General features: G+C 35.0%; 4 protein-coding genes across 4 annotated transcripts; all 4 read left to right on the top strand.

Annotated features, from left to right (window-relative positions):
* Nucleotides 1-23,712: 23,712 nt before the first annotated feature.
* On the top strand, nucleotides 23,713-31,342 carry LOC136217816 (beta-glucosidase 40). The gene is made up of 13 exons (XM_066004479.1): nucleotides 23,713-24,209; nucleotides 26,076-26,142; nucleotides 26,236-26,294; nucleotides 26,385-26,460; nucleotides 26,929-27,000; nucleotides 28,820-28,907; nucleotides 29,012-29,267; nucleotides 29,340-29,455; nucleotides 29,540-29,754; nucleotides 30,057-30,091; nucleotides 30,184-30,286; nucleotides 30,845-30,947; nucleotides 31,053-31,342. The coding sequence occupies exons 1-13, from the start codon at nucleotides 24,063-24,065 to the stop codon at nucleotides 31,225-31,227; spliced, it is 1,512 nt and encodes a 503-aa protein (XP_065860551.1). The 5' UTR covers nucleotides 23,713-24,062; the 3' UTR covers nucleotides 31,228-31,342.
* Nucleotides 31,343-37,177: 5,835 nt separating this feature from the next.
* Nucleotides 37,178-40,861, top strand: LOC136217815 (uncharacterized). Its single transcript, XM_066004478.1, has 3 exons — nucleotides 37,178-37,860; nucleotides 38,456-38,591; nucleotides 39,160-40,861. Exons 2-3 carry the CDS (start codon nucleotides 38,462-38,464, stop codon nucleotides 40,641-40,643), a joined length of 1,614 nt encoding a protein of 537 aa, XP_065860550.1. The 5' UTR covers nucleotides 37,178-37,860; nucleotides 38,456-38,461; the 3' UTR covers nucleotides 40,644-40,861.
* Nucleotides 40,862-42,989: 2,128 nt separating this feature from the next.
* Nucleotides 42,990-45,544, top strand: LOC136217814 (UDP-glucose 6-dehydrogenase 1-like). The gene is made up of 2 exons (XM_066004477.1): nucleotides 42,990-43,142; nucleotides 43,835-45,544. Exon 2 carries the CDS (start codon nucleotides 43,844-43,846, stop codon nucleotides 45,284-45,286), a length of 1,443 nt encoding a protein of 480 aa, XP_065860549.1. The 5' UTR covers nucleotides 42,990-43,142; nucleotides 43,835-43,843; the 3' UTR covers nucleotides 45,287-45,544.
* Nucleotides 45,545-68,716: 23,172 nt separating this feature from the next.
* On the top strand, nucleotides 68,717-71,315 carry LOC136217813 (zinc finger protein ZAT4). Its single transcript, XM_066004476.1, has one exon. It carries the CDS (start codon nucleotides 69,504-69,506, stop codon nucleotides 71,064-71,066), a length of 1,563 nt encoding a protein of 520 aa, XP_065860548.1. The 5' UTR covers nucleotides 68,717-69,503; the 3' UTR covers nucleotides 71,067-71,315.
* The last annotated feature ends 774 nt before the right edge of the window (nucleotides 71,316-72,089 follow it).

Below are 72,089 nucleotides of genomic sequence, written 5' to 3'. Positions count from 1 at the left end.
TGGAATTCTCGGTCGCGACACGCGTTATTCCTACACTATCAGGCCTGATTCATCTTCAACCTGTAGACAAACCCTTTCATAAACGAAAACTTAAGTTTCTTCAATTTCGAAGGGTGTAATTTTATGCATTTTCGCATCAAAACAACACCTCATTTCGTTCTAAGATCTTATAAATTCATCCATAAGAATCTTGGTTCTGTTACAGATCTTCTTCATCTTTGTCAGATCAAATTTCTGATTTTCTTCAAACACCATTTTTCACTAAGTAACAAAAACCTTGTTTCTTTAGTTCTACACCATGCCTACTAAACACAAAACCTCAAAGCACAATGCTGCTTCATGCCACAAACGCCCAGACTTATCCAAACGGTATGGGGCGCCTTTTCCTATCTTCAATCACGACGAAGGTAGGCGTTACTGGAGGCTCCGTTACAAATTCTTCACTGGAATGTTGTATATGGATGACTTCTTGAACACTCAACTTGGCATTAACGATGACATGAGTCGCTATTTGGAACGTTTAGGGTGGACAAAATTCACCAAAATGCGATTTCCAATCATTGGCGATTGGATTCTGGAATTCTTTTGTACCGTTCGTTTTGTCAATAAACGACGGGTACGTCTCAGTTTTCGTCGAGATGGCGAAATCTTCACTTTCGGCTATCCCGAGTTGCATGCTTGGTTTGGTTTTCCCTTGAAGGACACCATCAAACGTCATCCTGGAAAAGACATGACGTCCACAGATATTTGGAGAATGCTTACCGGTTTTTGGCATTTCAATCCTAGACTCGCCTATAATCATTCCTTTCACTCTAGTTCCATGCTGTATTTGCACAAATTTTTGTGTCACGGTTTATTCGGTCTCACATTTAGTAGTGTGGTCCGTGACACAGATCTTTATGTTCTTGGAGATATATTCCAGGGAAATGCAGTGGATTCTTCAAAGATTCTGATGGAGGGTCTTGTCGCCGCTTCTCGATCCAAGGATAAAAAGATTGGGTTCGGCAATATAATCTGTGGAATAATTCTCGGTACCAAGGGTACCATTGATGTTCCTTGGAGTGATGATGAATTCTTCCCGGCGATAGACTATGAGTTTTTAGAGTTCGAAGGACTCGTCAAACGTGTCTTTCGTGCATGCCCGCATTTTCTTTCTGCACCGGAACGCCAAGCTTTCGTGCAGTTAAAAATCGACCATTATAGGGCCACCGACATCCCGCTTGATAGGGATGAATATGTAGAGTAGTTTAGGTTTTTCATTTTAATTTGTATATATTTTTCTTATTTTTGTTGTTGTAATTTAATTGTTTATTTTTAATTTTGTACATATATGTTCAATCAATAAATTAACTTTTCTATTTCATCTTTGTTCATTTATTTTCTAATAGTTGCAAATATTGGTTAAATGAAAATAATTAAACGTTTAGATTAGTTTAAAAAGATTTCTTATTTAAAACGCATAATCCAATTTCACAAACTTAATTCATTAAGTTTAATACATTAGGTTTTTATCAATTCATTCAATTGATTACATTCATGCATTTAATATATATTCATATGAACTTAATATGCACTTAATATGATTCTTTTAACTTGTATGCATAAATGAGCATTTAAGTTTCATTAATTCTTCATATACCATTTATTTCCCTTTATTAAGGTTAAACCTTTGGTTTCCCTTGCAATTAATGACATTTATTTTTAGTTTTTGAGTACAGGGACAGTTTTTTAAGTTCAGGACCCAATTCATCAATAAAATTGCACAAACCAAGTCAATAGGCACCATAATAGCCATTTTTGACCAATTCTCTACCGAGAATTAATAATTCTCGGTATGAGCAGCAAAAACGGACGGAATTCAGAGCGAAAAATTCTCTGAAATTCGCGTGCCGCGACCGCGGCTCTGCCATTCGCGGTCGCGACACGCGATTTACAGGCCCTTTTGATTCCGATTTTTGACACAATTTTTTCCTATTCCTATTCCTATTCTACCTCTACATCTACCTAATACCCCCTATATAAACCTACCTCTTACACAAACCTCACATCACCTCTCTTTTTACCCAATCCCTTACTCCAAACTCTTCCCCATAAAACAATTTTCACTCTTCCCAATTTATTCATTACAATTTCTATACTCTTTTCAAATCAAACACCTACCATTACATCCCCCACACTCATCTTCAAGCTTTGCTCTTTCTCTCAATTCATTTTTTTTTCTTCTTCTTCTTTTTAAACCCTAAACACCATTAACATGCCTCGAACCAAGCGTGTTGGTCACAAGCCCACTATAACAGAAGCTAATCGCCTTCGGGTTCGATGCGGGGCTTATTTCGATATCGAAACGGAGGAGGAAGCCGCTCGTTTCAAACATTTTTCACAAGCCGATCGCCAATTTGTAGACATGCACTTCCTAGACTTCCATTCGGTAAGAGCATTGAATTTCTCCACTAGAATTGATGCTTTTATTGAGGCTTTGGGTTGGCAAGAATTCGTTAATATGCGTTTTTCCCGTATTAATGAATATGTAGTGGAATTTTTGGTCACTTTGACCATGAACAAGAAGAAAACTTCAATATCTTTTAGGAATGAGGGTACCACTTACACCATTGATTATGAAGCAATGGGAAACATGTTTGGTTTCCCTACTTCTGATTTTTACGATAAGCCTAAGGATTTTGATAATGATGCTATTTGGCAAACTCTTTCGGACCAAGACTATTTTAATTCGAAAAACACCTCAAGCAAGTTGATTAAGGACAATTGTGTGTTCTTCTTTCATAAATTTTTGAGTTTCTCCTTGTTTGGTCGTGTTGAGAGTTTGAAGATTCAGGTTCGGGATTTGTTTGTTTTGGATAGTTTGTTTAAAGGCTTGAGGATTGATAGCATTGGTATTCTATTTGATAATTTGTTCCGTGCCTCGAGGGCTACTACCATTCAAATCCCTCTCTATAATTTTATCACCGCTATTGTGTTGGGAGCACGGGGTGAATTGGCAGATTATGACATGTCCACCTACCGTGGGTATGTTCCACTTTTGGACATCTCGGCTCTTGAGCGGGCTCATTTATTGCTTCCGCAAGGACCCCCCGTCTTTATAACATATGCTTCCCGTATTGCCCATCTTCGTGGCACTATAGGTGGTGGCGCTTCAAGTTCTCAATTTGTAGGTACCGAAGGCGGCGGCGAGGCGGAAGGCGAGGAGGATGAACCACAAGCTCAACCACAACCCCAAGCACCTCAAGAGGATGATCCGGTGGATTTGCGGAGGATTTTGAACCAAATCAATTCCAACAATCGCCAAATGAACTTAAGAATTGATGATTTGGTAGAAAATAACATGGTGATGAATGACAACCTCAACCTTTTGAGGCGTGAGCATAGGTCTACTCGGTCTCGGATGCTTTCATTTTTCCGACGACGAAATGTGGAGACTTCACCTACACCTCCGGATTCCCCGCCACATGCATAGGTTGTTTTCTTTATTTTTATTTTTATCTTGTTAAAGTTTGGTACAATATTTCTTTTTAATATGTTTGGTACAATTTTTAATTTTATGATTTTAATTTGCTAATATTCTATCTTTATTTCGTATGCTTTATTTCATGCTTATTTTTCATGATATCTCGATTTTTGCACCAATGAGGACATGGTCCAATTTAAGTGTGGGAGGAGATATACATATATCATTTTTTTAGCACAAATAACAAATGCAACGAATAATTTTTATGCAAATGCAACATATATTGCAACACATTTTATTTTTCACACTATTTTTCATAAACTCGACATTTTTCATATATTTATAAATTAATCATAAGATAGTATGATTATTTGTTTAGGTTATCATTATCGTTAGAAAAAAATATTTCTATACGGGTAATATTTTTCAAAATTTTTCACAAATCTCTCATACGATTTTAAAGTAAAATTGTCTCGAGTGGATGTATTTTAGTTAAATAAATTCTTTATTTTCAATCTCTATTTTATATCATACAATTCATGATACAATAAATCTTATTTTAAATTTTCAATTAGGTTTATAGGCATTAAATTGAACTAACAATTTTAGCTCGGTTTGATTTCGTCTTACATTAACACCAATTGAAGTTTTTAAGGAAACTTTAGCCATAATACATGTTGAATTTTAAGTCAATAAAGGATGAATGTGCTATCTTTCTTTTTCCCAAATTACAATTTCAATTTTATATTTCATATTAATTAATCAATTAGTTGAATTCTTAACTTTTGGCCACGATTGAGACCAACCTTATCACAATCGAGGCATGAAAGGAAATAAAATTAAGTACCATTTACTTTTGGCCACGGTTGCGACCACCCTTATCACAATCGAGGTATGGAAGGAACGTTAAAAACAAACAAATAATAATAATAAGCGTGTTTAAGTTTAAAGTAACGATTGCGTCCACCCATGGCATGGTCGGTACCTCTTAAGCAAACACTAAGCAATAACATACGTATAAAGTTACGATCAAGACCACCCTTATCTCGGGTGTAACTAAGCAAATAAATTAATCCTAAGTACTTATTTAAATATACAATATATCTCATATATTAGTTTAGGTTTGGGAAAGGAAATTTTGTGCTTTGAAATGCCTTGAGACAAAAGACTCAATAACATGCGTGCTTATATCGTCCCGAATACTTCAGTTTTAAAACAAAGATACAAGACGAATGATATATCGTATATTATATAAAGTTAGTTTGATGTTTTGCGTATAAATTTGCCATGCGAAGTAAGTCTTTTCGGCTTAACTAATTCAAAAGGTAATACAGAGATATATGTTTTATTTTCATAAACGAGATTAGTTAAAGAATAAATTCAGTGAAATTTTGCTCGGGAATAGCAAAAGATTAAGTGTGGAGATTTGTTAAGCCCAAAATATACCTAAAATATCATCAATAATTACATCAATATTGCTATGAATTTGTGCTGTTTATATCTGTTTAGAATACTTTTACTCTCGAATATGTTTCTTTCATTCAAGGTACATAAATATTTGGTAACATCCAAATAGGAGTGAAAAAGGATCAAAAATAGAAGAAAAACCCTACAAAAGGAGTCGAAGATGACGAAAATTAATAACGCCAAATCGAGGACGAGAACGAAAGCCAAAGACACGGAAAAGTTCCGTGCCGCGACCGCGGCCCCCCAATTCTCGGTCGCGACACGCTCCCTTCAGCTCCTCCTTCCCTTCGTTCGAAGACCAAAATGATGCTCCCCCATTCTCGGCCGAGAATTAAATATTCTCGGTAAGAGCAGAAATCTGTAGAAGCCAAATTGCACACTTTCGTTTTCGACGAAACACGTTCGTTCGGGTGAATAAAGACGTCCTTTCACAACGGATACGATCCTTCACAACGAACGCGACGCTTCAATCAAGACTCTTCAACATCTATAAATAAAGAGTTGATGAAGAGTTGAAGAGATGTAGAAGAAAGAGATTAGTATAGAATTTATGCAGAAATTCCGAGTCAAGTGATTCAGAATTTAGATTTCATTTTCTGTTCAAAACAATATGATGTACACACATTGTTTATTCAATAATAACAAATTCAGTAGCGTTTAGACATTGTTCCAATTTAGTTTACATTTTGGTAGTAGACAGACCCCGTCTCTATTACGAAGATTCAACGAGAAGATTGAGTAGAGGATCCGCCCCTAAGCCTGACAAACTCTAACGAAACCCAAGGAAAGGATTGACAACCCGTTCACTTGCAAGTCGTCGAATGTTTCCATGCTCCGTGTTCTCTGTAAACTTGTATCAATTTATATTTCATCTAATAAAGTCTGTTCTATTCGATAGATTTTTATGCAGCACTTTGGTAAAGGATCCGAAGTGGATTGATGCTGGTGTTTTCATTAAAACGTAGTTTAATTCAAAATCTTTACAAGGAAACTTTGTTGAACACTTAGACAAATTATTATCTCGGTAGAGTTTTAATTTGGTTAAGGAAGCAATCTAAACCAGTTAGGAGGATTGTTGCGTTCAAAGCCTAAAAATTAGAGGTTCCGTCATTTATTTCATCTTTATAATTTATACAAAGTTTAAAGTTGTTTTCTTTACTTAATGCAAACAAATACATTTGTTTACTTTTCTAAAAAGTACTAAGCGTTCCTGTCTTGCAAATTCATTCTTAAATCAGAATATTTTTTAGCATTTTCATACTCTAATCTAATTCTCATTCTAGCAATTTCAAAACCAAAACCGATTTAACGATTTTCCTTACTATAAATCTTATAAGTAAATTTAACCGATTCAAAATAAGTTTTTGTTAAAAAACGTTCCCTGTGGGATCGATATCTTTTATTACTACAAGCGTATACCGTGCACTTGCAGAAATTGCTCAACAGGCTTCAGGGAGAAATCGAAAAAAAAATATCAACAGACTCTGAAATGAAACATGCGACTTGGTTGGCTGGCAGTCTGGTATGGCCTCTCTCATTACTAATTATTTCAATCAGATTTTTGCATCCTCTGGCTGTGATCCGTCCTTTATTCTAAATAATGCTAGCCGATTGATTTCACATGACATTAATGTAGAGCAGCTCCGTCCGTACTCTGTTGAAGAAATTAAAGCAGCAGTCTTTTCTATGCACCCAGATAAAAGCCCAGGGCCTGATGGGTACAATCCGCGATTTTATCAACACTACTGGAACTTAGTGGGACGGAATGTGGTAACGTCTTGTATCAAATGGCTTAATGATGGGAAGTTTCTGGATGATATTCATCGTACCAATTTGGTTCTAATTCCAAAGAAGCATAAGCCTGAATTGATGTCGGACCTGAGGCCGATTGCTTTGTGTAACGTCATCTATAAGATCCTCTCTAAAGCTATAGAAAACAGATTGAAAAAGGTCCTCCCATTTCTTATCTCTCCAATGCAGAGTGCTTTCCTACCAGGCTGACTCATTTCAGATAATGTCATGCTGGCATTCGAAGTAAACCACTTTCTTAACAGAAAGACTCAGGGGGCTCATGGTTTTACTTCCCTTAAACTTGACATGGCTAAAGCATATGACTGAGTAGAATGGGAGTTTCTGCGCGTTATGATGAGGAAAATGGGTTTCGATGAGAAATGGATCGATCTGGTTATGGAATGTGTGACAAAGGCAGAGTATAATGTGATTAGTAGCGGTCATGTAATTGGCCCTATCACCCTTTTTAGAGGTTTGCGACAAGGGGACCCAATTTCCCCGTATCTCTTTCTGATATGTGTGAAAGGCCTCTCGGCCAGTCTGACTGCTCTAGAGGATCATGGCCTAATACATGGATGCAAAATTGCCCGCACGACACCCTCTATATCTCATCTCTTTTTTGCTGATGACAGTTACTTATTCTTCAGAGCTACTAAACAGGAGGCTGGCATTGTAAAGTATTGCCTGCTCCAGTATGAAAGGGCATCTGGTCAACATGTTAATTGCTCTAAATCGTCAATTTCCTTCAGTAGAAATTGTAGTGAACTGTGTTGTGAGGAGCTGAGTTCTCTGTTCAACATCAACCATATGGTTGTGCCGGGTAAGTATCTGGGCCTTCCATCACTTATTGGCAGAAACAAGAGACAGGTCTTCGGGTATATTGAGGAGCGGGTGCGCTCGAGGCTGAATAGCTGGAAATTGAAGTGTTTATCCAGAGCCGGTAAGGAAATCATGCTCAAATCCGTTATCTAGGCTCTGCCTTCTTATGCAATGGGACTCTTCATCCTCCCTAAAAGGCTTTGCGTAGATCTGGAGAAAATGATGAACTCCTTTTGGTGGGGCTCAGGAGGAGCGAATGGCAGAGGTGTTCACTGGAAAGCTTGGGACAAGTTATGTGTACCAAAAAAATTCGGAGGCTGGGGATTCAGAAGAGTACATATGTTTAATATAGCTTTACTGTCCAAGTAAGGATGGCGATTGCTCACCAAGCCCGACTCTCTGGTTGCAAGAGTCTATAAGGCTAGGTATTACCCTCACACATCATATCAGGATTCGGAAATTACTCCCAATCCGAGCTATATCTGACGGAGTATGTTAGAAGCGAGGGATGTAATTAAAGGAGGAGCTCGGAAAGTTTTGGGAAATGGGACTAGTATTAACATATGGGAAGATCCTTGGTTACCTGATGAGGATAACCCTTTCGTGGAGAGCAGCAGACTGGAAGATATGCAAATTGTCACTGTAAGCAACCTGCGGGTGCCTGGTCGCAGCTGCTGGGACGAGGACCTGGCACATGGGATGTTTACAGAAAGGAATTTTGATCTCATCAGAAATATACAACTCAGTCTTAGGGATATTGAGGATGATTGGGGCTGGTTATGGGATAAAAAAGGGCAATTTTTAGTTAAATCGGCCTATAAACAACTCACTAACCGCTCGCACATTCTTCATTCGTCAGGAATTCTGAACTGGACTGATGTCTGTAAGCTTAATATCCCGCCAAAAATCAGAGATTTCTTATGGCGTGTCCTCACGGGGTGCCTCCCTACCCGATCGGCTCTGGTTGGCCGGGCTATTCCAGTCGATAGGTCATGTCCACTATGTCTGGGAAGTGAGGAAACCACTATGCATTCTTTAGTGGGCTGTGTTGAGGCACGTCGGGTATGGCTCTTGCTGCCAATAGGTGATATAAGCATCCGTTGCTCGAATTTTATTGACGTCTGGAGGTTATTACAGAGAGAGGAGTCCATTGAGAAAATTGAGCTTGCACTATCCGCGTGTTGGGTGGTATGGATGAATAGAAATGATTGGTTGTGGAATGGGAAATCTGCTACGACCATCTTCACTTTTACCCGGGCGAAAGACGTGTTATATCAGTGGCAGCAGGCCAAACCGATGCAACGAACAGCTGCTGTAATTTCTTGGTTTGCGCAACGAACAACTGCTGCAATTTCTGGGCATGCGCAATGAACAACTGCTGCAACTTCTGGGCCTGCGCAACGCTGGCACCCTCTGCCTCTGGGTCTGATAAAACTTAACGTGGATGGGGCTTGGTTCCAAGAGCATGGTCATGGGGGCTTTGGTTTTGTTATACGAGATGAGGAGAGACGGTATATAGCAGCCTCGAATGGAACTATCAGCTGCCAACTTGATCCGCTTCTCATCGAAGCTCTGTCCTACAGGGAAGCATTAAGCTGGCTGAAATCCAAGGCCTGGAGAAATATCATTATAGAGTCGGATTCACAAGTATAGGTGTATGCCTTAGGGCGAGAAACCAGCAGCAATTCGAGCCTAGAAATTATCATTGGAGATTGTCAAGCACTTATCAGGGATATATGCAACTGTTCTGTTATTTTTGTTAGTCATTCAGCGAACCAGGTTGCTCATGTGTTAGCCCGAGCGTCTGTTTCTTTGTCTGAAAGAGGTACCTAGCTGGAGATTCCTCCACCATTTCTGTGTAATGCTTTAATGCTTTGAGTAATAATATCAAGTTCCGTTTCAAAAAAAAAAAAAAATCTAAGAGGCTCTATCTATCCGACAGCGCTAGCATTTTTTACAACTTTGGTTTTAGTTTCCCTTTGTCTATGATCACTAATATCTATTTATTTATATTTGTTCGAACTGAACTATATAGAGTGATAAAGACTTAAAGCCCTATTTGTCCATTGATCTATTTAAAATGTTTATCTTTCTATATTGGTCTATTATTTCATAACACTTGCCCTTGAGTTATCAAAATTAGTGAAATCTTAGTCAGTGTTACTGGTTGAGATTTCACTAATTTTGCTAGGTCAAAGAACCAATATTATCAAATAATAAGTCAGGAAGTAAAGATCAACATTTTAAATAAGTCACGAGATAAATGTTACGAAATAATAAATCAGACCAACATTTTAAATAGATTATAAAACAAGTGATTTAAACTGAGTGCAGATGCATCATTTTGTTCTTTGAGCGGGTTTCGTTGATATCAGGACAGTGCTACACGATTCCTATGACAATTTTTGTAGTGCTTTCGCATATAGAAAATCTGAAAAAAAAAATCGCCAAGGGAGGGTGAAGCTATCAGTATTCGTAAGACACTCAGTTCGTTAAGAGGCAAAGGGTCTGATGGAGTTAAAGTGGAATCTGATGCGTTAAGTGTGGTTGATCCCCTCCAGCAGTCTAGCTTCCGCTCGGCTTATGAGATTATTGTTAACAAGTGTAGGGCTCTTCGTGATTCTTTCAATAGTGTAACTATCAGCTTTATATATCGTTTTGCGAATCATGTGACTCATATGTTAGCTCGTGTAAGCTTTTCTTTGTCAAAATTTTTGGAGTGGATTACTATTCTTCAGAATTTTATTGTTCATAGGGATAATGTGTAAAAATACTCATAATGTTTATAGTTAGGAGCAGTTTTACCCTTAACATCTAAAATTGTGTTATTTTACCCCTAATGTTGGTAGCTAAGAACAATTTTACCCTTAATGTTGACAAGTTGGGTAAATTTGAGAAATTATTCAACAAACTGTCTTCTCGGTCATGAATTTTGTAATCTAAGCTTCACATGTGTGTCATTTTATCACTCATTAATAACATACCACAACATATGATCACACGTGAATTTTTAAAAAAAAAATAAAATAAAAAGTATACTGTTATTTTACGAGTTGGACAAAAAATTTAAATATTTAACTAAATTTATAAATATCAATCTTTAATTCTATTATTAAATTACAGAAAATATGAAATATTTTTTACCAATTGATATGCAACTATTGAGGAATATGACAATTAAAATTGACATCAAAAAGGCATTTGACACTATGGATTGGAATTTCATTTTGGAAGTTCTAGAGGCGTTTGGTTTCTCGGTGGAATTTCGAGACCTTATTCTTAATATTTTCATCTCGTCTAGAATTTTCATTATGATTAATGGGGCCCCTAAAGGTTATTTCCGTTGTTCCAGGGGGCTTCGGTAAGGAGATCCTCTTTCTCCAATCCTCTTTTGCTTGGCTGAGGACTTTCTGAGTCGTTTAATATTAAATCATTTGGAGACTGGGCGTCTCCAGCCTATGTCTTATGTCAGAAACTCTAAATTTCCATCTCATTTGTTTTATGCTGATGATATCTTGATGTTTTGCAAAGCTTCTGTGCAGAATGTGAAATTAATTACTGATATTTTCAAACTCTATGGCACTCTTTCGGGTCAATTGGTAAATTGGACTAAATCTGAAGCTTTTTTTGGCCAAAGAATTACTCCTACTCGTGCTCGCATGTTAGCTGAGATTACATGTTTTAAAATTGGTTCGCTTCCTTTTTCTTACCTTGGCGTTGCTCTGTTTCGAGGAATCCCAAGAAATAGGTTGTTGAAACCAATTGCAGATAGAATTATTTTAAAATTCAGTAACTGGAAAGGGAAGTTACTCTCGATGGCTGGGCGGTTAACTCTAATTAAATCAGTGATTTCCAGTTTAGTTCTACATTCTTTTTCAATTTATAAATGGCCTCCTGACCTGCTGAACTTTTTAAAAAGATGCACTTTGAATTTCCTTTGGTCGGGCTCGGTGAATGAAAAGAAGATTGTCATCCCCTCTTGGAATTTATGTTGTAAACTGTTGTCCTCTAAACAGACTCTAGCAAGTGCACTAGAAACAAATAATAAAGTGATAAATAAAGTATCGTCTCCACAGGGATTGATGACCAAATTTTACTAGAAAAACCTTGCAGAACAGGGTGTTCGTGGTGTGTGAATTCTTTATATTGAGAGATATTGTGAATAGGTAACAAAGTCAATGATTTAACTTATAAAAACGATTACTTGATAATGGATAAAAGGTAGAACAGGTTAGGCACAACGGAACAGGTTACTTTAAGTCCCTAAATGTCCTATTTATTCATGAATGAAGTAAAGTGAAGTCAAGGTTTCTGCTTTAATGCTCACTTAAGTCAACTCTCGTGTGTTCTTAAGATTCTAAGACTTACTACAACCATAAGCGTCCCTAAGGTTGGTTCTTTCTTGCATTACTATCGAAACAACATTTCAATAAAGAAAACCCTTGATACAACCTCCTAACATTCCTGCTTCGGGGTTGGATGTTTGATAAAAAGTTCCGTGAAGATGAAAGCAGTTCCCTATCATTCATCTAACACTAGCATACATGCATAAGCAATGGAGTAAGAAGCTTCATCAAACACATCATAAGTTATCAACATTCATTCATAAATAGAAAATAAAGAGCTTACATAACCGGCCCTAACTGGCCGAACCAGTTCAAAATGACTACTCACTCATACTACCGCGTGAACAGTCTGTCGTGCATCTACAGAACTCCATCAATGGAGTTATCATCTTCCTCGAGAGCTCTTCTCTCTACCAAAACTTCTCTTTTCAGTTCACAAAAAAGGATCTGGTTCCTTTCCCCCCACTACGTCTATTTAAAGGAGAAAAAAACAAACGGTACCGAAAGTATGTGATAAAATATTACAAAACCAAATAAATTGTTCATAGATCCTAGATTACTAGAAGTGGTTAAGATACTTTTGACCCTTGAATACTCAAGGGTCGAACACTCTTGTCATCATGCTTCTTTTAGCTGCTCTTTTCCTGCCTTTCCTGCCTGCCGCTCCTGCCGCTTGTCAAGTCGCCATCCGTCATCAGAAACGCAGCATTAGACTGCTAGATCATAGGTTGCTCATCTCCTCAAGGTTTGTGCAAAACAGGCTGCTTACAGTCTGTTTGACTTAATCTTTCCCAATCTGCATAAAAACACTTATAAGACCTTCTTTTACATAATTTAACCCTAAAAACACCTTTAATTCATCCTAAATAATATGTTAAATTGTAGTCAAATTTATGCCTAACATAAACCCATTGCTGAAGGAGGTTTGGGTGTAAAAGACTTTGCAGATATGATCATTGCCATGCTGGGCAAATTTTGTTGGGATTTAATCTCCTTAGATAATTTTCCAATGGGGATTTTGAAGAAACATTTTCTAAGTAAGATGGGGGGTCCTCGATCCACACCTATTGGCTCCTCGGTTTGGTCATCCGCTAGGAGTTGTTTTTCTTTTATCTTGAAAAATTCTTCTTGGTGGATTGGCGTACACTCAAAGCTCAATTTCTGGTTTAGTTCTTGGATCTGCCCAACGGTTGTTGAACGTTTGAATATTTGTGATGATACTGAGCTTAGTGGCGATTCAGTTTTAAATTATTATGGCAGTTCTGGTTGGTCGAATCTCCCGACTGAGATGGAAGATTTTAGGGGTGATATTGAAGATATCAAGGGAGGTTTTGACTCTGAAGATGTGTGCTTCTGGAAGGCTGATCGAAAGGGCGTTTTTTCGGTCAGAAGTCTTTACAAATTGATTCGGGGGGTTCAGCCTGAGGTGTCTTGGAAAAACTTCATCTGGAAAAGCTTCTTGCCACCGTCTCGTTCTCTTATCTATTGGAGAGCAATTTTGAACAAGCTCCCAACTCATGATTTAATCTGTGCAAGAGGTTTGATTTTAATTTCACGGTGTGAACTCTATCGTCTTAATTTAGAAAGTCATGACCATCTTTTTGTGAGCTGTATCTTCACGACCCAAATCTGGAACGCTATTTTTTCTTTGTTTGGTCTGCGTGTTGGAGTTTTTGACAGTCTCAACTCTCTTTTGGCGTGTTTTCAATCACAAAAATTCAGTCCTCAACTCTTAGACATCATGTTTTGAACAAGCTCCTAACTCATGATTTAATCTGTGTAATTTGGAAGCAAAGGAGTTATGTTTCATTCAGCTAAGGATCACCATGTTTTGTCACAACTCTCTATACTTGGTCGCCCTCCTCCCGCACCCTCCTGCGTGGAAGTTATTTGGCGTCCTCCACTGCCAGGTTGGATCAAAGTAAATTCAGATGGATCTGTGGCTGATAATTTAGCAGGGGCAGGTGGAATTTTCAGAAACTGCAGAGGCTTTCCGCATGGTGCTTTTGCGATGCCGTTTAGCATTTGTCTCCCTTTTGAGGCGGAATTACAGGGTGTTATGCAGTCCATTCGTATGGCTTGGGATAAAGGTTGGAAGAAGCTTTGGATTGAATCTGATTCAAGCTATGTTGTTAATTTGCTAAAATCAAGATCCAAGACTGTTCCTTGGCGTCTCCGACAAGATTGGATGCTTTGCCTTTCCCTTGTGTCCCAAATGACAATTTTTGTTTCGCATATTTTTAGAGAAGGAAATAGGGTGGCAGATTCCTTAGCTAACCATGGTAGATCTTCTTCTTCATTGATTTCATGGAATTCCTCGCCTTCCTTCTGCTCACATCTTGTGTCTGATGACTTGGCGGGACTGCCCCAGTTTCGATTCCGCTAGTCTGTATGTATTTTATTTCGCTTTTTTGTTTGTCTTTTATTATTTATTTTGTACGGATCTTCTCTTCTCTTTTAATAATATTTTGGACTCGACTCCATTTGATTCGAAGTGTGCTAACCTTGTTAGGATGCTTTGGTTCTTTTGGGTTGACCTCCAAGTCTTCCATTAAAAAAAAAACTATTGAGGAATAAAGAACAAAATATATATGTTTTATAATGTCTGAAATTGATTCAACTTACAAACTTTAGGGGTAAAATTGCTTTTGACTGCCAATGTTAAAGCATAAAATTATATCATTTTACGCGTTAGAGATAAAATTACTCTTAACCATTAACATTAGAGTTTTTTTTTTCTTTAAAGCTAAAAGAGTAAAGTTAACCCAATGAATAGTTGGAAATTCAATTATGTGATGCATCTATATTAGTTTGTTTGCTTCTTGGGAAATCTAGATAAATAAATAATGACCATTTGATCTTCTATCCAGGTTGTTGTTGTTGTTGAAGAGATTAGCCCTGCCTGACTTATTACTATTGTTTTTTAGTATATTAAATTATTTGGTACATGCTGTATAATTAATATTGACTTGACAGAGTTTTGGCATGACACAAATAAATAAATTAGTGCACCAAATTTCCTGATTATAATGTATATAAAGTTTAAAAAACAATGTGTAGTGGGTTAGGAGATGTAACTTCTATAATGTCAGAACATAAATAATTGTGGATGGGTCCTCATAAAAATCTTCCACTTTTTACACATATAATAACTTAATTTATTTCAACATAATGGATTTTAATTTATACTACAATATGCACCACATGTAAAACATGATAATTAAATATTATTGGGCAGATCTATCTTATGTGAACTACATCTTTTTGTGAGATGCCAAGTGGAGAATAAAGTTAAATAAATTAGCCTAGCTAACAATTTTTCAAATCAAGATAAATAAATATAAAATATAAACTTGTAATTTGAGTTGCTTTGCAATATTAAATATTTGAAATTTAATAATTATTTCTTTTAACTCAATTTCAAGTTTTACACAATAGCAACTAAAATTTGCACACAATGTGCTTACATTAAAGAAGAAGAAAAAAATTCCCATCAAATCCAGATGTGATTCGAATCCATAACCTCCCAAAGCATAGATAAGCTCTCAACTACTAGGCTAAGAGCTTCACCACTTACACAATAGCAACTAAATAAAAGAACAATTCATATCATAAACATGCACTAAATACTAAATATAATGGACTGAGTAGAAAGGGTTACAAAAGATTTATTCGACATTTTTTTTTATCTTTTCATATTAAAAATAAAAAATTTAATTTTTTGATTAAGAAATTATTGTTTATTTTTTTTATACGAAGTTTTCTCAAATAATAGGTATACACTTAAATTGTATAACAAATTTGATATTAAGGATGGAATTCATGCCAGAATTATCTATAGTTGATGTTTATTCCAAAGGAAGATATGTAATTTGTGACAATTTTAATCTATTAACCCTTCCAACATTTATTTCTTACTCGGCTACTGTAAATTCTACATGTATTTTTGTAATAAATAAAAAAATTCTAGACAGCTGTGTTTTTTGAGTTGTATGAATTAATGACTTGTTTATCATAAAAAAAAAAAAAAAACTTAATACCCCTTGAACTTTAACTTGTTCAAAAAGGTTGATCAGCCCTTTGAACTTATAAAGCGTCCCGATAAAACTTGCATAAAATATTCAGTTATCCCACTAAATTTGCATAAAATGTAATCAATCGATCACTTGGTTGCAAAAAAATGAATTAAATGTGGAAAATGTATTGCAGTTGTAATATTAGAGAATACAAAGTTTATAGTTAAACAAGTAATAACTTCACTTTTATTCTATTTTTGAATTATGTAATAACATTATAAGACGTGTGGAATACATCTTCCTCATTTAACTTATTTTTTTGCAACTGAGTGATCAATTGATTACATTTTACGCAAGTATAGGGGGTTAACTGAACATTTTATGCAAGTTTAGGGACTATCGAGACACTTTGAAAGTTCAGGGAGCCAATCAAGCTTTTTAGACAAATTCAAAGGGCAAATGATGTATTAAGCCTAAAAAAAAAATCTACTTAGTGGATGAGAGATACTGATTAAGGGAGTGCTTGTTACTTCCTTTTTACTTAGTGTTGTGACTTTCATATTAAAAATGAGAATTTTAAGTATTTAGTTAGAAGATTCCAAAAAAGAAAAGTACTTAGTTAGAAAATTATTGTTTGACTTATATACATGTAAAGTACTTATTTGTTCCACAATAGATGTCTTTTAAGGTTAAGTTATAAAAATTAAAAAATATAATTAATTTTAATTAAAAATACTTTGTTACCATTGTATTAATTGTATCCATTAATTACTTTTTATTTATTCCCAAAATAAAAACACAACTTAAATAGAGCATATATATGGTAAAACTCAATTAATCTGCATGGATTGAATCATAACGTCATGTATTATAGAACAAAAAAAATTATTAGTCTCTATATTTTATTTAATATATCGTTTAGTCCTCGTATTTTAATAATACATTGTTTAGTCATTAAATTCTAGGAGTATTCAATAGTTTAAATATTTGAGAAACTATATAGTAAATAATATAAAGTTAGATAAAACGTCATGTATTATAGAGAGCCCGTGAACTAGTCCAAAAAGCATGATTGACCTATGAACTTATGAAACGTATCTTTAGCCTCTTCAACTTGTTTAAAATAATCTATTTGTCACCTGAATTTGTTTAAAATGACATATGAGCCTCTTGAACTTATTTATAGTGATGCATTTGTCCCATAAACTTGTTTAAAGTGGTATACATTTCAATTTGTCTAAACCGTTACAAAAATTAAAAAATAAAGGTCTAATTCGTGATTCCAAATCTTAAAATAAATTAACTTTCTACTTTTTATACTTGTAAACAAAGGCCTAACTCACCCCAAAAGGTACCTCAAATGGTGAGAATTGTCTCACATATTTAAGGAGTCATATAGCTTCATCATTTAGCAATGTCGGATGTTCAACAATACTTTTATGGTGTTTTTATAGATTTAAATACTTAATCATGTAAGTAAGTTTAGGGACTAATAAGACATCATGCGAGTTCAAGAGGTCAATCAAGCTTTTTAGACACGTTCAAGTGGAAAGTGGAAATTAATGTATTAAGTTTTTTTTATTAATTAGTTTAATATATCACTTGCCCCTTAAACTTGTTCAAAAAACTTGATTTGACTCCTGAACTTATATCGTGTCTCATTAGCCCCTTAAACTTGCTTATAATGTCATGATTAAGTCTCCGAATCTATTAAAACGCTATAAAGGTGTAAAAAACAGAAAATTTATTTGCTTTAATGATTTAGAATCATAAATTACACATTTAATTTTTTAATTTTGAATTTTTTTTTACATATTTAGACAAAATGAAATGTATACCATTTAAATAATTTCATAAGTAAATGAATCAATGTAAGCAAATGAATCAAGGGTCAATAAATTACTTAAAAAATCTAAGTGGTAAATAGGTTATTGTATGAATATTGGAGAGATTAAAAAGACATTTTATAAGTTTACTGTATGAATCAAACTTTTGGCACAAGTAGACGGTGCTCATGATGTATTAATCTTTATAAATTTTTAACTTAATACATTAACAGCTCCTTGAACTTGTCTAAAATAGTAGATTGGCTTCCTGAACTTTGTAAGTGTTTTACCAGCTCTCTAAACATATTCATAAAAACAGATTAGCTCCCTAAACTTTGCAAGTGTCTCACCAACTCCCTAAACTTGCTTATTTTGTAACAACTAAATACAAAAATGTATTAAACCTAAATTCTAAAAATATGTCTTTATCTATTCGGGAGGTAATTTTTTCGCTTCTCCTACCTTTCAGCCTATTATAAGAGTTGGTGTTGCAGGTTTGAGAGATTGAACGGATGAGGATCGAGAGTTAGTATTATGGTTTTTGTATTTAGTTGTTACAGAATAAGCAAGTTTAAGGAGTTTGTGGGGGCACTTCCAAAATTTAGGGAGCTAATCTATTTTTATGGACAAGTTTAGAGAGCTGGTAATACGAAATAAGCAGATTTAGAGAATTGGTGAGACACTTGTAAAATTTAGAGAATCAATCTACTACAAGTTTAGGGAGCTATTAGGCCTAAATTTTTATGCCTATTGAGGTATGGCCTTATAGGCACCACCCCATCCCCGTACATCCTTTGTTAAACTACTCTTTTCACAGCACAAACACCACTAATTCCATTGGATATAATCTCACGCGCTTCCATGGGGCCAGCGGACGGGCAGGCCAATCCATGATAGATCTTAGTGGACCATCACAGTCCACGTCCCGTAGTGGCGAGTAGGACATGACTTTTTTTTTTTTACAATCTTGTGCGAACCCGATTTATAGTTAGATTAGTCCCCTTTTTAAAAATAATTAGTTGAATATCTACACAGTGTGCAAGTTAATTATACTACTATTATTCGGAGATAAGACTTAAGTTAACCTTAACGTTTTAATGTTTTAGGAGAAGTGTATATTTTATCTTAACGTACAAAACGATGTAAATTTATTTTATCGAAAGTTTGAAAAGACTGATCTAACTATTACATCGGACATTCCAAATAAGTTTATGTTTATCGATGAATTATAGCAGTTTTATATATTTTTTTGTTGGTTATTTGTAACTATATCAATAACACAATAAATATTTTAGACAGTTTGATAAAAAAATTTGTGATTAATTATGTGAAAGACTTTTTTTTATGGGAATACTAAAATTTCATTAGATAATAAGATTGATAGTACAACATGAAAATAGTAAGGAATAAAACCTCAAATACATAAAGGCAAAGCCTATTACATGAACCACAACGGCAAGAAAAAGACTACAAAGAGCAAAAAAAGCCATAAAGGTACATCTAAAATAGAGGACCGTTGAACCATATATTTATCGTAACCCCAGATTCGCAGCGGAGCAGCTGTAGTTCAATCTTCATCCTTTGGCCTAGTCTGAAACACCGGATCTACGTCCCTTCTTTTGCAACCACGTAGATCCAGTGATCCACGGATAAGATCTACATTTTCTGCACTTGCTACAACAGAAAATGTTACAGAAACAAAGATTTTAACGAACAGATGCACGACAAACGGATCCAGAGATCGGATAAAATATATCAGATCCAAAACGATACAACAAAAGGAAAACAAACTAACACAACAGAAAAAATAAAAAGCAGGGGGAGGAAGAAGAAGGAAAACAAGCTTCCTCCTCAACTATATAGAAGTAGCCTTGAACTTTGTTGTGCGATCTGGGCAAAACCAAATATTTTCCAAAGAAAAGAGGGGAAAAGGGAAGAGGGGTCGGGTGCAGGAGAAAGGGGGAAGAGGGGTGGCGGCTACTCTCTCTTACTTTCGAGGACACAACAACACAACACAAAGGGATGGAGAGAGATAAATAGATCCGAGGAAGAATTATGTGAAAGACTTAATTGTTAACATTTTAACAGAGTTTTTTTGTAATTCTATTAGTAGCATACTAAACATCTTAAATATAATTGATGTTTGGAATGTTTGAAGTGACAGTTAAATAACAGTCAAACCAGTTTTTTCAAATTTTCGGTAAAGTATGGCTAAAATTGATCGCTCTTAGAAACGTTGGAGTTAAATTTACACCATTTTATACTTTAGAGGTAAATATGCACTCCCCCTAAAACATTATGGCTAAATATGGCTCTTAATTTTTTAAAGGTCCCTTTGGTATTCCATGATGCAATGTGATATATGGGAGCAGTAATGTAATCAAAGTTGTAATTGAATGAAATGGAATATTGATTCTATTATCATATTTAACTAGCCGAAAACCCGTGCGATGCACGGGATATGAAATTTTTATATAATTTAGATAAATAAATAAATTGACATATTTACTTTTAAGTAATTTTATATCATGGTAGAAATTTTTTTTTATATATTATATATTTGAAATTAATATATATTTTTTTATTGATAATTCAAATTAAATTAAATTAATTTTGAAAATAATTGATTAGTTTTTCATAGAATTTTAATTAAAGGTGAATGATTTATTTATTTTTACAAAATTCAATAATTTGTAATTTTTAGCAATTTTAATACATTTTCTTTTTTTGTAACTGGAATTCTGTGAAACAATAATAATAAAATATGAGATTAATTAAAAATATATTAGAATATAATAAAAAACTAAAAATTGAATTAAAATTACAATTACAATTAAATATTATATTTATAATACAAAAGAATTATAATATATGTTAAATAAAAATTGAATTAAACTACAATTAAATATAAATATTATATTTACGATATAAAAGAATTACAATCTGTGTTAAAATGGAAGAAACATCAATCTATTATGCTATAAACTATTGCAATCAATACTTTTTTAATGTTGCTTATGAAGTAACTTTATCATAATTACATTTGTCTTTGGATGTTTTCACACTTAAAATGTTGAAAAATGGTCCCACTCGACGTGTGCCTTATTAACACGGCGAGTGGGCTTGCTTCTGGCAATTTCGGGCAATTTTCGAAGATGAAACAACTGCTCCAGTCTTCCCGCACACCGTGTGGCCAATCCACATATCGTGTGGGTTGCCCGTTGACTGGGGAACTTGTCTAAAAAGTCTTCGATTGACTGCCGTTCTTGTCCCCTTCATACCCACACACCGTGTGGGACTCTAGAAGAATATTTTCTTCCTTTCACATGGCGTGTGATGCGTTGCTTCTGTCCTTTTCGTTTGTCTCTTGCATATGCGTGCGTTCCTTGAACCTGTAAAAAAGCTCGAGATTACTTGATTTATTTATTTAATTTATTTATAAAAAAACGATATCCAAAGTGATTCAAATTAACTAAAAGTGAATATTTTATTTACTTCTCATTGATTTATTGAGATATGCATAAAACTAAACACTAAACTTAATTATTTAGCTCAAGAATAAACCTTAATTCACCCTAAAAGATAGGGATAAAACGTCCATATCAGATAAGTGAGAAGAGGAAAGGGAAATAGTCGAGCCTGTAAGTTCTCTAGAAATAGTATGGCTGGCTGAAGGTAAACTGGTTCAGGTGGCCGAAGCTTTAGCTGAACCTATTAAGACAGACATAACCAAATGTTTCAAAGACAACTTCGATGTCTTCGCCTGGTGCCCAACAAATGTAACAAGTATCTCATCACAAGTCATTATGCACTCCCTCAACATAGATAAGTCTATAGAAGGGATATGCCAGAAAAGAAGAAACCATGGGTCGAAGTGATAAAAAATAATCAGTGCGGAGATTAAGAAGTGGTTGGATTGTGGCCATATCGAGCCAATCCAATACCCCAAATGAGAGCCAATGTGGTAATAATAAAAAAAGCTAACGGGAAATGGCGGCTTTGCGTCGATTTTACTGACCTCAATAAATCTACTCCGAAGGATTCATAACCTTTGTCGTGTATTGATACACTCATCGATTCCACGACCACCAATGCGATTTATTCCTTTGAAGATGCAGCTCAAGGGTACCATCAGATCCCCATGAATCCCAAAAGTAAAGAAAAAACTAGCTTCATCACTCATGAAGGTGCGTATTGTTATAACGTTATACCATTTTGTTTAAAAGATATAGGAGAAACGTACCAGAGGCTCGTAAATGAAATCTTTAAAGATCTCATCAACGACAAGATAGAGGTATACGTTGATGACATAATCATCAAAAGTCTGACCAATGGCTAAGAGAAAAAAATGAAGGTTAAGAGAAAAAGCAACAATGGCTACTCGTTTCTCTCTTCATATAAGGACTCCGATCCCGTTTTAAAATATTTTCGGTCACCGTTCTAACTCTAGCTTTCTCCCTTCCAAATAATGAGTGTGATGTTTTAGCATATCTATTAGCTAGGTCCATGCTCACCACCATTAAAGGTAGATATTTTTCTTCTGTTGAAAACAAGAGCAAAACTGTGAAAAGGAAGCATCTTTTCGAATGCGGTTGCTTTGATTGTTACACTAGTTTTTGGTACAAATGGGATTCTTCTCCGAACAGCGAGCTCATTCATCAAGTCATTGAAGCCTTTAAAGATCATTTGCAACATATGAGTTTCCGAAGAAGGTTAATCGACGTAAAAAAGAGGTAACTGTAATAAGGTGATTATGGCTAGTGTAATTGCTGTTAATCGATCAGAATTTGAAGAGATAGTGACACCGGTGAAGGAAGTTGTTTGTGAAGAGTTGAAGAAGGAACCCGATTTGGAAATGGAGGTAGTCACCGTATAGTCTCAGTCCCATGGGAGCTGTTGCTGCTAAAGCTAAGCACAAGGGTTTGCAGTATAGAAATGGAGCCATGGTAGTGTAGAAGATGATAAAAAGGTTTAGGGGAGATAGAGAGTATGAGAGATATAAGAGAAAGAGAGATGTGAGGTGTCAGTTGGTTATAAAATAATTTGTTGTGTTTGGATGAAAGATAAGGTAAGTGATGATTTAGTAATGTAATTATATAAAATTACTCTTATATCTTTTCATTTGTATAAATAAAATAAAAGATAAAAGGTAAATTTTGGAACAAAAAGATATGTACCGTAATTTCCCTCCAATTTGAGGTGTAAGAAAAATTACCCAAAATTCACCATCACATGCATTCACTTATTATGCTTTTCAATTACACCTCAAAACATATAAGATTATCTAATTACATTTACACCCACCTACCTTCAAATACCGACATCCAAACAATATCTACTATGACCCTGTTTGGTAAAGAGCGTTTTGGGATAAAAAGAGCGTTTTTGACCAACTTTAGCGGTTTGACCACTGAACCCGTTGATTGGAGTGTTTGGTGGAGAGAGGTTTGGGATGAAAACGCTAATTTTGAAAAAGCTCATTTTATGAGCTTTTTCAATTAGCGTTTTGCAATATTTAAATTAATGGACTTCTTTAACCCTACTTTTAGTTTACAGGTCCTAAAATTAAAAAAAGAAATGTCCTTATTCGTCCTTTTGCACAAACCGCTATTATCAATCAGCTAATTTTTACCAAACAGGTCTACACAAAGAGCTAGTCAAATCAGCTAATGTAATCAGCTAATAGCTAATTCCCAAACAGAGCTATATCAGTTTGTAAATTTTTAAGTCAAAAAAAAAAAAAAAAAAGGGGCCTATATCAGTTTGAAATTTTTAAGTGCCTATATCAGTTTGAAAATGGTCTAAACATAAAGTTTATTCGTATACTTTTCCTTAATTATTTAACAAAAAAAAAAAAAACACAAACATTTAGTTGGTTTTATTTTGGGTGAACCAATGGCTAAAATCAAAAGCAATCACAATCTCCAAGCAATCTGAATCAGCTTTTTTGCTACATTTGTTTTATCCCCATAAAGAAGAGCTCCATTGCATATATAATACTCCTTATACAAATGTTTGTGTGAATGAAGAGACTTTGATTTTCATAATAACTGGCCGCCTCCATCAATTCCCCAATTTGATTTCACATTTGCCGCTCTGATAATTGTCTTACCAGATTCTACTCTCTTTCTCTATATAAATCCATACCAGTCTTCTTCCACACACATTTCTCAAGCATATTCCAAATCAATCCTTTTCTCGCTTCTGATTTAAAATCCCTCTCTCCAATCAGCTCTCTCCCTCGCAGATTTCCTTTTTACAAACGCGAAGTAGTTTTCAATTTCATAAACCATTATTTCTCGAATTTGTCAGTGTGAGTATATGCATATAGCTCATGGTAGTGAAGATGAGAAGAGCGATTGATTTGACGATTGTAGTTTTGGTGTTGGTTTTCGAGATACAAATCTGCTTGTCGGCGCAGATTAGCAGAGCAAGTTTTCCAAAAGGATTCGTGTTTGGCACTGCTTCTTCTGCTTTTCAGGTTAGTATAAAATTATCTGAGTTAGATGTATTTTCTTCTTCACTGGTTTCAAATCTGGACAAGCAATCAAATCTCTCTTGCTTCATTTTTGCCGAGCTAATTTCTTAATTTGAATTCAAATTCCATTTCTCGGCGATCAGGTTTCACATGACCCATTCTTTGTGCTGTTCTAGTTGTAATCTACTATTTCGAATGTGGCTTTGTGGGGGCAAGTTCTTGATTTCTCTTATCAACAAGAACTTTAAAAAACAAAAAATCAATTATTCATTTCGAATTCGAACTGTACTGTAGTGACATCAGTAAGGATGAACAGAACTTTAATTTGTCTCGGAAACTGCCAAATTATTTCTCTCCATTAACTTTCCGATTTCTTTTTGTTTTCTTTCTAAATTGCTGCTTTATTTTTGTTTTTTACAATTATTTATTTCATCTTGATTCTAAAGTTAGATGCCTCATCATTGTTGCACACTTCCTACTAGCCCATGATTAACGGATGAAATTTTAAATTTTTTTATCAAATTGTTTTTCTTAATAAACAAAGAATTATAAATTTAGCGGATATAGGGTTTAATTTAAATTTAATATGAAAAATTCTGTATCTGTATTCTGTTATGTATATGTCACGATACTTTCTATAAAAGGTTTAGGCAATTAAAGGCACCTGATTGGGATTGGGCGTTTCTTACTATAAATATGAGTCTTGTTCCAGAAATGAGATCCTGTACCAAATTCTGGTATTTTTAAGCTTATCTTGTAAAGAAAAATAAATCTACTATTTTCATTTCATTTGTTCCGAAAACGGTAAGTTTAATGTTTAAGATTAAAGGTGTTCGCTATGCTTACTTTGTTTTTAACAAAGTAAGCATTACTTAGTTTTTTCTACCATTGGATGGTGATGAACTTTGACAACATCCAATGGTAGAAAAAATAAAGTAAAACTTACTTTGTAAAAAACAAAGTAAGCATAGAAAGCACCTTAATAATTACACTGTAGGTGCTTTTTATTTTTATGGTTACTTTATTTTAGCCATACTCATAATCTTTTTTTTTTCTTCAAAAAAAAAAAGAAAGATTAGGCTACTGATTTGAATTATTTTTTACATATTAAAGTAAGAAAATAATTGAATAAATTATTTTAGGAATTAATTAGTTTCTCACTAATATTTTTTATTTTATCTCTATCATGCTTTCTATATTTTATTAGTAGCTGAAAATACTATTTGCACATTTTGACAAAATATGTATAGAGTACAATTTTGATTAAACTGTTAATAAAGAGCTAATTAATGCTAAAAACCAAATTATTAGGAATTCATTATAGTAAAATTAGAAAACAAAACATATTTTTACCAAAAAAAGAAAACAAAACATATAGCTTATGGTTTCTGTTTTTTTGTAAAAAGAAATTAAAGCCGAAATACTTTTCTAAATATTTAAAAAAAATATTTCATGTATTGAATTTGAATGTTTTTTTTTTTTGGGAAGAAAGAATTTGAATGTATACATAGAAAATATAATACTATCATGCATGCAGGAAAGGTTGACTTTGGAAATATTTGTAACGTCCACAAAAATCAGTCTATGCTGCTGAGTGTATGTTCCCACTCTGAATTCATTCAGGCCATTAATAGTTGAATTCTAATTTTTGATAGAGACATTCTTAAGTCTTACGAAATCGAATTAGTAAAAAATAATTGATAGCCTTAATTATTGGCCGAATATGTGGGGTTGAATTTAATTAGGATATTCCATTGTGAGCTGGACTTGAACGGAGTCGTGTCAAAAATCCAATTATTATTCACTGGAAGAGTAATTAATTAACCAAAGTTAAATTAATGAATTCCGTTGATAAAATGAATATTACAGTATGAAGGAGCAGTAAAAGAGGATGGTAGGGGACCAAGTGTTTGGGACACTTTCTCCCACTCTTTCGGTAACTTTTTCTTCTCTTTACTCTTCATTTAATTGATTTATCTTTTCAAAAGTGTGGTTTCTTAATTCTAATTAAACATTGTATCTATTGCAGGAAAAGTGGTTGATAATTCTAACGCAGATGTGGCAGTTGATCAGTACCATCGTTTTCCTGTATGTACAATTTCATGGCGAATTCCATAAATTAATGTTTTTAAATTAAGGGCATGTGACATGATTTTGCAATTATTCATTTGAAAACAGGAAGATGTTCAACTTATGAAGGACATGGGCATGGATGCTTACAGATTTTCTATTTCTTGGCCTCGGATATATCCTAGTAAGTCCATTTTTATATATATCATCCACAAATTTAGTACTATCTTATTCTGTTGGATATTAATTAGGCCTATTATAACACCGGCACGCAATATCCAAAACTGAAAGTAACCAAATACATTTATATATATAAAAGTAACCAAAAAGTATATATATCCAAACTGAAACATTCAATCCAATCCATAATTTAGATTTATGTTTTCATTTAAAAAAGTATATATGGATATGAGATTATAATTTTTTTTACACTGATTTACTGATTTTTTTTTTTCAAAATGTTATAATTAACATAAATCAATGATTATGATACTAAATACTAGTTTATAATAGTTTATAATTTGATTGGACTTCAAATATAACTCGTGAACTGGTTTAATCAGTTGCTACAATTGACAAACAATCAAATGAATTTACTAGAGCGTATGATTAGTAATTTTGACAAATTTTACAAATATCACCGAACTTGCAGATGGAACTGGGGCGATAAATAGGGCAGGAATTGATCATTACAACAAACTCATCAATGCCTTACTTGCAGCAGGTACAACCTTACATCACTCTCTCCCATTTCTGTTATGCTGGTGGAATTTATAAGAGAATTTGGATATTTTTACTGTTGATATAAATGTGAAAAATTATATTGAGATAATTTTCTTCAATTAATTATAAAGAAACAATTAAATTAAATATTTATTAAATTTAAATTTGAAATACTCCATTATCTATTATTTATTAAATTATTATCATTTTTTTTATAATTTGTCCGATTTCTTGGTTCGAGATCTATCTTAAGCAATTTGAGGCCTTTAATCACTCAAGTCAACCTTAATTGATTGTTTTATGGTTTGTTTTTTCTGTAAGAGGATGGATTCCAACCTACGAAGCACCGATACTTCCCGGAGGTCACCGTACGCGTATCCGATACTCCGGGTGCAGGGATTCGGCGGGATACGTACCGGATGGGAAGTATCCCCTTTTTTCTTTTTCTTTTTCTTTTTTTAAATGAGGGGATACGCGGGGACACGCCGGGGACACTTCGGGGACACGTTGGGGATACTTCGGGGATACTTTAGGGGTTTTTTTAAAAAACTTTGAAAGTATAAGGTTTTTTTTTAAAAAACTCAAAATATATAAGGCTTAAAATGAAATAATCCCAGGATTACTAGTATATACAGGCACGAATCACATCCGGGTTTGGTGGGGATTTTTCTTTCTTCTTTAATTTAATGTAAGCGCATTGTGCTCAAATTTTTTTTTTTTTTTTAAAAAAAAAATGAAATAATCCCAGGATTACTAGTATATACAGGCACGAGTCGATTGAACCCTAAACTAAAATTAAAAATCTCTCTTGTGCGATGCGATTGAACCCTAACAAAATTGAAATTTCTAAATCTTTTCCCTCTCTATTCAGTGGTTCTGTGCAATCAGTTGTCTTCCTCGATTGCTTTGCTGAAGTCGATCCCTCTCATCTGCTCGATCTGCTTTGATCAAGTTTTTCCTCTCATCTGGTCGAGCTGCTATGAATTAATGACTTATTAGTTAATATTATAGATATTATTTGTGGTTTTATAATGACTTGAGAGTATTATTTGTGTTTTTATAATGACTTTATGAATATGATTTGTGATTTATATATTTATGTATCTTTTCAATTTTCATTATAAATGATATATATATTATTAATTATATATAAAATTTGCCGTATCCCCGCCATAGCTGTATCTCATATTTTTTAGAAATGCCGTTTGCCGTACCCGTACGCGTACCCGTATGCGTACCTGTATCGGTGCTTCATAGATTCCAACCCACAATCTCTCACACCTCTGATTTCAGAGGGGTACAAACTGAAATTATTATCGGGTTAATCGTTAACCGGATTAAAATTGTTTTAAATAATCTCAACATATCTTTCATGTTTATACAATTACGGGGATTTAAATTCATTTCAATACATTCAGTGTCAGTTTGGTTTAGCTCGATATAGCTATAAAAATTTCTTTAAGGGTTTTTTCACTTTAAAAATTCTTTTTTTTTTTTTTTTTTTTTTTTTTGCGATAAATAGGCTATAAACAATCCAATCTCGTATGAGTTGCTCCAATTTTTCAATATGGTTTGAACTATCTAACAACTGTATGACACCAAATTGAAATCTTCATCCAAAATGTTGGATAATAATACATTTTTTCACATATATAATTGTGTTTTGTCATTTTAGTTATTCTTAAACAAATCCATGAGAACACTAAACTTGAGTTATTCTTAAATTTTTACTTTGAGATGTAAGACAGTAATTGGATTGTACTTTTTATGTAGAGAAAAAACTGGAAAACAATATGTAACATAACAGTATATATATGCAGGAATTCAGCCATACGTGACACTGTACCACTGGGACCTTCCCCAAGCCTTGGACGATAGATACAAAGGATGGCTGAGCCCTCAGATCATGTAAAAGACTTCCTAACACTAAATAATTCTATAACCTGATATGATGTTACACTGAATGAATGAATGAATGGTATATATGAGATACTGATTTAAGTCATTTACAGAAATGACTTCGCAATATTTGCGGAGACTTGCTTCCAAAGTTTTGGGGATAGAGTGAAGCATTGGATAACATTCAATGAGCCACATACATTCACCATACAAGGATATGATGTGGGTCTCCAGGCTCCAGGTCGCTGCTCCATTCTTCTGCGCCTTCTCTGCAGGGCTGGAAATTCTGCTACCGAGCCTTACATTGTGGCTCATAATGTGCTTCTTGCTCATGGAACTGTGGCTAACATTTACAGGAACAAATATAAGGTGACAAACAATAAATACTATAAATATGTAACAGCAAACATTGAATTGAATCTAAATTTGGAGTTCAATCAGGCAAAACAACGCGGATCAATCGGAATATCATTAGATGTTATGTGGTTTACTCCATCAACAAACAAAACAGCAGATATTGAGGCAACTCAAAGAGCACAAGATTTTCAGCTTGGCTGGTAATTACTAACTATTACTATTACTGCTACATATTTACAGATATGATAGTTTATTTTATCTTTTATTTTGTGTTTGATGTGCAGGTTTCTTGAACCTTTAATCTTCGGAGATTATCCAAGTTCAATGATTAGTAGAGTTGGAGGCCGCCTGCCAAGATTCTCAAAAACAGAGTCTGCTCTTCTTAAAGGGTCTTTAGATTTTGTTGGTATTAATCACTATACAACATATTATGCTCAAGATAGTTCAGCTGGTAAGGTCTTAAATGATTCTCTAGCAGACTCAGGCGCTTTAACTCTTCGTAAGTTCACCTCATCCAAGCTTTCATTTTTTCAATAACTTCAGCAAATTATTGGAGGGCGAGCCTTGGCGCAACGGTAAACGTTGTTGTCGTGTGACCAAGAGGTCATGGGTTCGAGTCTTAGGAGCGGCCTCTTGCCAAATAAATTGGTAGGGGAAGGCTTGCTCCCAGTACACCCTTGTGGTGGGACCCCTCCCCGGACCATCGTTCAGAGGGGACGCGTAGTGCGACTGGGCTGCCCTTCAGCAAATTATTAGCCATTTACAATGTGTAATATATCGGTGTCTGATGTGGTTTTTCAGCGTTCAAAGGCCTGCTGAACCCTATTGGAGAAAAGGTATGTAAAATCACACTAATAGAAATTTCTAATCCTTTCTGCTTTTTACTTTTTTAACAATGTATAAACTTGCACTTTATCTAAAATTGCAGGCTAATTCTGTATGGTTATACATAGTTCCTGAAGGCATGAGAAGCTTAATGAACTACATCAAGAATAAATATGGCAATATCCCAATCTTTATAACAGAAAATGGTAAATAATTTTCTCTAGAATATATCCATTTAATGTTTCTGCTTAATTACTTTAAAGCTTGGAACATATATAAAATAACGTTTTAGGGAAAGCGTAGATACACCCTGATGTAAGATTGTCTTCAATGTTTCCAACATGGAGCAGTTTTGAGCTTAGGCAGTGGTAGAATCATCCTTTGATTGCTTGGAGTGGAAAAAATAAATATTAACCCATATGATGGGGCTTAAAATATTTATAGCCCCTACTAACGCCAAAACAACGTCGTTTTGGCCTGGGATGGGGTGAAAAGAAAAGCGCAACCCTTATGAAGATGAAGGATGGGCAGGAGTTCCTGACGACGGGTGAGTGTGCATCGACAACCCTGTGCCCTTGCCTCAGCCTCTGGGCGGGTGTAATAGTCTCGTTTTATGTGTTCTACCATGGGGACCTAAAAAAAATTCTATGTTTACGTTAGTGGTGTATCTATACGTCCCCAAAAACATTAGTGGAAAATCTGAAACTCATCCCAAAATTAATCATTAGTTAATAATGATCTCTTACGACTTGTTTTCTTTGCAGGAATGGATGATTCGGGTAGTGCCTCTCGTAAAGATGTAGTAAACGATGTGAAAAGGATCAAATACCTCAATGACTATCTAACCAACTTGCTAGCTTCAATCAAGTATGAGTAGCAAATTAATAACTTTGTTAAGATAAATTATGAGATAATTAAACATGTTATCTAACTAATTAACATATACTACATTGTTTAATTTGTGTATTGCAGAGAAGATGGGTGCAATGTGAAAGGGTATTTTGTTTGGTCTTTATTGGATAATTGGGAGTGGGCAGGTGGATATACTTCAAGATTTGGTCTTTACTTTGTGGATTATAAGGATAACCTCAAGAGATACCCTAAGGATTCTGTTAAATGGTTCAAAAGTTTCCTAGCATCTGCTTAATCTTAATATGTGTTTCTTAAAATCCTTTACTGAAATAGGCCATGTGATTTGTATGTTTATTTAAAAGAATTATGAATTAAGTACTCAATAAATTCAATTAAGTTACAATCTTGTAGATTTGTTTACTAAAATATTAGTTAGAGCATTTTTTTTAAAAGTTGGTTTATGGTAATACAATCATGGTGTATAACATTTGCCTCGTTTCACATTTTGGTGTACAACCTTCAATTTGTCTCATTAATATGTACGAATTTATAGGTGACCTCCCAGTTTAGTGTACAACATGTAAAAATGACCGGCCAACACGCCACATTAGCGGTTTGACCGGTCAAAAAGTCAAAAATTGACTCATTAGTATGAAATTACTTTTATACCCCTATTCTCTCCTTCATTTATTCTTTACATCTCTCTAACTTTCCCTTTCTCTCTCTAAAACGAGTTGAACCCTCTCTCTAACTCTCCATTTCTCTCTGTAGATTATGAAGCATGTCATGAAATATCTGTATTTTTCATTCGGATTTGCGATCACAACTATTATGCAGAAACTCAATTTGAGTCCATTAAACCCAATTTTCAAACATCTTCTCTTATTCCACCATCATTATTAAATTCCATGTCTGTGTGCCTTCAAATTCTTTTTCAGTCAATTTCTATACCATTTTGACAATAATAAGATTAAATTCCAATTCCTTGCATTGATAGAGAACGGCCCAATTTTATTCTCTCACCCTTGGGCCTACAAAAGATCAGGAACGGCTCTGTAGAGAACGATAGATTTTTTTGAAATTGGGGACTAATTTATGCAATAAACAACCATGGAATCTGGAGAAAGATAGAAAGAGAGGATATGGAGAGAAGAGGATCAGAGCCATTCACATACAAAAAAACACACACAAAAAAAACCCATCATTTACATACAGTAAATGAATCCATAAGCAAGAATCAGAGCCTCAAAAAAACCCAATATCACAGAATTAAATCATCAACACATAACAATCCAACAAAAAGGCAAATAAGGCAGCCATTATCAATCACAAAGTCGGATTAAGAGCAAAAAGCCATAGAATTCGACTAGGAGAACTAGAGAGACAGATTAAAGCCAAATCGAAGAGAAAGGAACCTAGAACTCATGTTTTCGGGGTTCAAAACGCCCTTGCTCCAATCAATTTCTTGTAATAAGAAATCTTTTGAGGCTTACGTTAGATGCAGCGATTTGGTTTCAGCACCAATATATCGAGTTTTGCAAGTGTAATTGGGAGAGAGATGAACGTTTTTTAGAGAGAGAGATGAGTGATGGAGAGAAAGAGAAGAAAGAGAAAAATACTTTATCAATCTTTGTTCATAATTTTATTTAGTATCTGAAACTTGAGAATGGGGAAGAAGGAGGAGGAAGCAGAAAAAGAGAGAGAAAGAGTAAGAAAGAGAAAAAAATCGTGAGGGAGAAAGAGACAGCAAAAAAAAAAAAAGAAAAAAGCAGGTGATATATACTAGAGTAATTAATTTATTAGTTACTATATTTTCACAAAACATATTGTTTAGTCTCTGTATTTTTAAAAATACATGGTAAAATCTTTAACGTTTTTCTCGGTGAACTATTTAGTCCCTAACGTTTTTCTCGGTGAACTGTTTAGTACCTGCCGTTAGACTCTTATGAAGATTCTGTTAGTCAATTTGGATTTGCGTTCTTCTTTTCCTTTATTTCCCTTCTTTTAAATTCTAATGCATCTGAAATCAATTTTGAGTGTTCTTCTTCTTGACTTTCTTCTTAATTGTTCCAATTCGTAAGCATTGAGTCTGTTCTTTTTGTTGTTCTTCATACAAATAACTTCTTCTTCTAAATTGGATTTCCTCATCTGAAGTTTGAAGGTAAATAGTAAAGGATAATTTAGTCATTTTCGAAGTCATAAACGGTAAAAAATCTAACAAACAGACGGAAGGACTAAACAGTTCACTGAGAAAAAGGTTAGGGACCTTACCATGTGTTTTTAAAAATACAGGGACTAAACAGTGTGTTTTGTCAAAATATATGGACTAATAAATTAATTATCTTATATACTATAGTGGGAGGTCACCAATAAGATTGTATATATTAGTGAGACAAAATAAAGATTGTACATCAAAGTGTGAAATAGGGTAAAAGTTATACACTATTGATAAAATTTACCCGTAATACAATGTGTCGTCTCAAAAAAATTCCGTAATATTGTAACCGTATATGTATTCTTTTTTGATTAATCATAAGTTTTGTTTTTTTAATTTTTCTTTAATAAGGTTTTTAACGAGTCAATATTCTATTTGCACGAATGGACATTTAAAAAAACATATATGGACTGAATGTTCATCAACAACTAAACGAATATTAATGAATCAACTATTGTATACACGTGTAAACAAGTGTAGTTATAATCATTCATTTTTCGGGAAAAAGTTTTTATGGTCACTAAAGTAGTGGCTTTGTGAACCGGTATCCACTAAATTAGTTTTTGACCTAATAAAGTCACTAAAATAGGAAATTTGTATCGATAAAAATACTATAGTGGGAGAACCATCGAAAAGTTATTGCTAATAAATTATATGTACATGGTTACTTCTATAATTATATAACTAGGGTTTAGTTTTTTTGAAATCCACTAGGGTTCAGTTTATGTCTTGTGTATAAATACCGTGATTACATCAATACACAGTTAAGCTGCCTCACAATCTTTTTGGTATCAGAGCCACACCTGCAACCCTAGAAACCGCCAAACACCATTTCTACATAAACACCTCAGCTGCCTCCTTCACTACTATTGTTGCCGCTGATCCAGTTTTATTGAATACTGTAACTGTGCTGCAATCCACACCATATATCGGAATCCTTTCACGCATATGACTGCACCCACCATATCGACAATCTCTCATATTCCACCCCTACCTACACCGTCCCACATTCCACCTCTACCGACACCGAAATTTAGTGCGACTCACTTTCAATCGTCGCAGTCACCGTCTCCCCACACACCAAGTCTTTAGAGCCAACTCACCGTCAAGTTAACATCCACTAATTTTATCCTCTGAAAGCACAGGCTGTGAGTGTTATCTGAGGCAGCGACTTGTGCTTTATGAGATCTCGAATTGTTATTGGCATCGTACTTTAGGAACTTTCCAATGAAGTTTCCAATTTGCCTTCCAATCACTTTCGACATATTCCCTATAGCAAAATCATAAAATTGGATCCAAAAGGGTGCAAAATCCAAAGGAACACTCTCGAGGGACATCCCGTGTTTCCAATCGTTCATGTCTAGTAAATGACTATCAAGGTCCAAGGACCAGACGCAAGAACTCTATTTGTATCCACTTCATGAAAAGATTCGAACGAGAAAATGTTGGGGCCGTTTTCAGAGATTTTTATTTCTCTCCTCGCCAAAGGTTGTCCATGTGATTCTTCATAGCCACAATGTTGATGACTCTGACAGTAAGAAAACGACCGACCATACACAAGTATCCTCTTTTCCCTTCAGTTCCGTCAACTTACAATTCTCTAAAATCAAGGATTTACCCGTCACTATCATTAATATGGCGATTTTCCAAAAAAAAATCCTTCCATTAGTGATAAAAAAAAACGAACTCTAACTCTTCTTAGAAGAGATAAAATAAACTCTCATAAACGGAGAGATGAAGTTTTTATAAATTGAACCATAAATGTCATGTTATTTTAATACTCCATCCGTTCTATAACAGGTGTCCTTCTAGAATTTTTTTTGTTCTATAATATATGACGTTTTGATTTAATCAAGGGTAAATTCCAAAAAAAACCCCTGTGGTTTGATGTTGTTCCAAAAAAACTCTTGTGGTTTGTTATTACAAAAAAAAAGGACTGTGGTTTGCGCCGTTACCCGAAAAACGGAAATGGGCTTAACGGTGTTAATTTGCTGACGTGGCACAGGGGTAGAGTTGGAAATTCGAATTTTTTTTTTATTTTTTTTATTTTTTTATTTTTTCTCTCTCATCTTTTTCTCCTTCCTCCTTCTTCTTCCTCCTTCTTCTCATCATTCTTCTTCCTTCTTCTCCTCCTTCTTCCTTATTCTTCTTCCCCCTCCTTCTTCTTCTTCTTCTCTCCTTCTTCTTTTTCCTCCTCCTTCTTCTTCTACCTTTTTTTTTCTTTTTTTTTTAAGTTTTGGAAATTTCCAGATTTCTAGAAAATTTCCAGAAATCTGGAAATTTTCCAGACAGAAATCAAAAGGAAACAAATAAAAAAAACTTTAGAAATATCAAAAAATTTCCTCATGTACTCTGTGTGTACGCTTTTTCTATATACCATTCAATATACTACTTGCCAAAAACCTAAACATTTTTTATCAATATGCCTTACAAAACCAACATAATTAATAAACAAAAGAAAAAGGCCAATAATATACCATAATCATGGATTAATAGACAATACACGTATCAACAGATATTCTCCATAATAAGCTATTGAATTAAACCAGTTAGCCTAAACCAAATTATTCCAAAGCAAAGTGATGGAAGCAAGGTGCAAACAGGAAAGAACTCGATGAATGCAATTCAATAATTACAAATTCCAATACTTAAAGGCACAGAATATATATATTTCCAACATGAAATGAATTATGTATTCAACCTTAAAACATCATATATATATATATATCAGAGAGTTATATTTCCTGAGCAAACCTTATTCCTCTCTTCCGTTTCTTCTATGTAATTTTGGAGATCACAAAACAAATAAAATAATCTGTCTTAAAAATCTGAAAAATTTCCAGATTTCTAAAAATTTTTCAGAAATCTAGAATTTTTCCAGATTTCCGGAAATCTGGATTCCAGATTTCGGAAATTTCCAGATTTCTTCGGAAATCGGAAATTAAAAAAAAGAATGGAAGAAAAAAAAAAAAGGAGGAGGAAGAAGAAGGAGGAGAGGAAGAAGGAGGGGGAAGAAGAAGAAGGAAGAAGAAGAAGAAGGAGGAGGAGAAGGAGAAGGATGAAGAAGAAGGAAGAATGAGGAGGAGAATGAGGAAGGAGAAGAAGATGAGAGAGAAAAAAATAAAAAAAATTTCGAATTTCCAAGTCTACCCCTGTGCCACGTCAGCAAATTAACGGTGTTAAGTCCATTTCCGTTTTTCGGGTAACAGCGCAAACCACAGTCCTTTTTTTTTGTAATAACAAACCACAAAAGTTTTTTTTGGAACAACATCAAACCACAGAGGTTTTTTTTGGAATTTACCCTTTAATCAATGCACATTAATTGAGTTTTACCAAATATAATAGTATTATTTAAATTGTCTTTTATTTTAAGAATAGATAAAATTAATCAGTGGATGCAAATTGCAATTAATATAAAGGTAACAAAGTCTTTTAATCTTACCAAAAACCAAATTGTTTTAATTAAAATTAATTATATTTCTTAATTCTCATGCATTAACCTTAAAATACAAATATCGTGGAACAAATTAACTTTAGTTAATTATCTCATTAATTAGCAATTTAGTGTAATTAATCAAGTGTTCAATAAAGTTAACCATGAAATGTCATGTTATTTGAATACAACTTTATACTAAAGTTAATTACCTCATTAATTAGCGATTTAGTATAATTAATCGAGTGTTCAATAAAGTTAAACATAATTGTCATGTTATTTTAATAATTATCTCATTAATTAGCAATTTAGTGTAATTAATCGAATGTACAACATATTAATTTTAAACTATCTCATTAATTAGCGACTTATTTTTTATTTTGAAAGGAATTAGCGACTTATTAGTACAAAAACAGAAAATCAAGGATCTTAAGCACATTTATTTTTACCTTTTTTCACCTTTTTCATCCAAGTAAAAGAATTCGAATATAAATGAATTTTATAATTTTTTACCGTATACATTCTTAGCGCGCGTAAAATAAGACTATCAATAATTGTCGAGGAGCCGGCCCGGTTCAGTTTATAATAAGGTCCAGCCGCTGTCAATCTAACCCGGTTTGTTTTTCGGATCTCTTCGTCTACAAAATAGCAAATAAGAAAATTCGTCTTTCGATAGTCCCCTTTTCCCAGTTTCAGTTCGGAATTGATCGCTGATTTCTGTTTTCCGATTATTTAGACCGACCGATTCTTTCAATTCCATTTCTCCTCTTTCTTTTGATACCTCTTTCGACCTCTGCCGTTGATTTTGCTCGATTCTAGGGTTAGGGTTTCATGTCGACTCCTCGTCGTGCGTTTAATCTCTCGATTTCTCGTGGAATTTAAATCTTCTTTACGTGAATCTTAATATTCCTATCAATTTTGAGTCTATCTTTTGGTAGTTAATTGCGCTATTTGGGCTCTAGGGTTTGTGAGATTACACTTCGTGTAGGGTTGCTCGTATCTGTAAATTTGTTTGGGGGTTTGATTCCTTGAGCTTCATAGTGTCCGTATCACCCCTTTTTTTCCCCGAATTTTTTTTGTCTAGTAATTGATTTTGGTATCTAGGGTTAGGGTTTGTCGTCGAAATTTTTTTGGTTCCTGTTTTTGTAAATTGAGTTGGGGATTCATTTGATATAATCTGTATATTAGCTTATTGATACAATTCCGTTTCCTCCACGCGGAAATTAAGCTTCATCTTCGTCCTATTTTGTAATCGAGTTTCAATTCGACGAGCTTGAGAGGTAACTGTCGTTTTGACATGGTTGTCGTTTTATGTTGTTAATATTATTAAATAACTTATTATTATTATTGTTATTTTTCTTACTTGGTAAGTGTTTTTAATGCTAAAATCATTGTGTCATTTATGAGTAGTGTAGAGGTAACGGTTAGTTACTTTCTTCCTTTATGTTTTCAATTGAAGCTAATGCAAATGAATTTGCTTGAATACAATGCTTATCGTGTGTAGAACCTTACTGCACTCCTATGGCCTATTAAGCCAATCGTTTTTCAACCTTTTTGTGCTTTATACTATGACTTTATGTTACAGTGTATCCAATATTTGCTACTAGTCTTTCTTTAGGTTGTATGTTTTGATATTCTCTATCATACCTTTTAACTAACTGTTGGTCTTGCATCCATCCTTAGCTAGTTGTTGTTTGTCAGAAAATTGTTCTTATTTCCATTTGATTGAAAAAAATGGCCGAATCCTTGTTTTTACTATTAACATGGGCCTTTGTGTTTTTGCATATTTGTGCTTCAATTTTTCTTTTTCACTGTGTGGTTTAGATTTGGCTTCGTATGGAATCAAACTTTTTGTTTTGAAATTTGTTTTTTCAGGCTAGAATGGGTTTTAAACGGCCTTTTGATGGTGAGGACTTCCAAGAACTTCCTTTTAAGCAGACAAGACAGGTGGACTGCAGCAATAAGTTGATTCAATTTGCAGGTCCTACATCTAAGGAACCCACTATTGCAGGTGCTAATAATTACTATCTTCTGGAATGACTGAAAATACTTGATTGATTGAGAACCATCATTTTGGTTTATTTATTTATTGGCATAAAGACTTATTTGGCTAATGTGGTGTCGTTTGGTAACATTTGCCCCTGAGTATTCCCATATGCGACATTTAATCCATTTTGGATGAAAAGTTAAGCGATTTGTTAATTATTGCCACATGACACAATATTTGACAAGTGACATATGCACGTGACGATTGTTTTAATTATTTGTTTTCATTTAGAATTAATATGTGGATACATAAGAAAAAAAAACTCCTTATTTATCCATAGGTTAAGTCTATATGGAAATATTTTTTTAAAACAACTGTCTCGTATACATGTCCCGTGTTAAAGATTGTACCATGTGAAATTTTTTAAAAATCAAATAATTTTCTATTTAAAATGGGTTAAGTGTCACCTATGAGCCTCAGGGTCAAATGATACCACAAGTGGCAAATGAAAAAATTTTGGATACCACAAGGACCAAATAAGGCTTCAATCCTTATTTATTTGAATACTTGTAATTTATGCTCTGTAAAACAGATTATCATGTAGGAAGCTTTGAAAAAGCTCAACAGCATGATACACTTGGAAACAACATTGTCTGTGAAGTCTCAAATTTTGGTAAAGGTGTAGAGTTAAGCACTCCTCGTTCATTGATCACTAGCAGTTCTAGTGATGATGATATTTTGACTGGGGTAGCAGCTTACTCTTATTCTTCCATAGAACGTTCCGAAGGTGATCATATGCAGAGATTAGAACCACCCGAGGATGTCTACTCTTCATATTTGGATCGTTCTCCAACGAGACATGTACCTCTTGGACCAAATCATCAAGCCAGTATTCCAGTATGGGTTGGACATTTCGATAAGAATCAACTACAACTGGGAGATTCTTCCGGTCTAAATAGCCCTTCGTTGCTTTCGTATTCAAATCTGAAAACTTACAGTGTTGATGAAGAGAAGCAAATGGGTATTTGTATAGTGCCATTGCCAGACGCACAATCAATGGTAGATTGCAGCTATACTGGTGGTGGTGATAGTGGCAGGACAGATTGCACTTGTCTTGATGAAGGCTCTGTCAGATGTGTGCGACAACACATACAGGAAGCTCGGGAAAAACTTAAGAAATCCCTTGGGCATGAAAAGTTTGTTAATTTGGGCTTCTGTGACATGGGAGAGGAGGTCAGACATAAATGGACTGAAGAAGAGGAACGGGTGTTTCATGCTGTAGTTTATTCCAACCCTGCATCCTTAGGCCAAAATTTTTGGAACCACTTGTCGCAAGTGTTCTCAACTCGGTCCTCTAAGGAAATTGTCAGCTATTACTTTAATGTCTTCATGCTTCGGAGGCTGGCTGCTCAAAACAGATCAAACTCACTAGACATCGATAGTGACGATGATGAATTATATGGAAACAATAGGGGGTCTTACAAATTTCAAGTTTTAGATGAAGATGATGACTCAGATATTGATTCTATCGATCAATGTGATAATGCTGATCGTGGAGTGTATACTTATGTTGAAGAGGACGAAGACAAAGATGATAGTGACGATGACGGTAGTGATGAGGATGGGGATTTGGGAGACAGTGGTGGAGATGCCACTGGAGAAGATTCTGAGATAGATAATGTCTTGGAACCAAATAACATGAAGTCATTAGATGGGAGCAGGTTTGACTTGCATGCAGATTATAAGGCAGGAAGTGTTTTGCAGGATTTCAGTGTTCGAGATGATTCATGCATGTCGTTCGATTTCCAAGCTGACAAGACTGGTTTGTATGGAGCAGTTCACAACGGGGCTGCTTTAGAACTTAGTCGAGTTGGAGCTGATAACAGGGACTTCGTGCTTGGAACTGGGAGATTCAGTGATGAAGTGGATCAGGTCTACTTACTGGATACATGTGACACTAAATCTTGGGATACACGATATGCAGTTCCGACAAAAGATGTTAGTTTCCTACCGACATGTAACATTATTGAAGAAATATTTGGACAAGGAACAACTAGTGAGCTGAACATGAAATGAGAATGGTTCTCTGAAAGTCCTTGTGCATTCCTTGGTGTACAGTCTGTTTTACTTTTGTAATGACAAGGATATTGGGGGGGCTTTTTCTGCATATAAATATCTATCCTGCAAGGGGATAGTGCATTTTCCTTTTAATTAATGAATTAAAGGAATTTTGTTCTTGTATATTCTTTTATGTCTGACATTTTTGCATCTTTTGCATCCATTTGTTTGCTTTATGCCAAGGGTCTGAACTATGATATATACAGTTAGTGATCTTTAGCCAAACCTTAAATCAGTATTCCGAGTTCCCATTTATCTCATTATCTACAGGCAAATCTGCCCCCAATGGGCACTACCCCATTTCTAGCACGAGGTTTGATATTGATAGGTGTTTTCCTGACCTGATAGCAAGTTGGCGGCATCTATCTATATATAATATAAAACAGTAACGATGGAACTGAGGTGTCACTTTCTCCTTTTTTAGTGATAAAAAATTTAATATATTAATTTTAATTTTATTATGTATATTTATCTATAAAAAGATTATTTTATCTCATATATCTAAGAGGACTATAGAATTTAAATTAATCCCTAAAATCTCTCTAATTCTCTACATATCTATATATATATATAAAATATAAAACAGTAACGATGGAACTGAGGTGTCACTTCCTCCTTTTTTTACTGATAAAAAATATAATATAATATATAATATATTAGTTTTTATTTTATTATTATATTTATCTATAAAAATATTATTTAAAGTAAATGTGAAAATCAAATAATAATATTTAATTTATATAACACATTTATGTCATTAATTGTAATTATTAGATTGTATTTTTATTAATATTTATATATTAAGATGAATCCGTGCATCGCACGGACCAAAAACTAGTTATTTATAAAAGCATGTCTTCAAGGAAAGCTAATAGCTAATAAATTTATATTTATTAACTGTTAACTATAATATCTATTCACACTGCAACAGTCCTATCAAGCTGGAGTATAGATGTTTACTCCAATCCTGCATATTTACTTGAACTCTATAAGGTAGTTAATAAATTTTGGGAAATTCGATTCGAAAACTGGTTGACTGAACTTTCCAAATCATATTCGAGGACTTTGTTCCAATCCATATAAAAACTAAGGGAATTACTTAACAAATTTAGCCATACTCTCTTTGAGCAATAAACACAAGTTGAAGGTCTTATGTGAGAAAACATTTTTGATATCTATCTAATGCACCAATGAGAATAAGCTGCCATTGAGAACCCAGAATCAAGACCACAATATTTTAGTAGAAAATAATATGCGAATCAACAAAATAGAATGGAAAGAAAGAAAATTTTACAAGAAATGTAGAAGTTATACTGTGCATTGTTTCTCAGAACAGAAGATCTATGAAAAACTCAATTGAAAAGTAAAAAAAAAATCTCAAATGATAAAATGTTAGGTTTTGATACCAATTTTTTTCACCTGGGAAACACAACAAAAAAGAATAAAAACATATCCAGAATTTAACTAAAAAGATTGAAAAATGTTTTTATATATTATTATTACAAGAGGTAAAAAGGAAAATAATAAAAACTAATAAATTTATACCTATTAACTTTTTACATCTATTCATATTATGATAAATGAAAAAAAAAGCCATGAGAAGAAGCAAAGCACTAAATCTCCAATGGAAAAACTTCCCACCTAACTATTTAAGAGGCACAAATGAACTTAGCCAAATCATTATTATATCTAAAGTTGTGCCTATCGTTTTTTAGAAAGTGTAAGTTTACCTTTAGGGCAAAAAATGGTAAAATTTTGTGAACATAGAGAAATTTTGAGCATAAATAGGTGCAGTTGGTGTTTACTGTTCGAGATGCAAAATATAAACTTAGCTCATATAAGTTATGCGTAATATATATTCGTTTGCCCCTATTCTAACATAAACGATAAGGTTTGTCTAGATTGGGAATAAAAAGTAAGATGTACAATTTTTCATTTAGTAGGAGTACAATCAACACCTCACTTATAAAGATGGAGAGATATATATGGATGTCTCGGGTTCAGGTAAGAGCGCCGGTTTATAGTTATGTTATTTGTGTCCAGAATTGGACCATATAATTTATAGGAGTCCAAATTTTTTCTATATTCGGTACACTAAATATAAAATTTTACAATTTTTTACATTAACTAAGAGACAAATTTATAATTTATTCCATATATAAATATATAATTTTTTTTAAGTTAAATATTTATGTTTTTTTTTTTTTTTTTTAAAATGACAAAATCAATAATTGAAAATTCGATATTATTTTCTTATGACCATAAACTTCCCACTCGTTAAGGGAGATGTAAGAAAAGCCAGCAAGAGTGGGCCCCGGCTGGTGTTACATATATATATATAAGTTGTGGACTTTGAATCTTGATTTCCTTCTACTCCGCTAGATCTCTACTTCACATTTCCTTCCCTTCACTCCTAATTTCTTCCTCTTCCTCGCCAAAAATCCAAACCATCGCAAGGTAAATTATCTTCTCATTCCATCTTTTTTGTTCTGTGCATTTTCTAGCTCATTTCCTATTTAGTTTTGGTGTCCTTTGATATGTTGTTTGTATTTAGATTTATTGTTCAGTGGATTTGTTTATGGGTACATTATTCAATTATATTTACAGATCCGAGGAATGATACCTGTTACGGTAAATCTGATAGATGAATCTTCTATTTTGATTCTGTTAGTTGACACAACGTATGAAGAAAATCTCTCATAAGCAGGATCCCATATCTGTTTGAATTGAAGAACTTGCTTTTGCATTTTTCAATAATTTGCGATCTGTGATTTCAAAGCAATGGAGTGTATAGATCTGAAATGAAACTCCTTATTTCTTTACATAAAAACTTGTAATTATGATTTAAGTTTCTTGAGATTTCAAAGCGCATAAAACCCGCAGATTTACGTGACACGTACTTGGATTTAATTTTGTGCGTTCTGTTATTTAGTTTTAGCATTTAAAGTGCATTTCTTTGTTGTCTTTGTCTTGGAAATTAGGGAAAGAGCTCTTGTTATTCCAGATCTATCAGCGTTCCTGTATTAAGCAACAATTCTGTTTGTTTCTTTAGAGTTTTGGTGATTAATGTGGTATATTATCTTGCTTATGTGATTGACTTGTTCTAGTTTATTTTTTCTAATTCTTATACCGGGTTATGCATCCTTTAGGATATAAAAATGGTGAAGATTTGTTGTATTGGGGCGGGCTATGTTGGCGGTCCAACCATGGCTGTGATTGCCCTGAAGTGCCCAGAAATCGAAGTAGCTGTAGTTGACATTTCTGTGGCTCGAATCAGTGCCTGGAACAGTGACCAACTCCCCATTTACGAGCCAGGCCTTGATGATGTGGTGAAGGCGCGCAGGGGAAAAAATCTTTTCTTTAGCACTGAAGTAGAAAAGCATGTTTCAGAAGCTGATATAGTGTTTGTATCAGTTAATACCCCAACCAAAACTCAAGGACTTGGAGCTGGCAAAGCAGCTGATTTGACTTATTGGGAGAGCGCTGCTCGAATGATTGCAGATGTATCAAAATCTGATAAAATTGTTGTTGAGAAATCTACTGTTCCTGTTAAAACAGCTGAGGCAATTGAAAAGATTTTGATGCACAACAGCAAAGGCATCAACTTTCAGATTCTATCTAACCCTGAATTCCTTGCTGAAGGAACTGCAATTGAAGACCTTTTCAAGCCAGACCGTGTGCTTATTGGTGGTAGGGAGACTCCAGAAGGACAAAAGGCAATTCAAGCATTGAAAGATGTTTATTCACAATGGGTCCCTGTTGATCAAATCTTATGCACCAATCTGTGGTCTGCTGAGCTCTCTAAACTCGCCGCAAATGCCTTTTTGGCTCAGAGGATTTCTTCTGTTAATGCCATGTCAGCTCTCTGCGAAGCCACTGGTGCAGATGTCACCGAAGTGTCCCATGCTGTTGGTAAGGACACCAGAATTGGGTCTAAATTCTTGAATGCAAGTGTTGGTTTTGGAGGATCTTGCTTCCAGAAAGACATCTTGAACTTGGTATACATTTGCGAGTGCAATGGTCTTCCTGAGGTTGCAAATTACTGGAAACAGGTTATTAAGGTGAATGACTACCAAAAGAACCGATTTGTGAACAGGCTGGTTTCATCTATGTTCAACACAGTCTCGGGTAAGAAGATAGCAATTCTGGGATTTGCTTTCAAGAAAGACACTGGTGATACTAGGGAGACCCCAGCAATTGATGTTTGCAACGGTTTGTTGGGTGACAAAGCAAACTTGAGCATATATGATCCACAGGTTTCACAGGACCAAATTCAAAGAGACCTGTCTATGAAGAAATTTGATTGGGATCATCCCATTCATCTTCAGCCAATGAGTCCAAAAAATGTAAAACAAGTTAGTCATGCTTGGGATGCATATGAAGCAACAAAGGATGCTCATGGTGTGTGCATTCTGACCGAGTGGGAAGAGTTCAAAACTCTCGATTACCAGAGGATCTATGATAACATGCAGAAGCCTGCATTTATGTTTGATGGGCGAAACGTCGTCAATGTTGAAAAGCTGAGGAAAATGGGCTTTATTGTTTACTCTATTGGTAAGCCACTGGATCCATGGGTGAAAGACATGCCTGCTATTGCATAATCCCATTCACGGTATTGATTCTGAATTGCTTATGGTTGGTGCTGCTGAGTCTAATGTTATAAGATGTTTACATCAATTCCCTCTTTGTATCATTGCTTTTTTAATTGTTTTCCACTATAATCTATTGGTTTTGTTTCAGATCCCCCATTGCTAATTGAGTATATGGCGTTTCCATACCAAGGAATTGTAGTAACCCTTTTTCAATGTCTCTTGCTTCATAAATTTTCTATCTATAAAACTGCTAATGATTTAGGCATCCATTTGAAATTATGAAATACTCAGTTTTTTTTTTTTTTTTTTTTTTTTTTTTTTTTTTGTCTATTTTAGCATTAGAATTTGTGTCACTGACACGACTTGATTTCACGGTTTTATGTGATGTTTCATGTTAGCAGATCCCGAATCATTTCGGGACTAAGGTTTTTCATAGTTGAGTCTTATTAATGAACACTAGTGCCTGATTTTGATGGCTGTGGCCTGAGAGAGAGAGATTGGCATGCCGCGTCTGTAGTACAAATTCGCAAGTGGAAAAGTTAGGTAGTCAGTAGTACTAATCAAGTAATCATTGGATTCAGGTAGGTCAGATAACTAAGGCTGCAAATCTCACTCTTTAAAAAACAATGGGTACAGTCAGTGATTTTTTTAAAAAAACAATGATATATGTATTTGTTTTTTTGAAACTATAACATGTATTTGTTTTGGTATAGAATATGAGAGATTTTTTAATTTTTTTTATTTGTTACCGATGAGTCATAACGCAACGTGATACGTAAGTGGAATGAAGATAATGAAATTTATGACGTATTTTGTTAATAAAGATTAAAAATTGGCCTAACTTTTAAAGGTTAAAAGTAAAATTAATCCAGTTTTTTTTTTTTTTTTGGTAAAAATAGGAAAGGAAAAACAAACAAAAAACAACTACTCTGGGATTAGCCTAGGGAAGCTAACCCCAATCCAATCCTCTAAAAGAAGAGGAGAGAGAAAGATAGGTGAAACAGAAAGGGTAGTAACACCTAACATCCCCTCATGGCCTGCCGCCGCCAAGCGATCCGCAACTCGGTTCTGCTCTCTGAAAATGTGACTGAACTCTAAGATCTCAAAGAAGGAGCAAAGCCTTTTAATAGCTTTGATAAGGTTGCGGCTATTAAGACCCATAGCATGATTTTCAGAAATCATTTTGATGGCCTCCATGTTATCAGACTCCACAGAAAGCCTCTTAACACCCAGCCTTTTAACAAGTTTGATACCAGTGAGAATACCCTAGAGCTCCGTTGAGAAGGAAGATCCCAACCCCAAATTCTGGGTGAACCCAGAAAGCCAGGCGCCCCCCGCATCTCTAAGAACACCTCCGGCAGCAATCTTACCATTGCTGAGGCAGGAGCCATCAATATTCAGCTTCACAACCCCCTCTATCGGCCTGCTCCATCCCACGAGGTGGACATCACTAATCTGGGAAGATCTGGCAAGGGACTCTCCTTTGAAACTTTCAATAATAGAGGAGAGTTTTTTCGAGAAGAACTCAGCTAAGTTTGGCATAAACACGGTTTTATTACCAAAAATCTCCTCGTTTCTCCACTTCCAAACTTGGTGACAGATAATAGCAAAGAAAATGTCACCATGCTCCATGTAAGATAGTAACTTTCCACTAATACCATCAGAGAACCAGTCATCCACAGAGTGGGTCATGAAGGAAGAGAAAATATGGTGTGGGAGAATTTTCTTCCAAACCTCTTTACTTTTAGAGCAATCCCTAAGAGCATGGCACAAAGTTTCAACATGGCCTTTGCATCTACTGCATGCTCCTGAGTCCGCCAAATGCCTTTTGTGCCTATCCGAATTAGTAAGTAACCTGTCCTTAACGCCCAGCCACATGAAACTCCTAATACGGTAAGGGACTTTGAGGGCCCAAATGGACTTCCAAACATCCGAGGGAGGATCGGACCTATTGAGGGTAAAAGCTTCAAAGGCAGATTTGCAAGAATAAACTCCATTGTTAGTCAGCGCCCAGCAATGCCTATCCATGTCTTCCTCTTGATTACTCACCTTCACTCCCTGAATTCTAAGGAGAGTCTCTAGGCTAAAGAAAGTATCAAACTTTGACCAGATCCAGTCCCCTTCAGAGTCCACCACATCGGCAATCCTCCAGTTACGGATATCACTAGGCGGGGGGGAAGTACACACATCTACTAATGGTTTATCCTCAATCCAGGTGTAAAACCAGAAACTAATGGACTTACCATTACCCACCTCCAGACCAACCCCCAAGCAGAACTCAGCAAACACGGCGCTAAGCCCTTTCCAGAGGAAGGAACAATTGACAACTCTCTACTTAGGGCCCCCGAAGATTTTGTCTTTCCGATACTTACCACAAAGAAGGCGAACCCAGAGAGAGGAAGGGCATTGCCACATACGCCAAAGGAGTTTCATTAATAAAACTTTATTATTGTCCTTAGCTTTCCTAATGCCCAGACCACCAGAATCTTTTGGCTGACAAACCTCACTCCAAGGCACTAGATGGATCTTTCTTCCCTCCGCAGCTTCCCCCCACAGGAACATACGGTTAATCTTATCAAGATCATTAAGCACAGGATCCGGAAGCTGACAAGCCTGCATGATGTGATTGGGAGCTGCACAATTAACTGATTGAATTAACGTCAGGCGGCCAGTGAGAGAAAGAGTCTTGGCTTTCCACGTGGCACACTTCGTATTGGCTTTATCCAAAGTATCTTTAAAGGAAACTTTAGACACTCTCTCACTGTGGAGGGGAATACCCAGATACTTCCCAAGAGAATTAGTAAGAGGAATACCAGACAGATCACTTAATCTTTTACAAACTCTCGGATTCATATTCTTAGAGCACATCATCCTAGATTTCTGGATATTAAGTTTCTGACCAGAGGCCGAACAAAAACAATCAAGAATATCCATAATGACACTCAACTGCTCCTCATTACCTTCCAGAAAGATAAGGACATCGTCTGCAAAGAATAAGTGAGTCACCTGGGGACATAAGCTATTGATAGCCACCGGATGGAAACTCCCAATATCAATAGCATCTTGAATCAGGTGAGATAACCTCTCCATAGCAATAACGAAAAGGAAGGGACTCATAGGATCACCCTGACGGATACCCCGGCCCGGAGAGAACTCCTCCGACATATCCCCATTAACCATAACTTGAAACACAGGAGAAGAAATACATACCTTAATTAACTTTCTCCAGCTATCCGGGATCCTAGCTCTCTCCAGACTCTCCATCAGGAAATTCCAGTTGATGCGATCATAGGCCTTCTCCAAATCCAGCTTCAGAGCCACAATGTCTTTCTTCCCCTTCCTAATCTTCATCGTGTGGACCATCTCTTGGGCAATCACCACATTATCCATCATTTGTCTACCAGGCACAAAACTACCCTGATTCTGACAAATGATCGCCGGAAGAATGCCCTAGATTCTATTAGCCACAATCTTTGTAACCGTCTTATAAAGAACATTACAAAGACTGATGGGTCTCATATGCAAAAAGGAAGAAGGCTTATCAATTTTAGGAATAAGAACCAGGAGGGTTCTATTTACTAGCTCAATATCCTTAGAACCATTAAACACACCTATGATAAAATTATAGATACCCTCCTTCACAACATCTCAATGCTTATGGTAAAAGCCAGCAGGCAGACCATCAATCCCAGGAGCTTTAGACGCCCCAATGCTGAAGATGGCTTGGTGTATCTCTTTTCTGGATATAGGATGAAAGGCACTCTGACTGCTTTCCTCACTGATCAGAGGAAAGGTAGCAACAGAGTGAGCCCTCTCCAGCTGGACAGGTTCATCTTTGAACAGATCCTTATAGAACTCCAGGGCCAAATTTCGAATCACCTCATCTTCATACACCCAATCACCATTAGAGTCCTTAATGGCATCAATTCTATTCCTCTGCCTTCTGATCATGGTAGAAAGATGGAAGTACCTGGTATTACGATCCCCATCTCTAATCCAGGACTTCCTAGATTTCTGAAACCAGAGAAGCTCCTCCTGCCTAAGAACAGCTTCCAGCTCCTTCTGAAGGGTTCTGAGGAGGCCATCCAGACTGTGATCAAACCTCATCTCCAACCTACGCTGAATGCCCTCCATCCTATTTAATAACTTATTCTTTCTTCTAATAATATGCCCAAAGACATTTCTATTCCACCCCAGCACATTATTCCTGAACCCTTCAGCAGCTTGCAGGACATTCGAATGACGTTTCCAATTCTCTTGAACGAACTCCTTGAACTTAGGATGGGACTCACAAGCCAACTGATACCGGAACGGTCTCTTACCCCTAGGAAGGTTGCCTCTCAAAAGTCTAAACAAAATAGGACAATGATCCGAATGACGGAACAGGAGATTTAAAACAGAACTCTCAGGAAAAGAAGTCTGAGCTAACACATTAGCGTAGACCTTATCCAAACGAACAAAGGTATTGTTACGTTTCCAAGTGAATCTATGACCAGAAGCCCCCAGATCGGAAAGCCCACATAAATCCATACTATTCTTGTGGTGAAGGCAGCAATTAACATAATGATTGGAACCCCCTCTCTGATCACTCATAAAGGCGATATCATTAAAGTCGCCCGCAATAAACCAGGGCTTAGAGATGTTGACACTCATAGAAAAGAGAACCTCCCAGAGCCGTTTTCGATTAGCTAAGATAGGGTCAGCATACACAAGGGTAATAAAAAAAGGCGTATTACCGGAAATACTCACTTTACAGTGAATGAACTGCTTATCTATACTAATAATATCAAAATGAATCCGATCTGGCCTCCAGAAAAGCCAAATCCCACCAGCCCGGCCAATTGCCTCCGATCTAACACAATTCCAGTTCTTAAACTTCTTAACCACCTCATCTGCTTTCTCTCCACTAATCTTAGTTTCCAATAAAGCAAAACAAGAAGGATTAAACTGTTTAATAAGATCATTAATATGGATACGGGTAGCTTTGCTAGCCGCACCCCTAACATTCCAACATAAAAAATCCATCGAAAGGAGGAAAACTGACTGCACCAACCTACCTAAGCCATGTATTTATTAGGGGCTCCTGAGAGCCTCACCGAGGTACCCGCAGGTGCCCTCTTCTCTGACAGGGCCAAAGAATTCTGGATGCTTTTTTGTTTACCCTTTGGCTTTTTCAAGCTAGGTTTATTAACCCCCATTGATTTCCCAATCCCAAGATCACCACTAAGAGTAGGAATACTAACCTCATTTGTCTCCTTCATCCTTCGGGCCGCCAGATCCAGGGTTCCCCCTTGGGCTTCATTCTTGGAAACAAAGAGGGGATTAACAGATTCAACCACCATCTCAAAAGGTTCAACAGACTCCAGACTCGGCATGCTAAGCTCCATATGCTCATCTCCCTGGACAGGCTCTTGAACATCCTCAATAGTCAAGGCTCCAAATCTAGATCCAGACCTAAGGGCTGAGCTGGTTCCAGCCTCCTCCCTAGCTTTTGGGATAGACTTCTCCTTCACACTAGGAACAACAATAGGCTTAGATAGAGAGGATTTCCCCTTACTGTTAATATCAGGAGGAGGATTCTGCACAACTGGAGGTTGTGTTCTACGACGAGCAGTCCTTTTTGCCACCATCCAGGGATCGAAGTTCCCTCCATTCCCCTGGCTTCCTACGGTTTTACTCCCACTATCCACAACAATCTCCTTAATAACACTCTCCCTTTTAGGGCATCCCTCCTGAGAATGACCATACATGCCACAATCATAACAAATGTTATGTAAGCCTTCATACTCAATAAAGAACACCTTGTTTTGAACACAGAATTTTGACAATAAGGGTTTCGCAAGATCAACATCCACACAAACCCTTGCAAACTTGCCCCTAATGGCTCCTATAGTAGTTTTATCCACATGGTGGACCTTCCCAACCATACCTCCTATTTTGCTGAGAAACTTCTCACTGTAATACTCAATAGGAAGGCCCGGGAACCTAACCCAAGTCAAGATCCTGTTAACAGTACAATCATGAGGATTAAAATTTGGAACCCAAGGCCGTAAAGCCAAAACATGGTTGGAAATAATATACGGGCCCCCTTTGATCACATCATTATAATCCTCAACTTTGGTAAATTTGATGACGTAGTAGTCATTTTCCAGGTCAGTAATACCAACTTTCCCTTTCCTAGCCCACTGGGCTTGAATCCTTTGGGCAAAATAGTTAAAGCTAATTCTCTTCCCCAGCACCGTAACTATTAAGGACACCTTCCACTTCTCTCTGAGTTCACGCTTCTCTGCTGAGGACAGTCTAATAACCGGACAAAGAGGATCATCCTGGGCACCCTCCTCCTCGTCAGAATCAGAATACAGATCCTCAGACTCCCCTACCATCTCAACTTCCTCTAGACAAGGCTCCTCCTCAACCACCCCCATAACCGTGTCTTTCCAAGAACCTTTACCTATCCCGTTTGTGCCAATTACAGTCCTGGGGGAAGCCGCGTTCCCCTGTCCTTGAACATCACTCACAACCGTAGAAGGAATTTGACTCGAGGCAGCTTGCCCCCCAATTGCTGCCCCAACATGCCCAGCGCTGCCCGGGATAAGACAAACAGTGCCAGGCACCACGCCGGAAATCCCAGCGCAGCGCCCAGCACCAGCGCCGGCAGATTCAATGCAGTGCCCGGCGCTGTCGGCAGGAAAATCAGGAGCCGCGCAAGAGACATGCTGCCTCTTGCCCACAAATCCAACCGGATCAACGGGATTCCGACATCCCAAATTTGATTACAGGATTGCGGTTTACCTCATTCCATGTTAGAAAAGTCGTTTTACAAGCTATTCTTTGGACCTCAAATCATTTTACATAATCTATCCAGTTTTATACAATTTGTCCAGCCATTTTCACATTTTCATCCTTTTAAAGTCTGATTCTAACCTTGATTCTTACACACACTCGTTCCCAACATCCTAAATTTCATTTTAGACTTTCGTTTTGCTCAATTCTGTGTCCAAAAACTCATTTTACAGCCCTTTTACTATCTCATTTTCACCATTTTTTAACAAAACCGAAAATCTGATTTCTTTTGGTTTTTGTTACCAAACTAATTCGATCTTGAGTCGTTAGTCTTGCCTCTCTAAATGCTGTTTCGATCTTGTCAACCTCGTTATTAAACTCGAAATAATCGTTGTGAATCGTTCCCAATTTCAAAGTTTAATTCTCCAAACATTTAACTCGTCCACCTTCATTCATCATCAAATTGTTATTGGAATTTCACACTCAAGACGTTCATACCTTCGATTGTTCATTCAAGTTACGTTCACGCTCGTGGAATCTAGACCGATTTCAGCCCAAGACCGGTCAAAGCTAGCCATTTATTGGCTATAAGTTTGTCATTTCAATTTCGTTTAATTCTATTATTAGCATTTCATTTTCGTTCTTCGATTCTGTATTAAAATTTCCATTTTTGTTCATATTTTGTTTTAAATTCAACATGCAAAATCGATTTAAGTATTTTGTAATAGATATAAATTGGATTGTAATTCCTCATATTTCATCAACATCTATATAACTAACCCATTTTCATATCAATAAAATTGACTTTTTTCTCAAATCACCGTGTCAATTTCATATTTAATTTTTTCTGTCATTTAGTTTATGGTAGCCATTAAATATATAGTAAAGCTTTTATAGCGGCACTAAGAATCCAAGAGAGACTTTTTCAATTCTTGCGTCCCCACAGTCGGCTCGTTTAGAAATCAAGTTTTTGGACGCATTTTTCATCACTTTACCGTCCAAATTAATTGAGAATTAATTTTCCAGGCACGCCCACACTTAATCCACACGTGACAAGGTTGACATTGATAATATTACAAAAATATAACTAACACTAATGTTTGAGATGTTGGGGGATACTAACTACTTTTGCAGTCCATATCATCCCCGAATAGGCAGTGGATCTCCATCTCCATTTATGAAATGCAGAAAAGTATCTGGATCCTTATAGAGATTCAGACCTCTCTATTTTTCATTCGTCAAATTATAATATTCTAATTATTTTTGGCTTAAAATATTTTTACAATATATATATATATAAGCTTGAATAGAGAAAAGAGAAAGTTACCGAACACAGTAATATGAGATGAGTCACGGACGAGATCACTCTTTTTAAGACATTGTGGCAGTGCCTATGAATTGTGCAAGTAGTCAGAAATATCGGTCGCCTTCAAGATAAAACAGCCTAATCACAAAAGAAGTATGATTCTGAATTGTACAACTTAGAATCGGTCTAATGCATACACTTAAAAGCTTTTTATGTTGCTTAATTCTAAAAATGAATTTTTGGAAGAAGGAAAAAAGATATTTAGGAAGAAAGGAATAAGACAAGATTTTTTTCCCTCTCAAAATGATAATAAGAAAACTTACAAATCAACGGTGAAATTGTAAATAAAAGAAAAAAGGGGAAGAGGGAAGGAAAGGGCGTTGGGAGTAGACCTATCCACGGGCCCGGATACCCACCCGGTCCGTCCAGACCCGTGTCCCTTGGACTGGGCTTGGACAATGAAATTTACTCTTAGGCCCAGCCCGTTAGAGCCCGCTTATTTTTTGGACGGGCTTGGGACATATGAAAATATCACGGGCCGGCCCAGCCCAGCCCGCCTTATTAATATTAATTAAGAAATTTATATATTTATAATTAAATATTTATTTTAAGTATAAATTTGATTTTTTATAATTAAAAATTATATATATTTTTTTAGGTGGGCTTATATGGGTTGGGCTTGGGATTTGATTTTTAAGCCCGAGCCCACCTAAATTAATACTGGGCTGGGCTGGGCTTGGGATGAGCACTTTTACACAAAAGCCCGTCAGGCCCGGCCCGAACCTGGTCCAGCTCAACCCATGGGCAGGTCTAGTTGGGAGCTGAGAGTTGGTCGCGATTTTGACCTGCTTGTCATGCACATGAAAGACGCGTTCGTTGGCATGTCATGTGCAAGACACAAGGGAATGTGTGCGCAACTTTTCCAATCGGCCGTCCTATGCGCATCACATTGCCCTTCACGACTTGCTTCGACTTCCGACTTCTTTGAGGGTGCCCAATAGTGTGTTTTACTCTTCAAAACAATGGCCTCATAAAAAGGAGAGTATGAGGAGAATCTTCAAATAGAAACAAAAACATTAGTCAAGTAGTTGTTTAACTTAAACAATGCGTAATGGATAACGAGTACTCGAGGTATATTCGTACTCTATCTATACTGATCACATATATATTTTTTTTTCAAATTTCATTTTCGTCTTAAATCTTTTTATATAAGATTCGGATACATGAAATTCGTACTGTTGTCATCCCTAATTTATCTAATTAAAATTAGTTTGAATTTATTTGGTTTAATTAATTGTTTGGAATTAAATTGATATGCATATCTCTAACTAATCAGGTACTAATATAGACTATTTGGTAGAATTTTATTAAATTTTGTCGTCTATATACAAATAACATTATTTTTAGATCTTACGTTTTTATATTTTTTCCACTTTGACATATTATGATATTACACAACACAAACCATAATCAAACATATCAAATGAGAAAGTTATAATTAAATGCACATGTAAATAAATATTTTGGTAATAAAAAATACTATGAATATTCTTAATATTTTTTATAACATTTTTAAGTATGTATTATTTGTGACTTTTAGCTACTCTAAATCTAATATTGATAATGGGATCATATGTTATATATATAAAAAAATCACAATATGAACGTGTATAATAAAGGAACGGATCGATCCAGCTAGTCCAAAAATATATTTTAATATAATGGATGAAGAATTATCGCTTCCGTGAAAATCTCCAACTAGATTTCTGATGGGTTCATAATTGACCCTAATAACCATATTATATTTAATCACAAATGGGCTAATTGGGCTGTTTATTTATTATAAATTGCAGACTAAAAGGCTTTTGTTGCAGATTTTGGAAGCCATGTACAGTGTTTTGCAGGAAAGGAGAAGGAGGCCTTACGGACCAAAAGGCAACAGTGTAAAGCGTGGGAGGACAGCATGAAAAGGAGGCGGAATCAGGGATAGTTAGCGACAAAAAGGAGATCTTGGGGCCTTGAGTGTTCAAGTTTCCTTAATCAACATTAATTTATGAAAATATATGTACTTGTGTTCTTAACAATCTGCTTTTGTGTACCTTTTATGTTATTTTATCTCTTCTCTCCTAATTAAATAGCGAACTGATAGGAGGAGAGAAGGGACTTAACTTTTGGATAATTTTTGGATCTACAACTTCATCTTCCTCGGGAGCTCTCTTAATTTCCCGACCTAACTCCATTGATGAGGAGTTATTGCATCTTTTGTAATTGTTCACTCATTACTATGAGTGAGTAGTCAGCCGAATGAGCTGAGCTAGCTACGGACTGGAGTTGTAAGTTTTCTTAGTTTATTTATGAATGAATGTAGATTATTCTATGGTGTGTTTAATGATGTTCTTCATGAGTGAGTTTATTAACTCCTATCTTAGTGTTTATAAATGATGGGATACTGCTTTTATACTCACTTATCTATCATTAAACATGTAAAATCAGAAATGGAGACATAATGGTTTTATATCAAGGGTTTTCATTATGGAATGCTGCTTAATGTTTAATGCAAGAAAGAAACACATTTAGGGACGCTTAAATGTCTAGTAAATCTTAGAATCTCAAGAACACACGAGAGTTGACTTGAGTGAGCCTAAAGTAGAGACCTGGACCCACATCATATTACATTCATGAATAAATAGATAAAAGTTAAACTGTAAACTCCATGTTCATGCTAGGCTTAGCTTGTTCTCTTCATTTTATTGTGATAAATCATTGTTCTTTGAACTGATTCTCTACAGATCAGCTGCTTTTACATTATTCTAATCAAATCATATGAAACTCATCCTCATTTAAAAGAAAGAAGTTATTGTTATTCTGAACACCTTATTTCATAAGGTTTTTCATTTGGAATTTTTCATCAATCCCTGTGAAGAACGATACTCTACTTATCATTTTATTACTTGTACCTAGTGCACTTGCTACAATCACGTTTTGAAACAACAACTTCCAATCCAATTATCAACTCCTTTAACATTTTAGCTTTCTGTAATTTTATTTTGCATTAGCATCTGTTAGAATAGAACTAAAAAAAAGTAAAAGAAAAAGAAGAAATAGAAGCTTAATTGGAAAAGGTTCTGAAACAAAATTTCCATATCAGCCAATGTTATAATTTACGAAATCCACTGAACAATTTGTAGAGAAAAACAATTATTCACTGACTTCAAAGAATTAAACTTAAACTATATTTTACAACCGGTAAATTATAAACTTAGCTTTATAATTATTTAAAAAAATGATGAATTTAGTTTCTACATTGAAAACAGTAATATTAAAATTAATGTTTACGATTGGTGCAATCTTAAGCCTAATGGATAAACATTCGGTTTTTTTTATATATCATTTTATGTTGATCACCTCGGATTTCTTAAAAGCATTTTTAACAACCTTTTAATGAGTTACTACCAGAAATTTGTTTTTTTAGCAAGCAACAAAATAAAATTTTGTAGCCATAAATAACTTTTGGTAACACTATATCTTCAGTTGTTACTAAAGTTTGTTGCTGTAAATGACCCAACACCACCCTTCGAATTTTTTTTGGGGGCCAATAGAAAATAATAGTTTTAGTAACAAAAGCTTCGTTACTCTAAATTTCACAATTTACGGTAACAAACACATCTTGTTGTTTTAAATAAAAAACTTTGTGCAACCCAACAAGTAGTTGCTAAAGTTGTTTATTCGACTAATTAAAAAATAAATATGTATATTAATAACTCTTGCTGCAAATTCTCCCTCCAAAAAATTGGTCTCGCGGGCTTTGTGCAGAAAATAACTAAGTTTTGCAACAACAATATTGTAGCCGTAGAATAAACTTTGTACAGCTACAAGTACAGTCGTTGCAGGTAATAAGTTATATATAGCTACAACCCTGTTATTGTGAAAGATATTTATTTAATTAAAAAATATATATTAATATATATTTCTCTCCGTTCTCCCTTCATAACTTTTGTAAGGCGGGAATTGTGGAAAAAAATTTGGGAATTTAGCAACAAAGATTTGGTAGCTATAAATAAACACTTGTATAGCTACACCCTAAAGTTGTTGCAAAACCAGTTATTTGATTAATTAACAAGACATGCAATTCACTTATATAGACATTTCTACTAAAAAAATTCATTTAGTGCGTTTTTTAAAAGAAAATAAGAAGTTTGGTAACAATGTTGTTGTTAAGATAAATAATATATTTTTAGTACGAATTTAAAGACATAAAATAAATTAGGTTTCTTCCACTCTCCCTCCAAAAATTTAGGTTGGTGGGCTATAATGGAAAAAATGCTAGATTTGGCCACAATAACTTTGTTGCGGTAAAGGAAAATATATATAACAACAATGTTTTTATGTTGCGTTAAATATAAAACGTTTAGCTTCGAAGTATATTGTTGAAAAAACATATTATTAGGTTTATTAAAAATAAAATTAATTGATATTAATATTCACCACTAAAAAATGCGTGGGGAAGTAAAAATAAATAAATAATAAAAAAGAGAAATATCCTCCCACCTACCCCTATCAATTATCTGTACCTTTCTATTTTCATATTTATAAAATCTCTCTAACTGTAAACATTCCTCTTCCACCATTCGTAACTGGTGGGAAGGCAAGTAAAGTTGTCGGCGATTGACGTGATTCAAAGGGCTGGCGAATGCTTACTAGTTGACGTTTTTCCAGAAGCTCTCTCCTCCAATTTTCATATTTACAGGTATTTTTCAATTTATTGTGCGTTTTATGTTGTTTGGTTGTATGATTTTTATTTTATAGTCATGAATTGCTTTCTAGTTGAGGTTAAACTCTCTTCCACTTTTCCACTTTTGTTGTTTGTTTCTCATTGTATATATATGCTGCCTTTTATTGATTAGGGTTTTAGCTCAGGATTTCAAATTTCTGTTTTGTGTTTCTAAATTCTAAATTCAGTTTAGGGTATTTGATTTCTTGTACCCTATTGATGTTTTTGTTTGTCTATAGACAAATTTCTTGTGGGAAATTCATCTCTGCTCAGAAGCACATGCTAAAAGCAAAAGATAACTTAATAATTGGTAGGTTGGAGACTGCTGTGTCCAGTTTCAATTGATTAACACCTAAGTAGAACTATCGAAACATCGATACTATTCAAATATACTAGTATATTGTAGACTTGCAGTTACTGGTAAGGGTTCGTTTGATGTGGTGTATCGAGAGTTCATAAAGAATGTAAGGAAAAGGGCTTTGATGGGTTAGTGTGCAACCCTCCTTAACACTCCAATTTGGAGTGTTGAGATTTAGAACAAAATAACCTTATGCATTTAAATACACAGATACTGAAAAAAGTTGGCTATGAATTTAGACAAAACAAAATGATGGTGTGCTTCCTCTTGCGGATGTGGTCTGAATGACTGAACATACACGCACAAATGGTCGAGGAGTACTTGAATGGGTTAATGATAACCGCTCTAAGGAAATACATATAAGTATATGAATTTCTCTTATTCTTGATCAAATACATTGCTATTATTTTTCTTCTCTTTTGTAGACACAACTCCATCAACTTGTACAAGACAAGGACAAAAAAACCTGAAGGGGATCAAACCCATCCTCAAACACAAAAAGAAATGTTGCTTCATGTACTTGGCCCAAAATCTGGGTATACTCGAGGTAAAGGCAGTGGGTATGGAGGCTCAGCTAAAGCAAGGTTGCAGGAAGAAATACAACAGCAAAACTCGTGAAACAACAAAATCAAATTGTTCATCTAGAAAGTGAGCTAACAACTAATAAGAAGCAAATGGAAGAATTCAAATTAGAGCAAGCATCTATGGAGAAACGTCTTATGCAGATGATAAGAAGTAACACTAGGTATAATGAAAACCTTTTAATTCATTTTTATTTAGAAAAATTAAGTGTTGATTACAATATGCATGATTTCTTAAATTAATGGTAATAGTTGTCGGCTTAAGTGAACCACATTGTTTGCTAGTAACCACTTGGTGTGCGAATCTCATGATTTTGATGTTCCTATTCTCTTCCAATTTGTTCTTGTTTCTGTTTGCATAGAGGTGTTAGATTTTTTAAATGTTTACTTATTAGGTTGTACTAATTTAAACAATGCTATACTAATATTATGTCTTTGTGCAACATTATTCTACTTTAACTAATCATTGGTGCTTTCTGTTCATCTATTACCTGAATAACAGAGCATAGATCTATAGTGTGTCTGGTTTGTTCCATTTAGTACGCATTCATTGTAAGTGCATGAAAATGATAAAACTAAATCTGCAGATCACTAATAATCTGAAATAAATGTTGACTGACTTAAAAATCAGAGTGAAATATTTAATTAGGTCTGTTGAAATGTCCATTTACTTATCCATTTGCTTCACATTTGAAAGTCTCAGTATGCTAAATTCTGTCCATTTTCATAACTTGTTATACACCAACTTCTATTCAATTTTATCTCATCATATTCTGTAATATATCTTTGATAAGTCTGAAATGAAATTTATGCTTCAATATTTTGAGTACTATGGCCAGTTTGTAATATATATCCCTGATATCCATGATCAGTTTCTACATGTAATCAATACGTATTTAATTGCATGTGACATTTTTTTTTGAGAAATATGAGAATGTCCAACTATAAGAAAAGTTAATATTTTTCAATATTTAGCCACTGATTGTCACTATGTTCTCCTTAGGCCGTTTGATTACTAACTTTTTTTCCTATGTACTTTTCTTTCTTGTTTCTTTTTTTAATCAGGTTGGAGTTTCAGGATGATGATATCTATCATGAATGAATCGCAACCGGTACAAAAGAAATCCATGTTTTAGGAAAAGGCTACTTTTTGGATAGCTAACGAACTTTAGGTTTTTTTTTTACAAAGTCGTGCATAAGCTTTTTGACATCCATGTATTTTTTTTTACTTGGTGATGACACATTAAATTAGGTTGATTTAATTAAGTATGATGATGGGTTAAACCATATGATGAAATACATTGAGAATCTAGTTGATGATGATTACTATTTATACTTATATCTGTCTATTAAATTAATTTTACAATATATATATATATATATATATATATATATATATATATATAAAATTTTGCAACAATAAGCTGTTGTCAAATATTAAATTTATGACAACAAATTCTAGTTGTAATTGATGAAAACTAGTTATGGATACAAGTTCTATTGTTGCAGAAAAATAACTTTGCTAACGAAAACGTTGTTACCATTAATGAAACATTGACAACGACAATAATTGTATCTATAAACGTTAATTTCCTAACGACCACTATTGTTACTATTTAAGTACTTATTGGCAATGACAGAAGTTGTTGCAGAATGTGAAATATATATAACAACGACCACAGTAGTTGCAAAACATGAATATAATTCTCTATTATGTATTCTAGATTTAGCAACAATATATATTTTGAAACAAACGGTGTCGTTACCAAATAGGTGTTATTGGCAACAAATGGGAGTCATTACAAAACCCTTTTCGTAACGGCGTTAGCCATAACGAGTGAAAATCGTTGCGCAAAATGCAAAATCGTTGCCAAACATATTTTTGGTAACAATTTTTGCCGTTGCCAAAAGTTGTTTTTCCTGTAGTGTTTTAAGTTACAATTTGAAGAGAAAGAGTTAAAGACCAATTCCAACAGTCTCTTAGTGAGTTATCAAATTACTAAGAGCATCTTCATCACTTCTATTATTGAGGATATGGCTGTAAATGAGCCGAGCCGCTCATGAGCGGCTCGATGGTGCGCTCGATAAAAGCTTGGCTCAATTTGTAAACGAGCTGCTCGTGAGCACGATTTACTGGCTCAGTTCGTAAACGAGCCAAGCTAGAGCAAGCCAAAGCTTGGCTCGAAAGCTCGCGAGCAGGCTTGATTAGAACATATATGAACAGATTTTAGTTTTGTAGAAAACTATATAGTTTTATGTTAGTTCACAAATATCTAAACTTAATGTTATTTCATTTGCTATTAGATGAGTTCGTTCACAAACATAATAAATGAGTAATAGACGAACTATTTGTAAGTATCTTGTTTATTTATTCATGAAATTTGCTTGTGAGCTTGTTTATGTACACAATGGAATAGCTATTTGCGAGCAAAATTCATAAATATAATTAACGATTTACTCACAAACAATTCATGGTTAAATAATTTTCTTAATTAACCAAGTTCAAATAGGATTTTGGGCTCGAAGCTTGGCTCGAGCTTGTTTATTTTCTAATGAGCTTATTGGAATATTAGGATAATAAGGAGAAGGGACATTCTTGTATTTAGCTAATAATCAGTGAGGGTATTTTAGTAACTGCTGATGGGGTATTTTAGCAAGCTAAATACTGTTTCATATATAACCACCATTAGCACACTTGTATATTTCTACTAATTCATTAAATCAATAAAACAAGATTCTTCTCTCAATTTCTTAGCTTGTCCATTATGGTATCAGAGCTAGGTTAGATCGGAGCTCAGAAATTGAGAATCACAGTCACTGGAGATCATCGGAGAATGCGAAGGAAGAAGGAACAATACAGATCGTATTGTGAAGTGGTGAATTCCAGTCGCGAGGAGCGAGAAGAAGAATCAAGCGAATCAGAAAATTCTTCAGATCTAGATCGTGAAGAAGTTCAACAACCAGAGCAAATTCAACAACAATCTCCAATGACTACTCCAGGTATCCCTCAAAATGCTGTAGTAGTTCAAGGTACAGAAAGCCCTAATTTGTTGATTTCACATATCATATTTGATGGCACAAACTATAATCTGTGGAAGTGAGCGATGATATTAGCCATAAGTGCAAAAAAAAGACTAGTGTGATCACAACTGATGAAGAACCAGCAGATCCAGATTCAGATGCACATATGAAGTGGAGAGAGAATAATGATCTTGTATTCTCATGGATCATAAACTCAGTAACCAAGGAACTTGCACCAGTGTTCATTAATGCCAAAACAGCTCGAGGATTGTGGAAGGAAATTGCAGAGAGGTATGGAGAGAGCAATGGTCCTTTGATTTTCCAGCTTCGCAAGGAAATTTGCAGTCTCAATTAAGAAGGTATGATCTTAGTTGATTTTTTCAATAAGATGAAGATGTTGTGGGATGAGTATGCAATTCTTAAACCACTTGATAATTGTACCTGTGGAGGATCTAGAAAGATAGCTCAAACTCAAATTGATGATAAGCAGCTTATGCAATTTCTATCAGGATTGCATCCTGAGTTTGATTATGTGAGGGATCAAATTTTGATTACTGAGCCTTTGCCTTTTGTTAACAAGGCATTCTCTATGCTAGGAGTGGTAGTACAAACAATGCTGTAGATTTTGCTCATATGTCTGCTGGAAGAAAGCAATCTTACAACAACACTAACACTGGTGGTAAAACAAGCTACAATGCCAAAAACAAGTCAGATAAATTCTGTACTTATTGTAGGAAGGAAGTTCATGAGAAGAATGACTGTTTCAGATTGAAGGGATACCCGGAGTGGTTCAAAGGGAAAAGGATTACTGGTCCATCTAAACACCAGGCCAACTTGACTCAAGAAGATTTTGATAATCCATTATATAACAATGATTTTGGTGAAACAGGTGATAAACATAATGTTGATACAATGCAAGAAATGTTACAGAAACTGGAAATGATGCAGAGAGAGGTACAAAGGGCACTGAAAGGCAAACAAACCGAGCAGACAAAATTTTCTGCATTTGCTGGTTTTGCAGGTGCTTGTTCAGGTAATTCTTTTACTGAAAATACAAAACAAGTAGTGTGGATAGTAAATTCAGGGGCCACTACTCATATGACCTCTACTTGTTCAATTATGAGTAACATTGTGAAGCTACAACATTCTAGAAGAGTTTTTTTGCCAACTGGTGATATGCATTCAGTGAGTTATAAAGGAGAAGTTATTTTACCACAGGGATGCATTTTACAAAATGTGTTGTGTGTGCCTACTTTCAAGCAGAATTTGTTATCAGTAGGCAGATTGTTGACAGATAATGCAATCACTGTGCTGTTCTGGGCTAAGCATTGTGTTTTGCAAGACCAGCCATGTAAAACTATCATTGCAGTGGGCAGAATGAAGGGAGGATTGTACTTATTGGATGAAGACTCTTTTAGCGCAAATGTAATAAATGAGTTCTGCAAGCTAATGCAGTTAGAATGTAGTAGTATGAATAAAGATGCCATAGCTCTTTCTGTGAAAGAAAATACCACCGATACACATTTATAGCATAGAAGATTAGGACATATCTCAGCAGAGAAATTGTCTCATGTATTTCAGTTTCTAGATTCTCAGCGTTTTAGTACTTGTGATGTTTGCATCAGATCTAAATAGACCAGAAGGCCTTTTTGTAGCAGTACAACTCAATCAATAAAAGTTTTTGATCTTTTACATATTGATTGTTGGGGACCTACAAACAAATTTCTACTAGTGGTGATAGGTACATGTTAACCATTGTGGATGATTATAGCAGAGTTATATGGACAGTTTTGTTTAAACATAAAGACCATGTGAGTGTGTTATTGGAGGGTTTTTTTATGTTTAATCAAGACACAGTTTCAACAATGTGTGAAGTGCATTAGAACAGATAATGGCACTGAGTTTATTGGCAAGTCAACACAATCAGTACTGCAGAAATATGGTATTTAACCCCAAAAATCTTGTGTATACACACCACAACAAAATAGGATAGTTGAAAAGAGGCATAGGAGTTTAACAACTATGGTAAGGGCTTTATTGAAGGAAGGGTCAGTACTAGTCAAGTTCTGGGGAGAGGCATTACTGCATGCCACAACTATACTGAATATATCACCAACTAAGGTCTTGCAGTGGAAAACACCTTTTGAGGTTTTGTATGGCGTAAAGCCAAATTATGCAGATATCAAAGTATTTGGTTACAAAGGCTATGTGTTAAATGTGCATCCTGACAAAGGAAAATTTGATGACAGATCCACTCCTTGTGTTTATAGGGGGAATTCAGCAGGCCAAAAAGGGTGGAAGATGTATAATATGGTCACACACAAATTTTGCACATCCAGGGATGTCAAGTTTGATGAAACTTGTTTCCCTTATGCAATTAATGATGTTCCTATTTTGCAGACAACGCCTAGCAATCACATACTTATAGATGCAACTGATGATATCATAAATGAAGCTCATGAGGCCCCTACCACATCAGATGTTGTTACTGAGGATGAATTTGATTCTAGTCAGCAGCAGCAGTCACCAACCCCAATTATGCATAATAGACACATTGTTGAACCTGAAGCAGTTGTGCATGAGACACAACAACATCAACATATGGAGATTGAAGGAAGGAGATCCACCAGACAACGCACACAGCCTACATGGATGAGAGACTTTGTGGTCAATAATGTGTTTCATGAAGGAGGTAGTTCCTTATTATTGAGTAATAACCATTCAGCTTATCTAGCTGAAATACAAAAGGAACAGGAATCTAAAACTTATAAAGAGGCAAAGAGCAATTCCAAATGGGAGAAGGCCATGGCAGAAGAAATAGAAGCATTGGAAAAGAATCATACCTGGAAATCGGTCACATTACTAGAGGGGAAGGCAACAATCACATCTAGATGGATATTTAAGGTGAAATATGCTGCTGATGGAACTGTATCAAGACATAAGGCCAGACTTGTAGCCAGAGGGTACAACCAGAGATGTGGGATTGACTATCATGATAGTTACTCACCAGTCACAAAAGTAACTACTGTGAGAATGTTTTTGGCTGTAGCAACAACAAATAACTGGCTTATTCAACAGATAGATATCAATAACGCCTATTTACATGGCAATATTGAAGAAGAATTGTATATAGAAGCTCTTGAGGTATATGACAATAAAGGAATGGTCTGCAAACTGGAAAAATCTTTGTATGGATTGAAGCAGGCAGGAAGACAATGGAATAAGGCTTTCACTGAAAAGCTTATTCAATTAGGGTATGTGAAATCTATTCATGATTACTGTCTTTTCACTAAGAAAACTACATGTCAATTCTTAGCCTTGATAGTTTATGTAGATGATGTTCTCATCACTGGCACATCTATGAAACTAATCATGGAAACTAAGAAAGCATTAGATGATTCATTTACCATAAAAGACATGGGAGAGGAAAAATATTTTTTGGGTATTGAGCTTGCTAGATCAGATCAGGGTTTAATGATTTCACAATCCAAGTATATCAAAGATCTTATTAATGATGCTGGTTTGAATGAAGCACACAGCGTCACTAGCCCTTTTCAGAGTGGAATCAAGCTTGAGGATGAGTCTCCATTATGTTCAAAACCTGAGAGGTTTAGAAGAATGGTTGGCAGGTTGCTTTATTTAGGCTTCACCAGGCCTGATATTGCATATGCAACCCAGCAGCTATCACAATACATGAATAGTCCTACTATTGTACAGATGGAGGCAGCAATGTATATGGTCAGGTACTTGAAGGGATCGGTGCATACTGGTTTATACTATAGTTGTAATGGAAAATTAACTCAGATGGAGGCTTACTGTGATTCAGATTGGGGCAGATGTAAGATAACAAGGAAGTCAGTGACAGGGTATTGTGTCTTTGTTGGTAACAACTTGATATCCTGGAAATCTAAGAAGCAAGGAACATGCAGTAAAATTTCTGCAGAGGCAGAATATAGAGCTATGTCAACTGCATCATGTGAATTAAAGTGGTTGTCTTATCTGCTAAGTGAGTTTCAGTATCAACCTCAATTGCCTATACCACTCTATTGTGATAACCAAGCTGCCATACATATAACAGTCAATCCTGTCTTCCACGAGCAGATGAAGCATGTTGAGATTGACTGCCACATTGTCAAGCATCATATGGAGTCAGGATTTATACATACACCTTATGTTTGCACTACTGAGCAGTTAGCTGATTTGCTTACAAAACCCTTTGACAGGAAATCAAATGGCAAAAACTTTACACAGAATGCAGATATACACTTTTGAAGCTCAAGAGGAAGAAAGTTGATTTGTTTTAATGTCAAGTTGAAATAATGCAGTGTATTTCAACTTGAGGAAGGGATATTGGAATATTAGGATAATAAGTAGAAGGGACGTTCTTGTATTTAGATAATAATCAGTGAGGGTATTTTAGTAACTGCTGATGGGGTATTTTAGCAAGCTAAATACTGTTTCATATATAACCACCATTAACACACCTATATATTTCTACTAATTCATTAAATCAATAAAACAAGATTCTTCTCTCAATTTCTTAGCTTGTCCATTAGAGCTGAGCCGAGCTTGAGCAAGCCAAAGCTCGGCTCGGGTTCGAACTCGTGAATTTTATAGCGAGTCGAGATTGAGGTCAAAGCTTGGCTCGGCTCGATTACAGTCCTAACTGAGGAGCTCCTAATGTTTCCTTATTTCATTTTTATTAATAGTTTATTATTGAATAGCCTCCCTCCTTCTCATAGAGAGTATTAATGATAAAATAATAAATAATAAATGAATACGTTGGATATTATTTGAGATGATATGTCTTAGTCTACTAACTAGTGAGTCACTCTTCAAATAACTAAGAATCAATTGTTTATATTATTTTTGGAAAGTGAACTAAAAACCTATTGAAGATGCTCTAATTCTAACCGCTCAATAAGATTTCAAGCTACACCATCTTCTTTTAATAATAAAAATAAATAAATTTCTATCGATTAGGTTTGAAATTATATAAACCATATTAAAATTATATTATTTTTTACCTAGAAACTAAATTTGATTTCTTATTTAAATTTGTAGCAAACAAAAGTAATACACGAGTACTCTACTTGGATGATCATTTTTGTATTCTCTACGTATTTGATTTGAATTTAATGTTGATTCTGCAAGAGAAAATGATAAAATTGTTATATTGAGCAGTAAATAATTATAGAAATAGTAATAATAATATTTACTTTGTCAAATAACAAAGTAGCTAAGAGTTAATCTCTCGAGAGGGGTTATTTGGACTTAATTTCAACCACACAAATCTGAATCTTTATCGTTTTTGTTATAATGAAACCCATTTCTGTAACTCAATTGATATTATTTAATTAAAAATGACCAAAATGACCATTTGTAATATATATCAAAAGTCTATTAAAAAAACAAAATGACAAATGTGCATTTGACAAGGAGATCACTACAAAGGTGGGTTTGACTTGATCAAAACAACTAAACAAGAAAAATACTTACTATATCATTTATTATTATTATTATTATTTAGGCTAAAATAAAATTCTATGGAAATACGTAACAGTTCAGGTGCTGTTTGTGATTTAAACCAGCGTATATAAGGGGCTGCCTTCTCATAGGGATTGACTATTGACTTGGGCATGTTTATGTTTTGGAAGCACTCTAAATCTTTTTCCTCCTCCATACCATAAGACTAAATTATCATGATGGGGTCACATGAATTTAATGAACTTTTTTCCAATTCTTCTTTTTAAATGTACTTATAACTTCATTTCAACTCTTAATTTGATTTTTTTTTAAGGGTTTATTGGTTTTGTATTTCATATTTATTGTTACTGTTAGCGGTTTAGTATTGCTAGTTAAAATTGGCTGATTTTTGCTATGGAATAATTAGAAGCAACTATTTTCTCATTCTAGCAAAATAATTTTATTTATTATTTGAAATGAAAAGATAAAATTAAACTACGAAAAAACCGAATTTTCATTCTTCGAAACTACTATTTTTTTAAAAAAAAAATTTAGGGGTTTAATATTAACAACAGTAAATAGCAAACACAACTATTAGGGGATGTTTATCTCCTTTTCATTTCATGTTTGCTTTTTTCATTTCAAAACATCTCCAGTTTGCTTTTTCATTTCAATTTTTTTTTAAGTGTTTGGTTAGGAACTCATATTTGCATTTTATATATGAAAAGTAGCTTTTCATAAAAGCTGAGAATTCTAACTTTTTAAAAAAAAAAACAGTTTTTCTAATAACAAACAGCAAACAACAGTAACAAATAGTAGATAAACCAAACGGACCTTTAAACTAAATGAGTCTATTTCTTCTAAGGTAACGATAAACATTAAATATCAACAATTAAGCTAAAGGGTACTAAATTTTAAGTTGTCCATTGAATTGACCAAAAGTAAACATGAATACTTTTTTGTATTTATATTAGACTACAACTAGTCTCTAACCTCAAGTTGAATTCCTAACTCATATAAGCATACATTAAAAAAAAAATTATGAACTTTGATCCAATTAATAAGATAAATTTACATTTAAAAACGTTACCACGACTATGAAATTAAAAAAAAAAAAAAATGGGGACAAGAAGTTAGGAGTGAATAAAGAGACGAGAGTAATGGGAAGGAAGGAAGGGAAAGCAAAAAGGAGCAATAACGGTTGGAGATTCTGAGCTTAGAGAGTCTAGTCTGTGTTTGTTTGAGCTAACAAAACAAGACAAAGTAAGGCATAGTTTGGATGCTGCTGCTGTTATTCTAGTATCTACTTAAATCCTCATTCTTTGGGATATTCAATACTCCATCTCTCAATCTCGACCGTCCATCTTCACACCGAATGCTTCTCAGTTGTGTACACGTGCTGCCTATCTTTTGTTTCCCTTTTTAATGTTTTGCTTCCATGCATGGAATTCTCCTCCAACTAGAGCACAAAAACAAACACAGAATAGAGAGAGAGAAATTGGAGAGCAGAAAGAGTCGTACTTTTGCTTTCATTCTGCCCTTCTTCATCGCCATCATTAACGACCCTTCTCATCTCATCTTCTTCAATTCTGTTTTTTCTCTTCTTCCCCCATTTTAATTTCTTGCAACTCCAAATGGGGGTTTCAAGGTCCTTACTTTGGTGGGTCTGATCTTGTACTTTACACAAACTGTCACATCTTTCCATGCTTTTTTTTTTTTTTTGATTTAGCTCATCAATCAACAGTCTGATAAAGCAAATAAACTTCGTGATCCGTTTGCTCTGCTTCTTGATCTAGATTTGATTTTCTTGCTCTTTCTTTCTACTGGGTGTTTGATAAAAGGAACAAATGCAGCTTATAAGGTAAGATACAACCTACTGATCTTTCTTGATTTTCTTTAGTTTTATTAGTCTTTCTTCAATTTGCAATTCGATCAAAACGATGGATGCAAATGCGATCCCGAAGAAAAAATTGTTCATATGCAAATTTTGTAACAAGAAGTATCCATGTGGTAAGTCGTTAGGTGGGCATATTAGGATCCATCTGAGTGGCCATGGAAACCATGGAAATGGCAATGGGCATGGAAATGGAAATGGAACTTCGAATTCAAATGATGTTGAAGAAGAGGCGGATTTGAAGCTCAATGCGATCAAGGCTTTTGCTGCTGCTGCTAGTGGAAGCAATAGCAAGAAGGATCATTCGGATAATGAAGGTGCTGGGCAATCCGCTGGTTATGGACTTAGAGAAAATCCCAAGAAGACTAGGAGGTTTATGGCAGATTCAAATCAAAGTAATCTGATACAAGGAAAGGTGTGTAAGGAATGCGGTAAAGGATTTCAATCTTTGAAAGCTCTGTGTGGCCATATGGCTTCTCACTCCAAGAACAGCTTTGAAGATCAGTCCGAGACTACTGAGAAACTCAAAGATCAAGTTTTTGATAGCCAATCTGATACTGAGACATCATCTGCTCCTAGTAAGCGAAGAAGATCCACAAGAATGAGGTACAAGACTATTGATGTTTACTCTTTACCAAATGCTTCTCTGTCATCTGCCTCTGATGATATTGAGCAAGAGCAAGAAGAGGTTGCTATGTGTTTGATGATGTTGTCCAAGGATTCTGGTTTTAGAGGTTGTTTTAGTTCTATTGCTGATTTTTCAGATAACAATTCAGTGGTTGTAGAGACTAAATCATCCTCTAAATTGAGAATTAGTGTTAAGAATGGTATCAATTGTGTTTATAATGGTAATGGGATTCTGGAGACCAAGAAATCCAAGCAGCAAGTGATTAAAGATAATTTTGAGAATTCTGATTCTGGGTATTTCAGGAATGGTCCTAAAACTAAAAGGGTTGAGGCTGAAATATCAGTTCATGGATTTGATGAATTGAAGAAGCAAAAACTTGGATATGGATCTAGTAGTAGATATGAAGAGGAATTGAGTCCTGAAATGGGGAAAAGATTAAGCAGGTTTAGGCGAATTAGAACGGAGTTAGGAAAGGATATAATTGAAGGAGGAGCAGATCATGGATATGATGAATCTGAAACTGTTTCAAGAAGAAAAGGCAAGAACAATGATTCTTACAACACTGAATTTCTCAAAACAAAGGCTTCAAAAACAGGTAAATTAGGGGGAATCAGAGGCAGCCACAGCCACAGCCACAGGAATAGTAATGGTTATGAGAGTGGTGAAAACAGCATTGATGTTCCTAACAGAAAAAACATCCAATCTTGCAATGGAAAAACCCCAATTGTGCAAAATGCAGACCAAAAACTGGGTTTAAAGAAAGGCAAAGTTCATGAATGTCCATTTTGCTATAAGGTATTCCGGTCCGGACAAGCATTAGGAGGTCACAAAAGATCCCATTTCGTCGGAGGTAGCGAAGATAGAACCGTAGTTATTGATCATCATCAAGTGCCTGAAGTGTCCATGTCTGGCCTAATTGATCTCAATCTTCCTGCTCCAATGGAGGAGGACACTAATGGGTACTATTTGGCATCTTGGTAAGGTAAGCTTAGTTTTCTGCAAAGTGCTGAGCTTTTTTTGCTCATGGATTTCAAGGAGGAACATACACACACACAGAGTGTACAGGAAGCCTGACTGATTGATGGTTGTTCTTTTTTTTCCTTAAAAAAAAAAAACTTCTTTTGCTTCAGATTTAAGGATGTCTTACAGAGGTAACTGTTTCATTGTTGCTTATGAAATGTAGGAAGCATCTTTTCTTTCTTTTTTTATATATATTTTTTCATTTTTTTATTTTATTTACTGCAACTGATATTAAAATTGTTTTAGTGTTAGTTAAGTTGGAGATCTCATTATCAACTTTTAGAAGTCTCTGAAACAAGTAGAGTATGATCTTTTAGGAAACTTATAAAAGAAACAAAGGAAGGACCAACATGAAAAGAATAAAATAAAAAGAGGTTGAAATTTCAATGGGATGTGTAGTTTTGTTAATGTTATAAGTCAGGCAGTCCTAAAAGAATCACGGACCACCTGCTTTGCTTTATAGGGAGGAGCTGTGGGTATGGGTAGAGAGATTAAAGGAAATAAAGAAAGGTGTCATTTTTAAATGTTGGGTAAGGCTCCGGTACTATACCGGACCGAGTTTAATGAACTCGACCAATGAAAAATGCGTAATTTTTTCTATTTTTCACAACATTTGTTGATGAATTTTGGAAGTAAGATCGATAGAATATTATTATGCTTGCATTATGTTACATTCAGCTTCAAACAAAGATCTCTTGGGAAATTGAATTTTGTTGTGCTTTGGGCCTTTCTTAGTGCTAATAAAATTAGAAAAGAAAATAAAAGAAAATGATGGTGATTGGCAGATGATTAATTTAATAGTTCAAAGTAAGAAATTTTATGCAAGTACCTGTTTGAGTAGCTTTATTCGTTGGAAATGTGGGCTAGGGTCGTGCATTGTACGCAAAATGCGGCGTAGGAGTCAAAACGATATCGTTTAAGCGGTGGATATTGTTTTAGCCAAGTTTGGTCTTCCACTTGTTACTCCTTACAACCAACTGGGGG

This window comes from Euphorbia lathyris, chromosome 2, assembly GCF_963576675.1.
Source record: "Euphorbia lathyris chromosome 2, ddEupLath1.1, whole genome shotgun sequence".
Lineage (NCBI taxonomy): Eukaryota > Viridiplantae > Streptophyta > Magnoliopsida > Malpighiales > Euphorbiaceae > Euphorbia > Euphorbia lathyris.
This window is presented reverse-complemented; position numbering and strand designations above follow the sequence as displayed.

Coding starts and splice junctions, on each gene's coding strand:
- LOC136217816 (XM_066004479.1), top strand. CDS start 24,063: ATGGTAGTGAAGATGAGAAGAGCGATTGATTTGACGATTGTAGTTTTG. Junction 26,295..26,384: donor ATCAGTACCATCGTTTTCCT/GTATGTACAATT, acceptor ATTTGAAAACAG/GAAGATGTTCAACTTATGAA. Junction 29,268..29,339: donor TTTACAGGAACAAATATAAG/GTGACAAACAAT, acceptor GAGTTCAATCAG/GCAAAACAACGCGGATCAAT.
- LOC136217814 (XM_066004477.1), top strand. CDS start 43,844: ATGGTGAAGATTTGTTGTATTGGGGCGGGCTATGTTGGCGGTCCAACC.
- LOC136217815 (XM_066004478.1), top strand. CDS start 38,462: ATGGGTTTTAAACGGCCTTTTGATGGTGAGGACTTCCAAGAACTTCCT. Junction 38,592..39,159: donor TAAGGAACCCACTATTGCAG/GTGCTAATAATT, acceptor TCTGTAAAACAG/ATTATCATGTAGGAAGCTTT.
- LOC136217813 (XM_066004476.1), top strand. CDS start 69,504: ATGGATGCAAATGCGATCCCGAAGAAAAAATTGTTCATATGCAAATTT.